This window comes from Castanea sativa, chromosome 1, assembly GCF_040712315.1.
Source record: "Castanea sativa cultivar Marrone di Chiusa Pesio chromosome 1, ASM4071231v1".
NCBI lineage: Eukaryota > Viridiplantae > Streptophyta > Magnoliopsida > Fagales > Fagaceae > Castanea > Castanea sativa.
Genome location: NC_134013.1, coordinates 36,661,389 through 36,733,477, shown reverse-complemented (window position 1 = coordinate 36,733,477; position 72,089 = coordinate 36,661,389). Strand labels below are relative to the sequence as shown.

Sequence of the window (72,089 nt, the reverse complement as noted above, 5' to 3'; positions counted from 1 at the left end):
TTTTCACTTTGAAGCATTCTAGATGTGAGATCCTAATTGTGAAGATATCATTAAATGGGATTATTTTTCTGGGGCACTTCTATGTTCAAGATAACTCAAAAAATTAAAGCTGTCAGAATGGCCTTGTTGCAATGGGGTGGTGGGAATGCCAGAAGTCTTATAAAGTCTATTGAAGCAAAAAGATACTTATTGGCCAATCTTGAAATGGAATGCCAACTAGAACCTTCCAACCAACAACTTTCTCAGAGATGAAATTCTACTAGAGCTGAACTTAATGAACTCATTGCACAAGGAAATACTTACTGGCATCAATAGGCAAAAGTTTCTTGGCTTTAGGAGGGTGACAGAAACTCAAAGTTTTTTCATGCAGTGGCCTCTCAGAGAAGACGACGTAGTGAGATCACTAAACTAAAGCATTTTTCTGGGAACTTCTTTTCTAACCAAATAGATTTTGACAGGATTGCAGTTGATTTCTTTCAAGGGATGTTTACAAGTGTCCCCACAGGATCCTATCCTCAAGTTATCCATCATGTTCATGAAGTGGTCACCTCAGAAATGAATAATATATTGTTAGAAGAATTTACTCAAGAGGAGGAGAAGAAGGCTCTGTTTCAGATGAATCCAACAAAAGCTCTTGGTCCTGACGGTATGAATCCTTTATTTTAAAAAAAATATTGGCATATTGTTGGTATTGATGTTTGTAACGCTGTTATTGATTGCATAAATTCTGGGAAATTCTTGAAAAGTATTAACTTCTCATGTATTACCCTGGTCTCAAAAAAGAAAAACTTGGAACTCGTATCTCATTTTCACCCCATCAGTTTATGCAATGTCGTTTTGAAGCTTGTCTCAAAAGTCTTGGGTAATAGACTGAAAAGAATTTTGGGAAGAATTATCTCTGACTGTCAAAGCACGTTTGTAGCTAAGAGAGTGATTATAGACAATATCCTTATTTCTTTTGAGATCCTGCATTACATGACGTCAAAACGCCAAGGAAACACAGCACACATGGCTCTCAGGTTGGATATAAGAAAACTTACGATAAGGCGGAATGGGATTACTTGAAAGGCCTTATGTTAAAAATGGGCTTTCATCACCGATGGGTTGATCTGATTATGGCGGGGATATCATCTACCTCATATTCTATTTTGGTAAATGGGGTTCCCTTGGGATTTATCAAACCTTATAGAGGCATAAGGCAGGGAGACCCTTTCTCTCCCCCATCTATTTTTATTATGTTCTGAAGGTTTTTTTGCTCTTCTCAGAAACGTAGTTCAACAAAGACTTCTACATGGAGTAAGTATTTCTTGGAATGAAACTTAGATTACAAATCTTCTATTTGCAGATGATAGTTTTTATTTTTGCAAAGCGTCCCCATTTAAGTGTCAAATAATCAAGGAGATCCTTTGTCGATTAGAGATGGGATCAGAATGTTACTCAATGCTACATCTACAGAACCCTTTGAAAAATATCTTGGTTTGCCCCCCAATCATTGGTAGAGGTAATAAACAAGTGTTTACTGATATCAAACTTCGTATCCAATCCAAACTTAGTGGGTGGAAAACTCAGTTATTAACTCAGGTAAGGAGAGAAATCCTAATCAAGTCCGTAGCCCAAGCGATACATGTATATGCCATGAATTGTTTCTTATTACCAGCATCGTTTTGTGATGAAGTTAATTCTATGATGGGGCAATTCTGGTGGGGACAGAAAATTGAAGAGAAGAAAATGCATTGGTTGAGTTGGAAGCATATGTGTTTAGCAAAGAAGGATGGAGGCCTCGGATTTTGTGATTTAAAGAGTTTCAATATAACTTTACTTGCCAAACAGGGATGGAGGTTACTGCATTGTCAGGATTTGCTTCTTTACAAAGTCTATAAAGCTAAATACTTTCAACATACATCTTTTCTAGAAGCTGCAGTTCCGAATCACTCTTCTTTTGCATGGAGAAGAATAACTCATGGGAGGGATCTGATCATTCAAGGTAGCAGATGGAGGGTAGGCAATGGTTCTTTGATCAATATATGGACTGACAGATGGCTACCTTCAGAGACCAATCAGAAAGTATGTTCGCCTAGAACCATTTTACCAGCTAAGGCCATAGTGGAAGATCTTATGGATTTCTCAGCCCCACAACCGAGGTGAAAAGATTTCCTCATTGATTCTATTTTCTTCCCCTTTGAAGCTTCAATCATTAAGGCCATTCCTCTCAGTTTTCGAAGACGTAAAGATACTCTCATTTGGACCAAAAACAAATCGGGTAGGTTCTCTGTTTGGAGTGCTTACTTTTTGCAATTGGAAGTTGAAAACAGTGGAGTGGTTCTTCAGCTACCACATCAAATCCTACTAAGCTTCACTCCTTTAAAAAGGAATTTGGTCTTCTCTAATTCCTCCAAAAACTAAATCATTTATTTGGAGAGCATGTAATGATAACCTTCCCTCTTGGACAAAGCTATTTGATAGAAAGATTTCCAATTCTTTCTCATGTACCCTCTGCAATGATGAAGCTAAGACGAATAGCCACTTGTTTTGGGAATTCTCTTTTGCACAGTCCATTTGGATGCAAAATCATTTTTGTAATGGCCTTCAATTACGACAACAAATCAGTTTTATTGATGCTGCCTTAAAAAATTTGAATTCTTTGGATTTTGACACTCTATATCACATGTTGGATGATTTGGAGCTGCAGGAACAAGTTGATCTTTGAGAGTAAAACTCCCTCATCAAAGGATTTATGGGCTCCGGCTGAAACTTACCGATTAGAAATTGTGGAAGTGCAGCACTACTTGCTCACTCTCAAGTGCAGGAGATTGTAACAATATAATTCTCGGAGTACCGAGGTCGAACCACAAGGAGCAGGATAAATTCAAAGACAATATAATTAAACAACAATTTGGGTGAAGAAGAAAAATACTTTTGCTTGGTGATTGTTAACAAGAATAATAATAAAAACTTATTTGAATCGATAATGTAAATACTAGAGTATCGGTGTGTTTCCCTATATCGATATGAAATTCTTTGTGATTTAAGAAAATATATATTTCATAATTGATTGTTCTTATACAATTAAATACTTATGATTCAGTTGATCTGAGATAATTCAAGAATGCATAACCTAGATTGATAATGCGGTTAGAAAAGTTTTCAGAAAAACTCATTCACTTTAAAACCTAATTTCTATTTGAAACTATTAGAAATTCATTTAAACAATAAGGAAAAACATGATTGAACTTATTGAAAGCATGGAAAAACTAATACATCAAAAGAAATCTAATTGAACAATCAAATATGTTGTTGATAAAATCCTAGAAAGAATCACATTGAATATTCATATCGTATAGAAGAAACATAACCCCTAGCCCTAGCAAAGAGTTTAGGCTGCCATTAGAGAAAGGAAAATACAAGGTTTTCGCTGCCAAATTCGTTCTACATAGCCTCCCTTGAAAACCCTAACGTCCAAGTGTCCAAAGAAAATAAAACTTTTACTATTTTAATTTTCGTCCAGATTTACAGCAGTAACTTGTGAGTTAATTTCGTCCTTCAAAAATTGTGAATTTTGAAAAACTCAAAACTGGAAAGTTGTAGATATTTAATTCATGGTTCCAACTCATCTAGCCTTGTGTCAATTGGATTTTTGAGGAGAGAGATACGCCTAAAATACTGATCAGTGCTCAATCTGATTTTTCCTTTTCAGATTCTACCTGTTTGATTTCTTTTCTCATTTAAAGCTTTTAAACATGGTTGACGACACAAGCACTCCAGCTGCATCTCCTTAGACATTTAAGCATGGTCCTTTAGCTCCACTTTAATTCTAGTTTGGCCTCCATTCTCTCACAAACTCTTGTAAACTTATCTTTTTCACATGATTTTCAGAAAGTAGAAAATTACACGCAATGAATGACATCTTATTCAAGAAATTACGTAAAAATAAATAATAGGGACTAATGAAAATCATGGCTTAGTTATACAAATCAAGCATAGTAATAAAGAGCTAACGCCCACATAAATATATAACAAGTATACATTTTAAGGCGTTATCAAGCACAGGTAGAATCGGGTTGATGAAGTGCAGACAGCAAAGTGGCAACCCCCAATCTCCGATTCAATTCATAAACTCAACCTAGCAATCTCTCAATCTAAAAGGAACACCTATGTGGGTTTCGGTTTTCTTATAAGGAACAATAAAGGCGAAGTCTTAGCGACATTATGTCATCGTCTGAAGAAAAATTTAAACCCCCTCTGCACATCAGCTTCAGTGATGAGGTTGGCACTTTTATTTTATCAAAATACTAGTTTCCATAAGGTGATGGTGGAATTCAACTTTGCTGAGGTTGTGGACCTCTTGAATTCAGACAAAATCTGCTGTTTAGAAGCTACCTAGATCATTAAAGACATTAGTTTAATTACAGATAGTTTTGCTTTTATTTTTTTAATAGTATACATTTACGATGTAATTGTGCTGCCTTAGCTCTAGCTAGTGATGTAAAAGAGGATGACGAGGTCATTGTTTGGTTAGAAGAATTCCCCTCTGTCCTCTTCCCCATTGTACAACGTGATTTAATTGAATAAAGTCTACTATCGTTTCTTCTCAAAAAAAGTAGCTGACCCATATTTTAAAGTTAAAATAATTATTAAAATAAAACATACACGATAATAAATCTCTATATATTGCCTCTATCCTCCTTTGTCAATCTTAAAACTTTAACATAATTTCAAACTCTGAATTTTTTCTATAAACTCAAATTTTAAATAATAAAAAGAATAGATTAAGAAAGATGAAATTTTTATTTTTTTAAGGGTAATTCTATTTTACCCCTCTTTTTTTGGGGACGGTACCCACTAGTAGGCAACCTGCTATATCAAGTTACCACAATATCATATTTGATGATACCATTCTCACATTGTGTAGTACTAATATCACATGTGATTGTACTTTTGTCACATTCGATGGTTCCTTATTTTTTCTCACATTTGATTGTACCATTCTCGCATTGTGTAGTACCAACATCACATGTAACTGTACTTTTGTCACATTCAATAGTTCCCTTATTTTTTCTCTCACATTTAATGGTATCATCCTCACATTGTACAGTATCAACATCACATGTGACTATACTTTTGTCACATTCGGTAGTTCTCTTATTTTTTCTCACATTTGATGGTACTATCCTCACATTTTGCAGTACCAACATCGCACGTGACTGTACTTTTATCACATTTAGTGTTTCATTTATTTTTTTTCTCACATTTGATGGTACCATCCTCACATTGTGCAATACTAACGTCATATGTGACTGTACTTTTGTCACATTCGATGGTTCTCTTTTTTTTTTCTCACATTTGATGGTACAATCCTCCTATTGTGCAGTACCATATTCACACGTGACTGTAGTTTTGTCACATTCAGTGGTTTCTTTTTTTTTTCCTCACATTTGATGGTATCATCCTCACATTGTGTAGTATTAACATCACACGTAACAGTACTTTTTCACATTTGGTGGTTATTATTTTTTTTTTTTCACATTTGATGGTACCATTCTCACCTTGTGTAATACCAACATCATATGTGACTGTATTTTTGTCACATTCGATAGTTTCCTTATTTTTTTTCTCACATTTAATAATATCATCCTCACATTGTGCAATACCAACATCACATGTGACTGTACTTTTTTTTTACATTTGATGGTTCTCTTCTTTTGTTCTCACATTGGATGGACCATTCTCGCATTGTGCACTACCAACATCACGTGTGACTGTACTTTTGTCACATTCAATGATTCCCTTTTTTCTCACATTTAATGGTACCATTCTTACATTGTGTAGTACCAATATCACATGTGATTATACTTTTGTCACATTCAGTGGTTTCTTTATTTTTTTTCTCACATTTAATGGTACCATCCTAACATTATGCAATACCAACATCACATGTTACTGTACTTTTTTTACGTTTGGTGGTTTTTTTTTCTTACATTTGATGGACCATTCTTGTATTGTGCACTACCAATATCACATGTGACTATACTTTTGTCACATTCAATAGTTCCCATTTTTTTCTCATATTTTATGGTACCATCCTCACATTGTGCAGTACTAACATCACATGTGACTGTACTTTTGTCACATTCGATGGTCCCTTATTTTTTTTCTCACATTTGATGGTATCATTCTCACATTGTGCAGTACCAACATCACATGTGACTGTACTTTTGTCACATTTGATGGTTCCCTTATTTTTCTCACATTTGATGATACTATCCTCACATTGTGCACTACCAACATCACATGTGGTTGTACTTTTATTAAATTCAATGGTTCCCATTGTTTCTCACATTTGATAGTACTATCCTCACATTGTGTAGTACCAATATCACATGTGAATGTACTTTTGTCACAATCGGTGGTTCCCTTTTTTTTTTTTTACATTTGATGGTACCATCTTCACATTGTGCAGTACCAACATCACATGTGACTGCACTTTTGTCATATTTGGTAGTTCCCTTATTTTTTTTCTCATATTTGATAGTACCATCCTCATATTGTGCAGTATCAACATCACATGTAACTATATTTTTGTCACATTCGATAGTTCTCTGATTTTTTTTCTCACATTTGATGGTACTATCCTCATATTATGTAGTACAAACATCAAATGTGACTGTACTTTTGTCACATTCGGTTGTTCCCTATTTTTTCTCACATTTGATGGTTTCATTGTCACATTAGGCAATACCAACATCACATTTAATCGTATCTTTCTCACATTCGGTGGTCCTTTAATTTTTTCCTCATATTTGACAATTCCATTGTCACATTAGGCATTACCAACATCACAAATAACTGTATTTTTGTCACATTGGGCAATATTAACATCACATTTGACCATACTTTTGCCACATTCGGTTGTACTCATATTTATTTTCTCACATTTGATAATACCAACCTCAAATTGTGCAATACCAGTATCACATGTGACTATACTTTTATCACATTTGGTGATTCCTTTTTTTTTCTCACAGTTGGTAGTTTCATTTTCACATTGGGTAGTACCAACATCACACATGGACGTACGTTTATCACATTTAATAGCTCTTTTTTTTTTTCACTCACATTTGATAGTTCTGTCGTTACATTAAGCTGTACCAATATTACATATGGGCATAGCCAACCCAAGCCCATTGAATTATCTAATAATCGAAAAATATTAATAACAAAAATACCCCTAAAATCTCTAAATTTTCCAAAATATCCTTAAATTTACTAAAATTACCAAAACCCATCCAAACACTTAAAAATTTCCAAAATAACCCCAAAACTCTAAAAAATTATTGCGATATCCTTAAAACCTAAAAAATGACCCTAAAAGATAAAAATGACTAAAATACCCTTGAAACATAAAAAAAAAATAATCGAAATGCTCTTAGATACTAGAAAATGACCTAAATGACCATGAACCTAAAAAATTGACTTTAATACCCTTGAAACCTAAAAAATTACTGAAATACCTTTGAAACCTAAAAAATAACCGAAGGACTCTTGAAATCTAAAAATGACGAAAATACCTCCGAAAACCTATTTGAAAGACCAAAATGACAATAAAAATTTCATACAACCACTCTATTTGCTTGACTTGAAACCCATTGATTTTAAAATTAATGGATTTAAAAAGTCTTGATTTGTAATCCATTGATTTTTAAGTTCCTTGTTTGGGTCTTTTAATACAATGAAGGATTTGAAATTCCATTGTTTGGATATCTAAATTTGGATTTGGATTTGAATTTGAATTTAAGATCAATAAAATATTTTTTCCAATTATTATTTTTCTTAAACCTTCTACATTTTAATTTTAGTAACATTTTTTAATAAATGCTTGAGCTAATAAAAAAACCATTGATAATCCAATTGACAAGATGATGACTAAAAATCTGTCATCATAGCCAACTAATTTTTTGTTGCCAATTATTGGCATCTAAAATGTTCTATATCAACATTAAGAGACAACCCAAATCCATGAATTTTTCCTCAACATTTAAAATCTTAAACTAAAAAAGCCACTATTGTACCGCAACTATAGGCCTATAATGGCATTTATGGAGAAACAACACTATAGGTCTGCCCTATAGTGACATTCTACAAACACCACCATAGACCAATTTTTTTTTATTTTTAAAAAAGGCTATAGTGGCATTTTGAAAACGCCACTATAGACCAATTTTTTTATTTTTTAAAAAAGGCTATAATGGTTTTTTTTTTTTCAAAAACGCCACTATAGACGTACCCTATAGTAGCCCCAAAAAAAAAAAATCTAATTACCAAAAATTAATTTTTGGTAATCAAAATTTTTTTTATTTGAATTAAAATTGTAATTAAATCAAAAGATTAAAAAAATATATATACAAACAACACTATAGCCCAGTAAATTCAAAATGAAACACAAACCCACCTAAGAAAAAATCAAAATCAAACATGTAAAACATGCTCACATCTACAAATAAAAAATAAAAATAAAAATAACAACTCCACCCCAATACATTCAGCCGCCAAAGACCAACCTGCAAAAAGAAATCATCAAATAGATTTTGAAATTTTCACTACTTTCTTGGTTCTATTAACATAGATATTATCACACTTGAGATTTCTAAACCTATCAATAATAAAAAGCCAAAGAATTCACAAAAATTAATCAAAAATCTCAGAGATCACCCACGAAGTAAAGTTGACGGCAAACAAGGAATAGACCAAAACAATCATTAAATGTTTTTTTTTTTTTTAAATACTTACTTGCAACTATACAACCAATGGCATCAAACACAATAGCACTATTTCTTCAATCACAAATCCCATAACAATAGCACCATTTACAAATTTGAACAAAATTAACTAGTTACAAAACCATCTTCAAATCCAAAACCCACTAATATTAACACCACCACAAATAAAATAGGAGAAATAAAATCAAATAGGAGAGAAAGAGGAAAGAATAAATCCATGTGTGTAGTGAAAGAAGAGTGAAAGAAGGAAAAAAAAAAGAGACAGAAAAGAAGAAAGATGGAGGAGTGGAGAAAAAGAAAGAAAAAAAGAAAAGGAAAAAGAAGTCTGAAGATAGAAGCTACATGGAGACAAGGGATTGATAAGGTGAGTGGGGTTAGGTGGGTTTTGAATTTTAAATTTTGAATTTTTTTTGTTTAGTTCTAAATTTTAAATGATATGTTCACAACATTTTCACAATATTTTTACAACAAATCTTAAGTGGCAGGTTGTTACTTGTTGTTATTGTTAGGGCAAAAATGTTGTAAAAATGTTATGGACGTAGCATCTCTCACCACTTATGATTGTTGTGAAAATGTTATAAAAATGTTGTGAACGTAGCACCTCATATATATATATATATATAGAGAGAGAGAGAGAGAGAGAGAGAGAATATGTTCACAACATTTTTACAACAAATCTTATGTGGCAGGTTGTTACTAGTTGTTATTGTTGAGGTAAAAAAGTAATCTTAGTGTTAAGTTCAAATTTGAACCAATAAAAATTAACCACTTATGATTTGTTGTGAAATATTGTGGACGTAGCATTTTTCATTTAAATATAAATATATAATAATATATACATTTAAATATAATATATATATATATATATATATATATATATATATATATATATATTCGAATATTCTAGGCATATTCTTAAAATGTGCCATTCTTAATTTGCTGAATGTATCAATTAGGATTTGGTTTTTTTTTTTTTTTAAAGGAATAGTTTGGAATATGCCATAGTTTTGTTCTGCGAATTGGGTATACATATATATATAAACACTATAGGCCCTTGTAAGAGTAGGACCTAGCGTGGTGTTTGACAACCGCCACTATAGGCACTTTTTATTTTAGTTTTTTATTTTATTTTCAGTTGGGTTTTTTGGTAAGGACCAGAGGGAAAAAAGACCTATACAAACACCACTATAGGTCGTTTTTCCTCTGGCGTTTGTCAAACCCTTTTTTCGTGAATCTGCAGATGTGATGAGAACTTTTGATGAACTACCTAGAGCAAACTGTTTAGATAAACTAATCAGCAACTGAAAAGTATCAACCAAACTTGTCTCTCAAAGTAAGCATACAAACCATCTTTACAACTTATTCTCTGAAAGTATGAACAAATGAAGAAGTTATTAACAGTTAGTGCACAAAAAACTTGACCAAACCAACCATGCACACACAGAAAGCTTTCTAAACTAGTACTAGATGTATTGTATAAATGGCTACTCCCCTTGTGTGAACCAACTAGTGCACCCTTCAGAAACCAACAAATTTCTTAAGCCAATTGAAGAATTGTATTTTATATAACTTGAAGTTTAGTCTTTAATATCAACAGTATTCATGATACCAATTTAGTGTAGAAGTCCCCTAATTGAATTGGCAAACATGTTGGGCTTTATACCCTAAAATCCAATTTATTGGGATATAATAAATAGTTAAATTGTTTAATTATATGAGACTATTTATAAATGAACTAATAGGACATTATCTTAGTCCATGAGATGCATTGTATGTGATTTAGTCACAGAAGATGTAAATCACAAGTTTTTTGTAAACTCAGAAGTTTAGTTCGTAGTTGGTGATGAAATTGGGCATTTCATCTGCGAAGACTATAACATATCAACTAAGATGATTTGTCTTGATCATGGAAATGAAGATTTCTAGTTGGTATGTTGATATGTTTTAAGAGTTAAGACATATTGAACTGGACTGCTGTGAGATTTATTATTCTCCTAACGACTGCCAAATGAATAATAAATCTCACGACTTCTAGTTACATGAACTCTTAATTCTGAGAGAATAATGGACCCGATCATGAGATGTATGTTGCTTTGATATATCAGGAGTGAGATTTATTAGTCACGGTCAAAACCTCAGTATGTTAGGCAGCCACATTTAGTGTTGATGGAACATGTATTCTCAAGATGGAATTCATAATCTCTTAATGGAAATACAAAATATTCTCTTGAGATAAGTTTAATGGGTTTGGTTATTCAGAAATTTGGGCCCATCAACTTTAGTAAAAAGTTACTAAAGTATATATTTATGAAATTGGATTTCGTAAATATATAATGAATAACTTAAAGAATTAAACTGGGTATTCAAGGATAAGATGTAATAATTTACAAAGTGACAGTCTACATTCATGACTTTGTATTACTACGAATATTTTATGAAAGGATTGCATGTATAATAAAGTCTTGGGATATAATTTATAAATAAAGCCTAGAGTGCAACTATATTTATATAGTGGTATTAAATATAATTAATGGTAACTTTAGACTTGTTAAGAGTTGACAGAAAAGCCCAAGGCCCATTAGAGCTATTGTCTTATTGGTCCCTTTTGATCCCACTCCAAGCCATACACAAGAGCCCAATTGGAATGGCCCAAAAGGCTAGCCCAATTAGATAATCAGTTATATATAAGAAGAGAAACATACAGAATTTAGGGTTTGGTGTGAGACATCATTCTGAAATGGTGAGTATGTGAGTGTTGGACACTCTCCTATTCTCTCATTGGAAACTGATTGAGAGACCACACATCTTGGGCATTAAGTGGAATTGGAGTGAAGATTAAAAGTCTTCCCAAGTGCTTCTGATCTTTGGTTTTGAATGTACGCTTTCTTGTTCTCTAATTCTGAAACTTACATAGTACATGTTATCAATTGTGAGTGAAGTAGATCCATTAATTTTTTCGCTGCACATGTCTGTATGAGATACAAATAAGTATTTTCCATGTATTTTTTCAACAAAACAGAGCAACTATTACTTCCATTTAACGAGAGGCAAATCTCATGGACATAAACCTTAAGAGTTCTTTTGCATTCTGAATAACTGTCCTCATATTCTGAAGTCCTAGATGAAAATTACAGTGCAAACATTGTTTTACCCATCAATATCATAGTTATTGCAAAAATGCAAACTATTTAAGTTCTCTGCTTTTATGAATTACTACATAATTTTTTTTTCTTTTTTTATTTGCTGAATTACTTCGTTTGTTAGGAGTTTGGACAACTTGTTTCTATTTTTTTTTTATGAAAGAAAGATGTTGTAAGCCTCTAGAATTATTACTACTTCCATAGCAAGGTTCCATCAGTTCTTATTTTGACTATTTATTATCATTTTCAAAGGATTACATATGGAAACTATGATGATGATGATCATAATGGTCATCATGATAGTTTCCACATGTAGACCTTTGGACCAATCAAGGCTATTTCTCTAAAAACACTAAGAACACGAATAAATCATTAACATAGAATACTAGACATGATTTTCTTTCTTTTCTAGAAGAATTAAGACATTATCCTCAGGCTCAAATGCAAAGCTTGGCCAAGCATGGTAAAGCATAACTATTGCCATGACAAGAAACTAATCGAATCCAAACACATCTATCGGGGACATTCTTTTTCGTTGCCCACATGATATTTGGGAAGTTAAGACTGAGACTCGACTTTAGGCTTGGAACATGGCCCAAAGGCTATCGATGAAGTGTGAAAGGCCCATTTTGCTCAAAGCCTAGGTTGCATCCAACAAATATCATAATAAGACCCAAAAAATACCTCCGGCAAAGATAAGCTAGCACAAAAGATGGCCCACCACAATAAGTACTTAGATAATAATCTAGCGGTAAATAAAAAAAAACGTTCAACAGTAGATGTTTGGAAAATTAATAAATGTATTTGCATAGTAAAAATTATGCATTTCCTCCATAGTCGGTTAATATAAAAGTGGGCCCGTTATAACAAGTATACAAGAGAAAAAATGGTCCAGCAATGAATATGACAAACCTCTAGCGGTAGACATTTGATAGATTAATAAGTGTGTTTACATGATAAAAATCATATATTTTCCTTATTATTATTAAGTCAACATAAGGAAAAACTTCTATAGTATCCAAGACATTATGACCTTTATTATAACAGCAATAAATAAGGATTAAAGGCTTCATAATTACAAGTAAAAGAGGAAAAAATAAGATGGAATGAAGGGAGAGAAAAAGTGTCGATCTAGTGCAACAAATGTTTAAACAAGATCTCCATGTGCCATATCATGTCCATAATGATGAATATATGTGTATAGTAAGTGATGGGAATGACTTTATAGAAACTATGAGTGAATATATGGAAATATGGAAGAGAGATGAAGTGGTGTTTAGCCATTTTTGGGTATGGTGTAAAGAGGGGTTGTTTATGACTATTTTGAGGTACTGGGATCTTTTGAGAAGATGGAATGTGATGTTTATGGTTAAGTGTATATGAGCATTTATGGATTAAAGGCTAGTTTCTAAACTAAGGGACTGACTTATAAGCTAAAAATACCATGATGGGTGAGGAATTTTATGATAAGATTGTTGTCCTCCATGAGTTGATGGTAGTTCCCTATTATAGTGAAGCTTAAGGGATTGATTAGCAAAATATAAAAAGGACCAGGTCTAACAGCAGCAAAATCCTAGAATATCTTTTCTAAGATTTGGCCTCAAATGGTGAGACTTGCTTTTTGGGTGTTTTGCTTATTTGGGTAATGCAGCTGGAGGTTGAGATGCTCCTAATCTATGCATTAAATGCTAGGATTTGAAGATTAATTTCATCCAATAGGATTAGAGCAAGTACGAGGATTAGAGATCTTACTTGTTGCCACTAGGATTAGAGCTCAAGAGGATTAATTGACACTCCAAACCAAGTATCAACCATTGATGTCTCTGCTAGAAGCTTCTGCTAGACACCATTATGCCTTCCAAACCACTTTTCCCTAATTTTCCCCTTTTGGAATTCATTGGCTTGATTCATGAATCAATTACATACATTTTTAGTAATAAAATAAACTATTTAATTGAGGGTTTTATGAGCTTAGAGCTCTTGGTTATGGCTTCCTTCAGTTGTGACTAAAACATCTCCCATGAGATGTTCTAAATGTCAAAATATTGACATTGATGAACAGTACACTCTCAAATATGGAAGTGTACGGACAAATGTTGTAAAATTGTAATGATTTTTTTATTCCTTTTCTCTCTCATCTCTCTGTTAGTCTCTTCCTCTTTTTTTTCCTCAAACCTCGATCCTCTCCTCTCTCAATCTCTCATCTTTTCTTCTCTCACACCCTCACTGCTCTTCCACGCCGACGCCGACGCCGACACTTCACTTCCACGCCAATCTCTTTCTAGCAATGGTTTTTCTTTTCTTTTTTTTTTTTTCTTTTTTTTCTTTTTTTGCTGTGGTTTGATGGGTGGGTTAGGCAATGGGTGGGTTTAGATGGTGTTGGTTGGAATCGATTCTGAAGGTGGTGGGTGGGTTAGGCTGTAGGTGGATTCGGGTGGGTTAGGCTATCGGTTTTGATGGATGGGTCGGCGGTGGGTGGGTTTTGGTGGGTTAGCTTGTGAGTTCCAATTGATGGCTGAAAGCTCCATGGCTGAAAGCTTTAAGGCCTGCACCACTATTGAGGTTCGCTTTCTGCTTCTATACATATATATATATATATATATATATATATTTTTTTTTTTTTTTTTTGGTTCTTGTCTCTAACCCATGGCCATGGCCGAAAGCTCAATTTTGTCAGGGTTTGTGGTTGAGGTGGTGGTGGTGGTAGGGCTTCCGATTTGGTGTTGGTGGGCTATGGGTTTGTTTTGAATTGTGTTTTGGGTTGTGGAGGATATGGTGGTTGCGTGGTGGTGGCTGTTGGTTGTTGGCAGCTGTGTGGGGGCTGTTGATTGTGTTTGATGAGATGTAAATATTATTTTAATGTGTTGTATATATTATTTTAATATATAGAATTGAAGAATAGAAAATGTTATAAATGGTGTATTGTAAAATGATGTGATAAAATAATAAAGTAGGTTTTTTGATGTGTTAAAATGGTATAATTTTGCAACGGTTGATGGGAATGCTCTTATTGCCCATTAGCTTTTAGGTGTCAACCCAACCCTTTAGTACTGTTTACGTCAGAAATGGCGCAGAGAGGCTGATGGGACAGGTGGCCAACTCCTAATTTGGTTTGAGAATTTAGTTGCTTCTTGAGGTGATCTCCAGCGGAAGGTAGAACTAAATGGAGTTCTCTAGCTGAGTCAGTTTGCACACATGGGCTATTTTCACTGAGACTTCATATTGGGCTTGGCCATGAGGGCTTAGTACTTTAGTGGGCCTTTGACTTGGTGGTTCTCTCTACTTCGACCTATCATTTTGCTTTCTTATTGTGAGCCCTACAAAGTGGACAAAGTTACCATATATTGCCATGGATTTTTATTCCACATGAGCTTTAGTTGTTAGTAAAAATGAAATGTATTCATGAGATTTAATAAATATTTATGATAGGTTTTGGACATTAATTTCTATGGGCTTTAAATATCAATTTGTATAGTTTCTCATAATTTTTGCCATGGATTATTTTGTAAATGATATTTTTTTGGGGGGGCTTTTAAATAGTAACCTACAATGTTTTTTGTGAATAATATTTACCATGGGTTTTAATAGAGGCAATGTCCATACGTTTCAAATAAAATATGGTAGCAACCACTATAATGGAATAATGTGATATTCTCATGGGTTTTTCTATAGATAATCATAATGGGTTTGTAAGGTGAATAATCACCATGAATTTTGTATATAAATATTATAAATGTTGTGATATAAATAGTGACCACGGGTTCTTATTATATAAATTTCATGGGTTTTGTAAGTGCACAATTGTACCCGGGCCCAAAAACAAGTGTTGAGCTCAGACCCAATGAGCCTTATACAATAAAATTTGTAGAGTATGGATTTGAAAATCTAGGTTCGGGATGTTGGAAGTTCGATTAACAGGCTAGAGTACTACAATCTATGCAAATGATGAATGAATATGGCAGAAAGACCTCCTCGGATGTAAGCCGAGGGCGATTTGTATATATATATATTCTCTTTCTAGGCCAAAGTTTACAATTCTTAGTTCCTATTTTTCTCAGCAGAAAGTGCAGATCCCTCCCTCTTTCCTCCTTCTTCTCCTTATATACTTCTTCTTCCTCACTGGTTTATCTACGTGTCATACAAATCTTCCCCTTAGATCCTTGTTCCCTCCACCGCCTTCTTGAAGTCCTCAAATAATAGCAGGGAGGCTGAATTCTACTGTTCATAGGTCACTTCCCCATTAATGCGGCCAAAGAGGTAGATGCAGGGTCTTTAATGTGGTGGTAGCAGCTTTTTCTTCAGATATTTCTCACACATCCTTGCTTCTAAAGAGTGCTTGGATCACCCTCTTATCCATCAGTTTTTCCAGAATTCTGCCTCTAACCCGTTTAGCATGTCTTAGGGTCATTGTTGGGCCTGTCCAAGGAGACATTCCTCCTCGGACAACTCCTTGGACCTTTACAGTGCAGACTGACTAGTGGGCCTAGAGGCCCTGATCAAAACAAACTAGTACCAGCCAACTAGGCCCAAAACCCAAATGTTTATTCAAGAGCTTTTACCCCCCACAATAGCCCCTCAAAACTTTATTTCGCCCCTCCCATCCGAGGAGAGAAATAGAGTTTTGATCCGACGGTAATACCTCTCACACGCTTTGTAAACCGCCACGCATGTATGGGTCCTTTCGTTCCCTGAAAACGCTTCTAGCGCTTCGAAACCCGGAACGCGCACATTTATGACCGCAAGTTACATCTTGTTCCCCACGTTCAACGGTGAGATGTACATCCAACGGTCCAGGTTGGCTCTGAAAATTTTGAGGGAGAACTTTAATTTTGAGGCTGCCTCCGGCACGTCAAAATGCTTGGGAACCCGTACCTTCATTCATTCTTTCAGAAATCTATCACATCTAAGTGTTAATCATCACCTTTTCTCTCCAGAAGCTCGTGAAGAATCGCATAACCAACTCCCGTAAGTTTTCACTTTTCTTTATTCATTCCTTCTCGGCTTCTGTCCTCGGCCACCATTTAAACTCCTTTCCTCCCTTTAACTTTCATTTTCGCTCTCACCAAATGGGTAGATTTAAGTGTTTGGTAGATTCTGACGCCGGTATGGAGGGTTTTAGGGCCAAGTACCAAATTCCCAATGACATAGGCTTTACTGCCCAGTAGAAGCCGTAGGTAATGCTAGGAGAGAGGGAGAAGTCATCATTCCCATGATTGCCTTCATAGAAGGTGGGATGACTCTCCCTATGAAAAACGTGACCAGTGAATACCTTCGCAACCATAGGTTATGACCAGACCAATGCGCGTCAAACGTGTTTAGGGTCTTAAGTAGTGTCGACGCTCTGAACGAGCAAATGGGCCTAAACCTCACATGGCACGACGTTGCCTATATGTACGAGTGCCACAAACTGAAAAATGTAGGATATTACATTAAATCCCGGTTTAGTATAGTTAGACTGATCTTCTGTCTTCCTAAATCCAACAAAGGCATGAAGGATGACTACCTCATCGCCTCAGGAAACTAGTATGAAGGTCCTCACTGCCCAGTCGAATGGGGAGAGCCAGGTGTGACTCCTTAGGAGTTAAATTTCTTAACCCGTGATTCAATCCCGTTGCCTTTACTGTTTTAATTTTTATTGCACACTATTACTTCTTATCTTTATGTTTATCACTAATCTGACCATGTTCGTCTTCTCAGATGCCTCTTCTCACAAATAAGCAGCACGTATGCCCACGCCTGAGTCTTTGCAACGTTGCTGACTTGAACCGTGTCCTCCGCTCCGAAGTATTCGTTAGTGAGGACCTACAAGTGAGAGCTGCCCACCTGATACTGGGATACGACCCCATATCAGTGGACTTCCAAGAAATTGAAAACGCAATCATCGCGAGGGATAGGCGACGCAGAAGAATAGACGTGACAAGACCAGGCTTCCTTTCCAACCGCGAACTTCCCGACGATCCCACCACCATTCTGTATACCTGCCCTATCGCAGCGATTCCCCTCTAGGTGCACTCCCAGACAATCATCATCCGAGAAAAGCAAGCGCCCTTACAACACTCGTTGGACAAGGAGATAGACCAATTTCAACTCGAGGACGTCGAAAGGCCTTGAGGAGATCCACTTGTCATTCTCTCAGACGACGAACACACGCCCGCTGAGACTTCGGGGATACAAGGTCTGATGATTGCCCAGCCTGACTCCAACTCTAAAGAAGAAGAAGAGATGGACGCTTTAAAGAAATTGATGCATAAAAAGGGCGCGAGGGTCTCTCAAAAGGGAACAGGTGGGTCGCAAGTCCCTCCGTCCCTGCCCCCACCCCTTCCTCCCTCTGATCCTAAGCCTTTCGTTGCATAGCCTAAGAAGAAGAGGAAGAGTGAGGCCGAGGATACAAATGCGGAGAGGCAGAAGAAGCTGAAACAACAACAACAACAACAACAACAACAAAAGCCTAGCAAGGGAAAGGGACATGCCTTCTCAGTGGAAAGCGGGGAGAACAGGGACCTTGCCGAGGTACGACGTGCACCAGCTAACTGGCCTCTCGAGCTCAAACTAGATGGTGCACCAATCTCCTCCCAGCAAGGCCATGCCCTTCACCTGGCCGACGCCTTGGAACGTCCCCTACTTCTACCCAAGGACATGGACGCCCTGGACAAAATGAACTAGCCGCATCTATTCCTTTCACTAAAAAAGGACTTGGCCTTGGTAAGTATTTGAGTCTTATCCTTACCTTATTTTTTTGTTACACCTTATCATAAGAAATATTCTTGTGTACTTAAGACTTGCGTTACTAATAGTGCATTCATTTTGATATTTAACCACAGGCCATCCAGGAAGTCTTTGCTGCCGAGAAGTGGGTGGAAGAATCTCGGAAGAAGGCTAGACTTGAACTGGAGCTTAGGCAGGAGACCGAAAAGTCCCTAGGCCAAGCTCTTGCGTAGAATGAGACGCTAACCACACAACTGGGGGAGCTAAAAAGGGAAAAGGACGGTGCCGAGGCCAGCCTGAGGACAATAAGGACCCAGGTGGAGGGGCAACGCAAGCTTCTTCGTCAAAAGGATGAAGAGTTATCCAAAGCTGAACAGGAAAACTCCGACTTGAAGAAGGAGGAGCTCGCTAAGATGAAGGACGAGGCTCGTACCTACAAGGACTCCATGGAGGCCACGAAGAAGGTCGCTTACAAGGAAGGGGTAGTGGCGACAGAAAACCAACTAACTAAGGAGTTCGCCGGGCTGTGCCGAGAGTATTGCCAGCAAGTTTGGGGGGAAGCCTTAAATGTGGTAGGGATTCCCTCAACTTCTGAGCTAAGGAAGCCCGAAAACGTCTGGCTTCCCCTAGACATCTAGGAGATAGAAGAACTTTCTCCTGTCGCCCCTGCCCCTGAGACGGCATCTTCCATGCTCCCTTCTATGATCCTAGAGCCCATTCTACCTCCTACAAAACCTAAGAGTTCCAACAAAGAGAAAGAACAGGGTGATGGGCCCGAGAAGACTATGAGCCAAAGCGCCGAGCCCGATGTCCCTCCACTGATGGCAATAGATAAGGGAAAACAAGCCCAGTCCTCATTTGAAATGGAGCTGAAACGTACAGAGGTTGCCAGCACTTCCGAGCAGAGCCCCCCTTCTAAGGCTTAGGGTTTAGGCTAGTTAGGACTTCTCGTTTTGTTATGTAACCAATTTTTTCTTTGAATGTACATTAACCGAAAGTAATGAGAGACTATCTAGTTTGATTTTCATTTAACTTCCAATTTGTAGTATAAAATTAACCATCAGCACAAAAATGAATGAATGGAACAACTAACTCCACTTTCAATATTTGAATTATCATAACTTTAAACGGCAGTACACATACTTAGCTTATACTTTGCAAATTATGTCTCAAGAGTATAACATATGTAACACAATGATGCACAATCAACAACTTAACTTAAAATTCAATTTGGGGCATAAAGTAATCCAAGTGTTTCATCAACATCTCAACACTAATATGATACGGATTTTTGCTAGTGTTCCTAAAGTAAAGGGTTTAAGGACCTGACATAAACAAACTTCCTCTTAACAACAAGTAGGATATCAATTTGTACAAGACATATGGTTCGAGAACCATGCATGTCCAAGTTTATAGCTAGTACTTAGAAATTGTAACTTGAAATGTTAATTTTTCCAAAGTAGGAGATCTGAGGAACCGACATAACTAAGGTTCTGTTTAACAAATGATAAGATATCAATTTCCACAAGGCATGTAGTCCGAGGACTATGCATGTCCAAGTTTTTGTTTGATACTTAGAAATTGTAACTTGAAATGTTAATTTTCCCAAAGTAGGAGGTCTGAGGACCCAACATAACTAAGGTTCTGTTTAACAAATGATAAGATATCAATTTCCACAAGGCATGAAGTCCGAGGACTATGCATGTCCAAGTTTCTGTTTGATACTTAGAAATTGTAACTTGAAATGTTAATTTTCCCAAAGTAGGAGGTCTGAGAACCTGACATAACTAAGGTTCTGCTTAACAAATGATAAAATATCAATTTCCACAAGGCATGTAGTCCGAGGACTATGCATGTCCAAGTTTCTGTTTGATACTTAGAAATTGTAAGAGATAAACCCAAGTACATATTGATAATTTGAACAGCAAATGATAAAAGTACTTTTTATTAATAATAATACCTTTGTAGGTTGTTTACATTCCAAGGGCGTTGTACAATTTTTTCATCTAGATCAGCTAATCGATATGATCCTATGCCAGCTACAGAGATGATCTGATAGGGTCCTTCCCAATTTGGTACTAACTTTCCCCATGCTGGGTTTTTGGCAGCACCCATAACTTTTCTTAACACCAGATCCCTAAGTGCCAGGGGCCTTAGCTTCACATGGGCGTCATACCCTCATTTTAGCTTCTGCTGATAATAAGCCATCTGGACCATAGCGGCCTCTCGCCGCTCTTCAACCAGATCTAGGCTTTTTTCAAGGAGGCCATCGTTATTTTCCGTGCTAAAAGAACTCGTCCTTAGCATGGGAAAACTAGATTCTAAAGGTATCACCGCCTCGGCCCCATAAGTCATGGAGAAGGGTGTTTCTCCAGTGGATCTTCATGGCGTAGTCCGATACGTCCATAAAATGTGTGGTAACTCCTCTACCCATCTACCCTTCACGTCATCCAGCCTCTTCTTGAGTCCACTGACTATGACTTTGTTAACGGCTTCAGCCTGCCCATTTCCCTGTGTTAGGATTAGTGCCCTTAAATCCTATTGTATAATGCTATGTATAATATTATGTATGACATTATGTATGACATGATGTATGACTTAATATTGTGATTGATAAAGTTATTTTATTATTATCTAAAATAATGGTAACATGAATATGGGACATTATCATATAGTCCATGAGATGCATTGTATGTGATTTATGTGAAAAGTCACAGAAGATGTAAATCACAAGTTCTTTGTAAACTCAGAATTTATAGTTCGTAGTCAGTGATGAAATTGGGCATTTCATCTGCGAAGACTATAACGTGTCAACTAAAATGATTTGTCTTGATCATGGAAGTGGAGACTTCTAGTTGATATGTTGATATGTTTTAAGAGTTAAAACATATTGAACAGGACCGCTGTGAGATTTATTATTCTCCTAATGACTGTCAAATGAATAATAAATCTCACGACTTCTATTTGCATGAACTCTTAATCCTGAGAGAATAATGGACCTGATCATGAAGTGTAGGTTGCTTTGATATATCAAGAGTGAGACCTGAAGTGACGGTCAAAACCTCAGTATGTTGGGCAGCCACATTTAGTGTTGATGGAACATATATTCTCAATATGGAATTCATAGTCTCTTGATGGAGATATAAAATATTCCCTTGAGATAAGTTTAATGGTTTCAGTTATTCAGAGAGTTAGGCCTAACCACTTTAGTAAGAAATTACTAAAGTATATATTTATGAAATTGGATTTCATAAATATATAATGAATAACTTTAAAGAATTAAACCGGGTACTCAAGGATAAGATGTAGTAATTTACAAAGTGGCAGTCTACATTTATGACTTTGTGTTACTACGAATATTTTATGAAGGGGTTACGTGTATAATAAAGTCTTGGGATATAATTTATTAATAAGGCCTAGAGTGCAATTATATTTATATAGTGGTATTAAATATAATTAATGGTAACTTTGGAACTATTGTCTTATTGGTCCCTTTTGGTCCCACTCCAAGCCACACACTAAAGCCCAATTGGAAAGGCCCAATAGGCTAGCCCAATTAGATAATCAGTTAGTTATAAAAGGAGAAACATACAGAATTTTTATTTTGAAGAAGAGATTAGAAAAGAAAAAGAAACCGTGTGTGAGAGAGTGTGAGACACATTTTCATTCTCCCTTTGAAAAACTGATTGAGAGACCACACATCTTGGGCGTAAAGTGGAATTGGAGTGAAGATTAAAAGTGTTCCCAAGTGCTTCTAATCTTTGTTTTGAATTTCTCCACACCAAGGTACGCTATCTTGTTCTTAAATTCTGAAATTTACATTGTGCACGTTATCAATCATGAATGAAATAGATCCTTGTTCGTTGCTTCCGCTATGTGTTTTGTATGAGATACAAAACCAGAATTTTTCCTTCACCCTGAAGATAAGTTGGGGTGGAGTATCTGTTTGTGATGCCCATGTCATTACAATATTTCCTGAAAGCTCTGCTATCAAACTGGATGCCATTATCTGAAATAAGTGTGTGAGGTACCCCGAACCTAGTGATAATATTCTTCTAGGTAAATTTCTTAGAGCCGATATCCCTAATATTTGCTAAGGGCTCGGCTTCGACCCATTTGGTGAAGTAATTGGTTCCCATGAGTAGCCATTTTCTGTTCTCCACAGCCCTCGGAAAAGGCCCAACTATATCCAGTCCCCATTGAGAAAACGGCCAAGGACTGGACAAAGGATTAAGGACACCCCTAGGCTGATGTATGTTGGGAGCGAACCTTTGGCATTGGTTACACTTTCTCACATAGTCTTGAGCCTCCCTCTGCATATTGGGCCACCAATATCCCTGAGTCAGAGCTCTATGGGCTAAGGACCTTCCACCAGTATGACTTCCACAAATTCCCTCGTGCAATTCTTCCAAAAGTGCCTCCTTTGCCTCCGGATGTACACATGACAAGTATGGTCCGAAAAATGAGCGTTTATATAACTTGTGGTCCTCAGACAACCAGAAACGAGGTGCCTTTCTTCAGATTTTATCTACCTCAGACTTGTCCTCGGGAAGAATATCGCTTTTCAGAAAAGAGACCACATGGTCAATCCAGCTTGGTCCAGGCCTTATAAGATGGATACGGACGGCACTTGCAGTGGTCAGAGTTGGTTTTAGCAAGTCTTTGACAAGAATAATCCTAGGCATACATTGAGCCGAGGATGTCGCCAAAGTGGCCAACGAATCCGCATGTGTGTTTTGCTCCTAGAAACATGAGAAAGTATGAAAAAGTCAAACTCGGATTGTAAACATTTGACCTGGGTCAGGTACTCTTGCATTCTTGAATCCCTAGCCTCCATGGTCCCTGCCACTTGGCCCACAACTAACTGAGAGTCCGAGAACATATGAACCTGCTTTCCCCCCATTTTTCGTACCATATTCATACCAACCAAGACCGTTTCGTACTCGGCCTCATTATAAGTGGCCAAGAACACTAATCTCAATGATTTTTCAAAAACAATTCCCTCAGGGGATACCAAAACAAGTCCAACACCGACCCCCCTCTAGTTGGCTGCCCCATCAACAGACACTTTCCAAATCAGAGGTCCTTTTTCCGTGATCATGCCAACTTATTTTTCATCCATGCACGATTCCTTCGTAGTTTCTTCTAACGATGGTTCAACAAACTCTGCCACCAAATCCACAAGAACTTGGCCCTTCACCGAGGTGCGTGGCATGTACTTGATATCAAAAGCTCCCAAAATAGTTCCCCACTTGGCTACCCTCCCCGAATAATCAGCACTTCGTAACACCGACTTATGGGGCAATCGAGTCAAAACCACTACGGTGTGGGACTGGAAATAGTAGGGAAGCTTTCACGTGGCATGGACTACAGCCAGGATTGCCTTCTCTAAAGGCAAATAACGCACCTCCGCCTCATTCAAGAATTTGCTAACATAATAAACCAGTCTCTGTACCCCGCTGTCGTCCCTTGTAAGAATCAGGCTGACTGCGTGAATGGCCATAGTTAGGTATGCAAACAGGATTTCATCAACCTCTAACCGAGACATAATGGGAGGCCAGGAAAGATATTCCTTAAGTTGCTGGAAAGCTAAAGCACACTCCTCGGACCATTGGAATCATTTCCATTTATTTAACAGTTGGAAAAAAGATCTGCACCTGTCAGCTGACTGAGAGATAAATTTGCTGAGAGCAGCGGTCATCCCGGTTAACTTCTGAACTTCCTTTGGATTCCGAGGTGGTTGCAGGCCCTGAATGGCTCTAACCTATGCTGGGTCCACCTTTACCCCTCTATGAGTCACCATGTAGCCCATAAACTTTCCAGAACTCACTCCAAAAAAACACTTTGAGGCGTTAAGGTGCAGCTTGTACTTCCTAAGTATTTGAAAGGTGTCATCGAGATCTTATACATGCATAGGCACTGCCTTACTTTTTACTACCATATCATCCACATATACCTCAATGGTCTTTCCAAGTTGCGATTCAAACATTCTGTTCATCATCCTTTGGTAAGTAGCCCCGGCATTTTTCAACCCAAATGGCATCACTTTATAGTGATAGTTCCCTGTTAGAGTAATGAAAGCAGTCTTCTCCTTATCTCCCACTACCAATGGTATTTGGTGATAACCCTGGAAAGCATCTAAAAAGCTCATCCGAGGATGCCCGACCGTAGCATCCACAAGCTGATCGATGCGTGGCATCGGGAACAAGTCCTTCGGGCAGGCTTTGTTTAGGTCTGTGAAGTCCACACACACTCTCCACTTTCCGTTCTTCTTTTTCACCACGACTGTGTGCGCCAACCACTCAGGGTAGAAAACTTCTTTAATAGCACCAGCCCTTTTAAGCTTGTGCACCTTTTCTTTGACAACCTCGGAATGCTCTTTAGAGGAACGCCGAGGTGGTTGCCCTTAGGAACAACAGCAGGGTTGACATTCAGATGATGACAAATGAAGCTTAGGTCAACTCCCGGAGCCTCATAGGGATCCCAAGCAACGACATCGATATTGTCTTTCAAAAACTCCGCCAATTCTATCTTCTCTTAGTATGGTAACCGTATCCCAACTTGAAAGAACCTCTCGGGGTCATCGGCTATCAGAAACCTTTTCAGATCTTCACACATGGCCTTCTCTACTGTCACCGCATCCGGCGCATCCAGAGTTGTTAATTGCTATAAGTCCTTCCTAGTCAAGGCTGAGGACTCTGATTTGGCTTGATGTAGTACTGCAGCCGATATGCATTGTCTGGCCACTAATTGGCTGCCAAGAATTTCTTCAATGAATTCCGCCGAAGGGAATTTTACTTTAACATGCAAAGTCGAGGAAACAGCACCCAAAGCGTGCAGCCAGGGCTTGGCAAGGATGGTAGTGTATGGGGAATATGCGTCAACCATAATAAAATCCACCTCGACCGTTTCCAAGCCAGACTGTACTGGCAATCGAATCTGTCCCTTTGATATAATAGTCTTCCCTTCAAAACTTATTAATGGCGAGTCATAAGGAGTGAGATCCTCCAGTTTCAACTTAAGCCCTTTGAATAAGTCAGGGTACATAATATCTGCCCCGCTGCCTTGATCGATCATCACCCTTTTGACGTCGTAATTCCCTATTCTCAACGTAACCACCAGGGCGTCATCATGGGGTTGGATAGTCCCAGCCTTGTCTTCATCAGAAAATCCCAAGACAGGCGCACTCCCTCTAATCCTCTTCGGCATCGAGCCCGACTCCTCGGCCTGGGAATGTGATACCGCCATCACCCTGGTAGGACAGGAACCGGTCCTGCCAGCTGCTGCGAAGATGACGATAATGGTTCCCAAGGGCGGCCGAGATGAGTTGTTCTTCTGATTATTTGAACCTGACTGACTGCCTTGTTCGTTAGGTTGGTACAGGTGCTGCTTCAACTTCCCCTCGCTAACAAGCTGCTCCAGATGGTTCCAGAGGGTCCGCCAACTCTCGATAGTATGACCCACATCCTGATGGTACTGGCAAAAAAGGTTCTGATTCCGTATTGTAAGGTCCCCCGCCATCTTACTAGGCCACTTAAAGTAGGGTTCCTTACGGACTTTCTCCAACAGCTGGTGCACCGGCTCTCGAAATACAGTATTAACTACTTGAGGAGTGGCTGATCTAGACTGCCTAGAGTAATCTCTCCTCGGCTTATTGTTATAGTACATGTCCGACCTGAAATCCCTTCTCTCCTACGGGATAACCTTCGCCTTGCCCTTACCCTGCTATTGATCTTCCTCAACCCTTTTATACTCATCAATACAGTCCATAAGACGACGTACACTCCGTACGGGCTTTTTGGTCAAGGATTTCCTCAAATCATAATCAGTGGGAAGGCCCACTTTAAAAATATTAATCGCCACCTCGTCAAAATCTTTATCTATCTCGTTGAACATCTCCCAATACCTATCGGAGTATGCTTTCAATGTCTCACCCTCCCTCATGGCCATAAATAATAGCGAGTCTAAAGGTCAAGGAACTCTGCTGCATGTAATGAATTGAGATGCGAATGCCTTAGTAAGTTCCCTGAACGAACCGACAGACCCCTACTTTAGTCCATTGAACCATCTCATAGCAACAGGTCCCAGGCTAGAAGGGAAGACTTTGCACATCAAGGTTTCATTGTGGGAATGTACTGCCATCCTCTGATTAAAATGACTCACATGTTCCACCGAGTCTATCCTGCCATTGTAAATGGTAAAGGTGGGCTGGGTGAACTGTCTAGGGAGCCTTCCGTTCTCAATCCTACGTGAGAAGGGCAATTTAGAGAGTTGGTGCAACACTCGGCTCATAGCATCGTTCCCCAAGCCACTGGAGGGAAGCTTCCTATGCCTACGGCTTGGTAAGTCGTCCCCTTCACCAAGGAAGGTTTCGCCAGGGGGAGTCCCAGACCTCGAGCTGTAACTGCTTCCCCGGGATTCCCCTGAAGAAAGATTGGATGGGGGTGAAGCCCGCCTTCATCTGACACGGCGTAACTTTTTCTTGAGGTGGTCAATCTCTCTCTGCATGACCCTAGCATCATCCTCATGGGTGGCACTGCCTCCACCACGCGTATGACTCGCGCCAGGATATACGGTATGAACACTTCCCTCTCGATCTCTCTGGCGCTCAAGACGCTCAAAAAGATCTTCGGGCTGTGATCCCTGAGATTCTGCATGATGTGAACCTAAACCTGCCATGATGTTCCAATGCCTTCGACGCTAGATTTCCCACAGACGGCGCCAATTGTAAGTGCACAATCGTACCCAGGCCCAAAAACAAGTGTTGGGCTCAGACCCAATGAGCCTTATACAATAAAATTTGTAGAGTATGGATTTGAAAATCTAGGTTTGGGATGTTGGAAGTTCGATTAACAGGCTAGAGTACTACAATCTGTGCAAATGATGAACGAATATGGCAGAGAGACCTCCTCGGACGTAAGCTGAGGGCGATTTGTATATATATATATTCTCTTTCTAGGCTAAAGTTTACAATTCTTAGTTCCTATTTTTCTCAACAGAAAGTGCAAATCCTTCCCTCTTTTCTCTCTCTTCTCCTTATATACTTCTTCTTCCTCACTGGTTTATTCACGTGTCATACAAATCTTCCCCTTAGATCCTTGTCCCCTCTACCGCCTTCTTGAAGTCCTCAAATAATAGCAGGGAGGCTAAATTCTACTGTTCATAAGTCACTTCCCCATTAATGCGGCCAGGGAGGTAGATGCAAGGTCTTTAATGTGGTGGTAGCAGCTTTTTCTTCAGATATTTCTCACACATCCTTGCTTCTAAAGGGTGCTTGGATCACCCTCTCATCCATTAGTTTTTCCAAAATTCTGCCTCTAACCCGTTTAGCAAGTCCCAGGGTCATTGCTGGGCCTGTCCGAGGAGACATTCCTCCTCGGACCTTTACAGTGCAGACTGACTTGTGGGCCTAGAGGCCCTGATCAAAACAAACTAGTACTAGCCAACCAGGCTCAAAGCCCAAATGTTTATTCAAGAGCTTTTACCCCCCACAGGTTTATTATATGGTTGAAATAAATAAATGTCATAGGTCTAAATTAAATAATCATGACTTTCCATAGGCTTTTATATTAGTAACACAAATTCATTATTCTCCATGGGCTTGATATATGTTTGCCATAGGTTTTGGAAAAATAAATAGTATTACGTAACATCAATAATTACCATGGGTTTATAATATGATATGAAATAAATAAATGTCATGGGTTTAAGATAAATAATCATAATTTTTCATGGGCTTTTATATTAGTAACACAAATTCATAATTCTCCTTGGGCTAGATATATTTTTGCCATGGGTTTTGGAAAAATGAGTAGTGTTACATAACATAAATTTTTACCGTGAGTTTTAAAAAATAGATTCCATGGGCTTGTAATATTATAGTAATAGATTTAAGAACTTAAAGCATTGTTTATCATTGGACTTTAAGTGAAATACTTATGATATAGTATTTTTCCAAGTATTGATAACTTTGGGCTTTTTACTATATAGTGCGAAGTAGCTAGCTTAGGCTTTTAATAGTGCCAACGTTAATTGGGCTTAGTTAAATAATGATAGTAAAATTGGATAAGATATTGAGTTTTTGGGCTTTTTGTGATAGTTTATATCTTGACCCAATTTAGATAATGAGATATGAAATATTTGTGATTAACATAATAACAAGGTAAAAAATATTTGAGAAAGCCCAATAACTTTTTTTTTTTGATAGGGGAAAGCCCAATAACTTATCAGTGGTGTTTGAAAATAAATATGTGGTACTTAAATAAAATTAGATGTAAAAAAAAATGTACCCTAACAAAATCAAAAACATTACAATGGCCTATTAAATAACTTACGGAAAGGAAACATTATGCATAGAGGAAAAAATATTAAATAAATAAACAAAAGTCCTTTTTGCCATTTTTACAAACATGTATATACATAAGCACTCTTATAAAAAAAAAACCCCAAACTTTAAATGCAAAAAATTCCTCCATCCTGAATCCTATTTACTAACTCAATCACAATTCAACATTATCTTCTCACATCATAAAATCCAAGAAAATCAAAAGAAGAAAGAGAGGAAAAGAACCTTATGGCATGTACATGTCAAATATCAATTACATGGCATAAATTTCTATTATTAATTGAATTGAAAAAACCAAAGAAATTTTTTTCCCTAAACAGATACATGACCTACAAAGAATTAAAGAACCCATATTTTGGCAATCTAGAGGCAGGGATTTAGACTAAGAAATACCAACCTGAGGATGGTTTGAGTCGGAAATTTCTTCTGTTGGATATGGATTTTTTTTTCTTGAAGAACAATTTTTTTGCCATGAAAATCACTGCTTGATCTCAGATCCTATGATTTCTCCTTACTCAACAGGGCAAGAAACAACAGAATCGTATTGTAGAGAAGAATTACCTGCAACATCCTATCTCTATCTTTAAGCTGCTTTTGATTTGCAGATCGGAAATCTTGGTGAAATTTTTTAGCTTTTTCTACCATACCTAGAATGATAGAAAAACATGAATATAATGTGACCATGAATATAAGGGGGTGGAGTGAACACAAGAGCAAAATCTAAGAAAGGAAGAAGAAAGAATTGGAGAACCAGAGGAAGAAGAAGAGAACGCAAGAGAAAAAGCTGAGATAGGAACCATCTGAATTATTTTATTTATTATTTTGATAGTATGAAATATATATTTACACACACACTAGACTCTTCGAATGCGTTTTGTACGTGCTCAAATGCTCTTTTTTTTTTTCTTTTTTTTTTTTTTTCTAAATGACAACTCTTCATTCCTTATAATTTAGGGTTGATGCATCTTCCAAACACAAAAATACTTGAGGGTGAGATGAGATTTATGTGTTTTTTGATGTGTTTATAGTTTGTGCTACATAATTCTTAGGGATTTTGGTGATTGAAAATTGTGTCAACCCCGAATTTTAATGAATGGAAAGTTTTGTCATTTAGAAGAAAAAAATAGAAGATTTTTTTACCATTTGCAACACGCATACAAAGAGGCTAGTCTTATCTTCTTATTATTATAACTCACTCCATCTTATTCAAACTCCTATTCCCATGTTTCCACGATTCTATTTCAGTTTCATTAAATTGAAATAGAATTTTTCCATATAAGAATTTAACTTTTGGATTTGTAAGGCTTAATTTGACATTTTAGCATGCATATTGAGGTTGAACAAAAACGGTATCGACAATTAGCAAGCCCACTCTCAAGTCCCAACCTTTCAATTATATTGGAAGATTTGGTCGTTGTATTAAGAAATTCAACTCTCATATTATTTAATCTAAATTTAAAAATATTTCTTAAAAAAAAATCCTGTGACCACGGGAGTAGTGCTTTTAAAGAGGCGAATTGTTTATCAATAAATATAGTTTTTTTTTTTGTAACTTTTATATTAAATGTATATAAAAAAAAAAGAGTTAAAAACCAGTTTATTTATATTAAAAAAAAATACTTACAGTTGGATTACTGTTTGAAGAAAAAATTGAGACAAAAAGCAAAAGGTTAAAAAAATTTCAACAAATTCCCAAATGCACACTTATTTCATTGCATCACCTTATAGATGGCTTCCTACTCAGAATAATTTCAAAGCAGATTTGTAATCTCAAACGCAATGCTACTATATAACTTGGCGTAATTGTTTCTAGTCGAAATGGATGGAATTTGAACCTTTCCCAAAGCCAAGGCATTCTCACAACTATCAGCATCGTCACCAGCGATTTTGGAGTCATAGTTGGCACTCAAAACATCCTCGTCTAACTCTCGAAGTGCACTTCGGAATGATCCAACCACTGCTTCGAACCAAAAAGAGCATTGTTTAATGGGTTCAGTGTGGTTTTTGGTGAGCAAACCATCAATGTAAGCTTTGCTTTCTGTAGCATTGGCTGCAGCTAATTCAAGAGCAATCTTAGCAAGATCTTTCAACCGGGATGCCTTTACAGCTCGAGGATCAGATTCCAAAGCTTTTAAGCAGTTGGCATTGTCTATAGTATTCTTGCAAACGCTTTCAATCAATTTAGTTGATGATGATGCATGTGTTTGTAATGGAGAATGGAAAAACAAGAAGAGCAAGTAAAAGGTTGAAGTTACTACTAGAACATGACCTTGGAAGTCCATATTGGTTATGTAATAGGTTGATGATGATGGGTGAAGAAGAAGACTCAAAATCAAATTATTTTTATAGGGAAGGAAACCATTCTATTTTTTGGAATGGTATTTACCTTCTGTTATACTTGGCAACATGGATGAGGCCTCACGCCATTTATGCACTCCACAACTGTATCTTCTTAAAAAAAAAAAAAAAAAATGACTGACTGTATTTAAGTAAATGAGTCCGAATTACACATCATCATTTTAGTTAAAATTCAATACATCCTACCACATCTAATAATATCTCAATAAACTTTTAATTTAGTTGGATTCATATATGGATATTAATATTTTTCTTAATAGATATAAATAAAATATAGGTTTTACACCATATCCTTACCGAATATAATCTCAAAATAAATATCACAAATCATTTTTAAAATTTTCCAATTTCAAAAATGAATCCGCAAGTCAAAAAATTTAGGACAAGGTTTACCGTCAAGCTGATTAAGGTAAAGAAATTACTCCAACAGTCCGACCCATTACATGATGGCCAAATGATTATTTACTTGTTTTTTATAGTCAGATTTTTTTTTTTTTTTTGGAGAAAATTTTAGTCAGATTTAATGAGTCATGTAAGCATGTCATTTGTTTATATAGAACTCTATGTATTTAGTTAGTTAATATATATATATATATATATATATATATATATATATATGTATGAGTAAATTAAATATTTGGTCTTTATCCTTTAGGTTAAATGTCAATTTGGTCTCTAACCTTTCAAATGTGTTGGTTTAGTCTCTAACATTTTTGCATTGTGTCAAAATAGTCAGTTAAGTGATAGATGGAAAATATTAACATAGCTAACAACCAAAATAAAATATTATTTTCATGCAACATACACTGCCACGTGTTTTGCCACCTCAACATAAACTTTAAAAAAAAAAATGTTACGTCCATAATATTTTTACAATATTTTCACAACAAATCACAGGTGGTTAGTTGTTATTGGTTCAAATTTGAATCTAACACTAAGATTACTTTTTTGCCCCAATAATAATAACCAATAACAATCTGACACTTAAAATTTATTGTAAAAATGTTGTGAAAAAAGTTATGAACATATCATTTCTCTTAAAAAAAAGTTAGGTGAAGGTAAGATGGATTTTTATTATATGAGATATGCTACATCTACAATATTTTTACAACAAATCACAAGTGATAAAAATATTGTGAAAATATTGTAAATATATCATTTCTTTTGTTATATTAACGGAACCCAAAATTCTTTTTATCACTCTCCATTGTGGCATTATCATTTATCCCAGCCTACACTCCTCTTTCAAGCAGGCTAAGCCAGACTTGTCTTTCAATCCTCCTACAAAGGCGAAGCGGTTTCGAAATTGATTGCCTGGCATCCATATCCAGGGCGGCAGGGCTTGAAAAGTTTAAATATCACAAGGAAAATAAAATTCCCAAATAAAGCTTTTATTCTCTGGTCAAGAATCATAACACCTCTCCATTAAAAATCGTAATGCCAGATCTTCATTAAAACCAAATAATAACACCAATGATAGATCTGTCCAGACCATCAAAATAAAAAACTGAAAATATTTTCTAAAAAAACCTTCATTTTCTCGCAAGCCAAACAACCGAAACACCCTTGCTAAGCTACACGTACACAGCGACCCAAAGGCTTGCCAGTTGGAGCTTTTTGCACCGTCTGACCACTCCCTTACGATTCTACCCGACTCAATCTCCTCAGCCACCGCATCCACCGAACATTGCTTCCTCTTCTTCCCATAACTCGGTAATTCCCTCCTCCTGTCATTCCTTGATTCTTGCAAGATCCCACGTGGAATACTTGTCATAGTCTATGTGGCATAAAAATAATATTTTATTTTAACTATTTGTCATGTTAGTATTTTTTATTCATCACTTAACTGCAAGAACCATGTTGACACAATACCAAAATATTAGGGACAAAATTGACATATTTAAAATGTTAAAGATCAAATTGACATTTAACGTCAAGAATAGAAACTAAATATATAATATACCTTATATATTCGTAGCATTAAATTATTATGGGTAGGTTAGAATTTATAATAGATAAGATTCTCCATTTAGGATAGTTTTATCAAGTGTTGGATTGTTGGTTAGATAAGATTTTCCCAAACTTTTTATCTCCTATAAAAACTAGTACCATATTTGGGTGGGGGTTACTTTTTTTAAGATTCATCAAGCCTCTAGTTCTTCTTTATTTAGATTCATTAAGTGCATTCACAGTAAAGCAGCTATATAATTTAACTTTTACCCGTTCAGAACATTACTTTATCTATTTTAACATTACAATAAAGTATTTATATTTTTAGTAGCTACTTTAAAATAATACAAATAACTTATTAAAATAATAATAAACAGCTACCACAAAAACCATCACAACATAGCAGCAACAGCCACCTCCATAACCTCCAGCAGTCACAACCACAAACCACAGCAGCCACAACCTAACAACCTTCCTCTTCCACCACTTCTCAACCTGCAACCACCAACCATCAAAAAAAAAAACAAAAAACCCCACAAACCACGAAATAATCGGAACCATCGAAGCACAGCCACCCATGACCCACGGCCAAACCAACGGCGACACCATCGAGCACGTCCTCACCCACGAATCTGACCACCACAAAGCTCAAACCCATATCATAGCCAACAAAAACCCACGAATCCTAGTGACCCGACACCACACAAGCCACCCACAGCAACCAACAACCTAGCACCACCATGTCTCATGACCTCACCCACCAAATCAGACCCACGAACTGCCTGAGCACAACCACCAAGAACAATCACAAGTCACGACAGAGAGAGAAGAGAGAGCAGAGAAGAGAGAAGTGAGATTGGAAAGAGAAGATAGAATTGTTGACAAAAGAAACGTTGGGAATAAAAAATTGATTTTAATGTTTACTTTCAAGCTATATTGAATTGTTATTGTTGTTTACTGCAGCTGAAAGCAAAAATATAGCTAAGTATTGTAGGTATAGCAACTTTGTTGTAGGCATGTTTTGATGGTTTGAGTAGCTAAAATAGCTTTTTAGCAAATTTAACATCTTTACTGTGAATGCTCTAAGTAGCAAGTTATTGTTTAGATTCATTAATTCTATGGTTCTTATTTAAGATGTTTATTAAAAATAAAATATATTATGTCTATAATATTTTCACAACAAATCATAAGTGGTAAGTTATTATTTATTCTAATTTGAATCTACAACTTAAATTATTTTTTTGCCCGCCTACAACAACTAGCAATCTGTCATTTAAGATTTGTAGTGAAAGTATTGTGAAAATATTATGAACAAATATCATTTCTCTTATTAAATTATTATCCAGAATAGTACTTCTATATTTATTTTTATTTTTTTAGGAAAAAAAATGCATGACTTCACTCATATTTTTTGAATTATATTTCAATCCCGATATCATAATTTTGATATCAAAATTTCCACAACAAAGCCTAGGTGGCAATATGTTTAATAGTATGCAAAAAGATGATGTTAGTAGTGGACTTAAATGAGAACTAATAACAACTTATCAACTAGTCTTTGCTGTGAAATTATTGTAAAAAATATTGTGTTCGTAGTACCATAAAAAAAATTTAATTACAAATTATGTGGGCCCATGTGTGTGGTGGTAGCAAGACTCGGCTCAATGAATTTTGGGACTTAAGGCGAAATCTTTAAATTGTGCCCTTTTATATTTAATTTTTAATGTAACTTTTTATTTAAATCTAATTTCCTTGTCTTTTGAGATGCAATATTGAAGTTTCTATGTTCAAGTTCACCTAACACGATTTATGATATAAATACTTTTGAACAAATGAAACATGATTTGTAATAGAAATTTATAATTTAACTAAAATAAAACTTAAAGCATATATCAATAGAAACTTTTTTTTTTTTTGGTCAAAAACAATATTGCCACTTTACTAAACGACACGATCAAGATTTATTTATCACATAAGTTAATAAATAAATATTAATACAAAGTAATTATTCTAAATTAATTTCCTGTAAATATTTGAATTTGATTAAAATATATATTATTTAAGAAAAATAGGATAACTTATGAAAGCATATATTTATCCTATTTTTTCTTAAATAATATATATTTTAATCAAATCTAAATATTTGCGTAAAATTAATTTAGAATAATTACTTTGTATTAATTAGGTACAAATGGGAATCCGGAAAAGTCAAAAAATAATTAAATTATTAAAAAAAGTACAACAAAGTAACAAGGAAATCGTGTGGGCTGATTTTTTTATGGGATAAGTTCTATTTAAAAATGATGTGATGCCTAATTAATAGGTTCATAGAAGCAGTTGTAAACCGGTGGGAAAAAAAATAAAGAATAAAAGGTGAAAAAGAATATAGGATAATGTTAAAGATACTATATGTTTTATTAGATATGATTAATAAATTTATGTGATAATAAATGTGATTGGTATACTTCAACCACGTTATAAATGAATATTTAACTTACCAATTATGATTTGTGATGTATAAATTTATAAGCTATTAAAATTGAAGTACCCTTGGCACTACTTAAAATGAAAAGATGTACCACCACTCTCCCTTGATGCGGTAGTTACTCTACAAGTATAAATGCTTGTGGGGTGTGGAGTGTGGAGAGTAAGGGTCGGGGCTTAAGTCTCCAGGAGGAAGCTTCACACACATATACAATTCGATTAGGCTAGAGTAGAAATTATATCTTGTATTAAAAAAAATGATAAGATGTAAGTGTGTTTATTAACAATTAAGTGCTTTCTTTGGCTTTAAAAAAATGGGTGAAACAACCTTAATTTAAAAATTAATATAAATAAATCAATATTATATTAACTAATAGAGGTTCAACGATTTTCTAAGTTGTCTATGACTCTACATAGTTGAACCGACCTTGGATGGTAGGCTGATTTGAGAATTTTGTGAAGTTTTGTTATGTCTATCACTTCATTGTTTCTATTCTTATAACCACATTATACCACAAGGAAGGTGTTGATATTTGTCAGAATTTGAGTGATCCTAGAAATATCATATACTATATAATAAAAGTTGGGTTTAAAAGTCATGCTTGCCCAAATAGGTACCATATTTAATTGACAAGTGGTTGCACCAAATTGCAGTAATTTTTTAGATAAAAACAATAGATTAATTGTTCTTATATTCTTCTTCTTCTTCTTCTTCTTCTTCTTCCTTTCTACTGCTTTATCAATTCTTTGGATAGACACAAAAGCTTAATTGTTAATACCAACTTTTCTTTCTTTACTTTTTTGATTTTTGCATTTTATTCGTATGAACTTTTTTTCTTTTTTAACTCCATCTTTTTTTTTTTAAGTGTGACAATTTCAATCGTAATACACCACATTTATTGTCAATAATTCTCCTTCTCTTATAACCTAACTAATTTTTGAACTAATCTTATTTTTATAATAATTTCACCTTTTATATTAGAGTTTAACTAAAACTCTACTTGAAACTAGAGTACTATGTTTATTTCAATGAAAAACCTTATGAGAATATAATTTTTCACATTTTCTTATGTTTGGTAGTATCAAAAAAATGGGTATGGTTTTTAGAGATTATTTTCCTCTAAGATTTTTTAGAAAATAATTTTATCTCATACTAAGCTAAATAAAGAAAGTTAAGAAATAGTTTTCCAACTCATTTTTAGAATCGCTACCAAACATAGTATAATGAGATAATATTTAAAAAAAACATTTTGAAAAATGTCTTATTTTTCAAAATAAGTTAACGTCAAAACATACAGAGTAAGTTTAACCAAAACTATACCCTCTTTTACACTTATTATCCTAAACTATACTTTATCCGCTAGATTATACCACATTTTACATTTATCCTCTAAACCATAAGAGTGCGCACTCTCCTCCTAAACTATCATTCGTGTAATACGTTGAACATCATCCCATAGCTAGTAGTTTAGGAAAGTAGGTGTGTATTTTCTTAATTTATGGAAGTAAGTGTAAAAAGAGCATAGATTAAGGGGTTAAAAGCGTGCATTCTCATAATTTAGGTAGGTAAGTGTAAAAGAGAGTATAGATTAAAGGGTAAGTGTGCCTTCTCGTAGTTTAGGAAGAATACGTGTAAAATGAGATATAGTTTAAGAAGTTAAAGTGAAATTTCTCCATTTTTTTTAATAACATATAATATAACCAATTTTCAAGTATAATATTACCTAATGAGTATTATACATGAACTATAAAGATAAATTTTCACAAAATATATTCATATGAACTTTTAACGTAAATGTATATTTTCATATGAACTTATGATGTATTTGGGCATCGTGTGACACATCCATTTATTATGCCTAAAAGATGATTTTCTAGATATTTATTAAATAATATTCGATTCACATGAAATTTGAAATGTTTGTTAACAACATAAAGAACATATAGTTTAACTATGAGATTTTAAAATTTTTAATTTATTTGTTTAATAATGTTGCATTGCTTAAAATTACATTATGTACCTTAATTATGGCCTAGTATTTTTTAGGAAATATTTTTCACTAATAATAATAATAATAATAATGAGCATAAGAGTCCCAAGACTTATAAAAATGCCTATTAGTAGCAAAATCTCACAATAACCATTAGTTGACGTTTTTTATTTTTATTTTTATTTTTTTTGATGGGGACATTTTCCACGTTGATTATGCCCTAAGCGTTCTAGACTTCTAGCTCAGGGAGCTTCAGTGTAATACGGTGTTCGAAGGTCACCATTTAAACACAACTCGATCTTCACTGTGAATATTCCATCACATCACTTTTTATACAAACAAAATCATATTGTTTGTTAAATATTCCGAGCACATAGCACAAGAAAATTCAAGTGACTGACTAGAACGTTTAGAAAATTCCATTAAAAGAACTGAAAAAATTAACTTCATAGTAAATCTTTCAAAAACCCCCTTCGCTCCACTCCACCCATGCGTGTGCGAGTTTGTGAACAATTTTTATGTGGCCCGTTAATACTAGGACCATACGGGCGTAGATATCACTTCTCCGTAAAAAATCATGAATCCCCCACCGTTAAATTTTTCAATGAAAATTCAAGAATGGCCGGCTTATATATATATATATATATATTGAACAGCTAAATTGGGAGTATAGCTCTGAAGGCAGCGGGTTAATTTACACAAAGAATAAAGCCAGCACTAGCAATTGGATCCAAAGTAGCAGTATATAATAACAATATATAACAAAAGAATAAAACGGGAAATTGGCAAAAGACACTAATCTCTTGATCTCTCAAACAATTACACACATTTCTATGCTTTCTAAAAAAATAGAAGAGCTATAGCTAGCATCTCATTAAAAGGAAGTAATATAAGTTTTATACCTGTAGGATGAGTAAATTGAACTCCCCTTGGCATAATTGCATCAACGTCACCGTCCTCCCAGACAAGGGAAAGAACATCATCAAAGTAATCACCCATCACGCTAAGAACAAATAAACAAATTTCCCTATCACTGACGTGCTTCCTTTGGAGTGACATAACTTCTGCTTTCAGTGACATTGGAGTTGGCAAAGACATCTGGTGCAATTTCCCAGCTCCCACTCCTTCTTCCCCAACTTGAGTGGCGAGCATCAGCTCGAATGGTGGGGGCTCGATGATCCGAACCCAAAACAGAATCAGCATCTGAGGTATTATGGGGAGGTCCATTGCTACCTCTGCTGCGTATGTCCTCATCAATTTCATCAATATTACGACGCTGAGAGATCTTCAATAGGTCTTCACCAATCTCTAGATCATCTTCTACCTTCGGACGTGGATCAGCACCTAAATCATCTGCTGATACTCCTTCCCGAGGGGCAGGCGAAGGGGGAGGCCTTTGTGCCTCTTCTTGAACAAAAGCCCGGAAGTTGTTCTTTGAGGGCTTCACCTTTGTACAAAATACCTCACGAAAATTATCCAAACAACCCCCGTCATAAGCATTGATCCTATTGTCAGCTCTGTACCGGAAATTTTCATAGGTCGTCTGAAAAAAGACAAGTTGTATTAATCTAGCTGATAAGGAAAGAAATTCACATGGTAAACAACGCTGGCGATCTTTCATTTTCAGGGGAATAATAATGGTCAAAAAGCTTAAACGCTGTAAAACCCTATGAGCTTTTCCTGTACCATGGCCTACATACAAAGAAGCATGAATAAATACATGAACCTTATACTACACATAACACAGTGACATGGTTATCCTTGAAAAACTAAGAAATGACATGGCAGAGACATGGAATCTAATATAGATATATAACCAAAGTAAGAATTAATGATAGGACCTTTTGACAAAACTTAAAACGCTTCAAAGGATGAGGACCATTATGAAACATTGGGCAAAGGTTAAGAACTAAATGTGTAATTAAACCCTTAAAAAAAACAAATAAATTGCTACAATCAAAAGAATGAAGACAGAAATTTCAGGGACACAATTGCTAACGTTATTTTTTAGATCTTTGTTTGATTGGTCTTGTGTAAGGCTTTACCCATAATAATTCCATTTTCTTTATATAGTAACAAAAATCTAACTCGTAATTTGAAATTATAGATTTGCTATATTTTTGTGCCAAGAACCTTGTAGCTCAACTAGTTAGCACCTCTTGGTGTTTCTCACGGAGAAATCTAGGGTTTAAATTCCCCTCCTCCCCTGTTGTAACTATCTAATTATCAAAAGATTTGCTACACTTTTGTCATTATGACTCCCACTAAGTAATTAAGGCTTCAAGTGCATTATCATGTAAATGAGGTAGTCTTTTCTCCCGATAATAAATTATTACTAATCACCAAAAAAAAAGAAAAAAAGAAAGAGGACCACTACCCATTCACATAAAATACTAAAAAAGAGAAAGTAAAAATTAATAAGGAACAAAGACTGAAGCGACTGCCAAGTAACGTCATCACACTGGACTGAGAGTGAGAGTGCCAACGAGCTTTGAGCAATGCCAATCTGAATAGACAGAGTGCTGGACAGACAATCTAAACGCCAATCTACATGGCTCGAGTTCTGTACTGTCAATTGGGGAGGGAGTAGGGAAAGTGAGATTTGGGACTGAAGACTGAAAAAAGAACTTGATCAATGGTCAATCTAAATTGCAAATTTGAGAGAGTTTGATGGTTTCCTCTCTTTTTTTCCAATTTTTTTGGTCATTGTGTCACATAACCCATCCGATTAAGCCAACTCAATATTAGGAATCTCTCCCACAAGCACCAATTCAGACTTGTCCAAGCTTATTTTCAATCCCAACACTGTCTCAAACTAGAGAAGCACCAAGCAAACAATCAAAAGTTGAACAAGATCAGCATCACAAAGAATCAGAGTATCATCAACAAAGAGAAGATGAGACACAATAAAAGTGTCACGTAACCCATCCTGTTAAGCCAATCCAGAATCAGACCACATGGCAGTGGCTATCCCATTCATATTAAGCCAATCCTAATATAAAACTGGAATTGACAGTAAAACATCAAGCTAGGAGCACAAATATACAAAAAGAGAAGTCAGTAAAAAATAAATAACCACAAATTTACAAAAAGAGAACTGACCTGGTTTGTGCCTATAAGGTACAAATGGAAGCCAGTTAGTCCCCCAACAAACCACAGAGAGATGAAACAATAGGCCATTAGTATCACAGATGCAGGAGATTCTTTCATTGCTCTCCAAACTGTGCCCTGATCATCAACCATCAGAATTTTGATGTACAGAGCTGACATGGCAAAGACGTAGATGCAAAGAAGAGTTGCTGAAGAAACAAACATAAAGAAGTAACGATAGTTGCGCTGCACATAGACACAGGTCAGACATAATATTAATGGCAAGACAAAAGGAACCCAGAAACAGTAACAGGTAAAGTACATATGTCATAACAATTCCATGGTAAACAACATACCAATCCAATGCATTGGCCCACCCAAGGGCAATGGTGGTCAAAACGCTCCACACAATTGTTGCAAATGGAGCAATGGGAGCAACGAGGCGGTCGATATAACATGCAAGTATCACAATACTTCACCCTCACAGGAAGGCCATTGACTAACACTTCTTTTGTTCGAGGGAATTGAAGGCTTGGCGTTTGTCGTCCCCCCCCAACATCAACCGACACTGAAGAGTCATAACGAAACTCTTCCTCTGGTGGATGTGAATTACGTGGAATTATACCCGGATCCCGGGCTGAAGTAAGAAAAAGAAGCACCAAGACCTATCAACATCAACTAAGGGATTAAAATAATGTCAAACCTAGGAGATCAAAATGAGGGAATTACTATAGGAACCCATCCAGAACATATTTCATAACCAACAATAATAATAATAAAATGAAAAACATTTCAGGGGGGGTGAGGCCATCGCTATAACTCTTCAAGCTGTTAAGTTCAATTGGTACATATCTATCTTATTATGAAAAACTTAAACTTGTATGCGTATCCTGTCCCCCCCCCCCCTTTTTTTTTTTCTCTTGGCCTATTTTCTTTTCTTTCTCCCCATAAAAATGCAAGTAGAAGGTTAGAAACCAGTAAAAGATGGTTTCAACCCAACTATTATGCTTACATTCCAAGATATAGGTGGGACCAACATATTTTCTTATTTTTGCATTATAATTTACAGGGAAAACACTTTGCAAGAAAAAAACTAAGGAGAGACGGAACAGATGTAAAAGCTTGAGAAACTTAAATACAATGGCTTATGAAAAACTGTGCATGGTCACCTAACACATATTTCTCACCATTGCAATGCAACCAACCACATGATGCATGTCTACTAAGGGAAGCGCTTGAGATCTCATACTTTGGGTTTGGAATTTAGATGTCAAAAATTGTCTCATAATCCTATTTTAACTTAGTTTGGGTCTTTTTGGTGTGGAAGTAAAGTTTATTTGTACCAAAGAAGCAATTTGATAGTCCTTGTCAAAGGTTGAAAGTTAAGTTAAAGAGTTTGTTTTGTTTGGGTGAGAACATCACTAGGTGTACTGATGTTTTGGGTTAGTGAAAGTGTTAAGTATGTAAGAATTTGGTGTTTGTTTTAGGTGCCTTGGATCCGGATAAATTTGTGTTTGCGATAGGTTTTGAACTTTTGTGACTACAGTTAGTATATTGAGCATGGTTGCAAATCATACTATTGATACTTAAGGTTAGTTGGCATTGCTCATGAATGTAGGCATAGAGCTGGCCAAAACATGTAAACAATGTTTCCTTTTTAAAAAGAAAAAAAGTTAAATTTTGTTGAAAATAAAGAAAATCAATGTACCCCATCCACACGGGGAGTACACTAAGGCAGCTACAAAGCACATAAGAAAATAAACCCAATCATACATAGGGTGGCCATCCAATCATACATAGTACATAAGAAAAAAAAAATTCAAATCCAACAATGTGTTCAACCTCTTCATATATATGTTGGCTGCATTCTCTCCAAATGGTCCACATGATGCATAAAGCAACTGCTCCCCATAAATCAGCACTTTGGTAGAAACCCCACACCCTTTTGGCAATAACCCAGTGAAATTCGAACAAACAAAACACCAGTGACCAAAGATGACATGCAAACTCACAATGAAGGAGCACATGATCTACAAACTCCCACTTTTCTTGTACATGCAACACCACTCTACAATACAAATATTTCTTTTCCAAAGATTACCCATTGTGAGAATCTTACTCTGGCAGCTGTCCACGTGAAAAAAGCTACTCTGTGAACCTTCACCCTCCAAATACTTTTCTAGGGAAAGAAATGTGGAAGACCATTAGAAAGAGCCTAATAATGGGGTTTCACCTAGTAGGTCCAACATAAGTCATCTCATCCCTTCAAGCTTGGAGTACAGAAAAACAAAAAGAATGCAATAGCTCCAACTCCCAATCCTGTTACCTGTATAGGCCTATTGAATATAATATCGCAATGCATATTACCATTATTCCAATGCATTAAACTCCCCCACAGAAGCCACTTTTGTTTGAACAATTTGAAATAATATGGGATAAGCCTCCTTAAGAATCACCTCGCCACACCATGGATCCTGCTGAAAGCAAATACAAATATCACCATCTCCAAACCTAATGGAAGTAGAAAATCTCTCCCAGTCCCATCTGTTACGGTTGTCTCCATAGGCCCACACATTAAGGTCCATTAGTCATCCTGGAAACTCGACCACCCTATTCTATCCCATATTTAGTATCTACTCCTGATCTCCATAGTGTCCTTTTCTGTGGTACAGTGCCAAAGCCACATCCCCATCAAAGCTTGGTTGAAGCATTCAAAGTTTCTAATTCCCTGGCCCTCATATCGAAGGGGTTCGCAAACCATCTTCCAATTAACCAAATGAAACTTAAAACTCCTCTCCTAAACCACTCAAGAGAAAGTCCCATTGTATTTTCTCAAAACCATTAGCAATGCTAACAGTAAGAGGAGATAAAGAAAGAAAATAAGTTGGTAGACTTGTGACTAGTAAGATTAAGGTGTTTCTGCTCCCTTTTGATAGATATATCTTTTTCCAACATGCTAATCTCCTTTCCATCTTCTCCAAGATTGGATTCCATATGTTTAATCTCTTGTTAAAATGAATCCACTTCCACTAACCCCAATTCCAACAAACTGGTATCAAAACTTCTGTTGTTACAACAAATATAATATGTTCTAACTTCTAAAGGGAAGTAACATGTGCTAACCTAATAGATGAACATCTAGGGGAAGCCCTAACCCAAAAATAATGGGATTTGTCATGTAGTCTCAGACAAAAGATTAGGTGCTGGGTAATGATGACAAAAGGATGGATAAATACCAAAGTATATGATCACATGATAATAAGTAGATATTGAGTACCAAGTAAATAAGAGATTAAGACGACTTACAAAGATAGTAAAGACAATTGCTACCACCAGAATTGCATATCCCACATTATTATTTAAAAACTCATGCCGCAGATGCCTCGCAACAAATACACAAAAGATGACAATAGGGACAATAATCAGCAATAATGTAACAAGCAGTGATCTAGCATCTGGCCCAAATATCAACCTCCCACCAAGGATGAATTTCTGCAAAATAAGGGATGATAAAAAAGTGAAATGCAAAATAGACTGAAAGCATAATGCTACAGGATGTTGAGAGAGAGAGAGAGAGACTGAAAAGGAAATATCATTTCTGTTATCACAATTCAATTAAAACCAGTGTCAATATGGTAGACATGGTTTTTTACATAAGAAAAATTTATTAAGAAAGACTACATCATGAGAAAAGGACACGAACAAGCCAAAAATGACATAGTAAAAAAGAATGTAGTAATTCCATTGCCACTTAACCATTTACCATATCATTCAAAGACATACATGGTACAGGTCTTTCCCCCAACCCACCTAAAAGAAAAAAAAAACAAACTCTTGCGTAACCTCTTAGCCTAGCTATTGAAGATTAATCACATATATAATAGGAATGGCAAGATAGAAAAATTGCGAATAGTTATACAAAACTGTTAAAAACAGTAACAAACAATCCAAGCCAGGCTCAAGATGGATCATCAGACATCAAAATTAACCTCATGAAAAAAAGTGCTGCTTGTATGGGTTAGGATCACTTTGCCAGGAACTTAGAACAGTGTACATTTTACGAATTCATGGTTATTTTTTTTTTTTTAATAATAAAAAGGCATAAAACCTTGGGTCAAGAGGAAACCATTTCATAATTTCAAACCCTTTTGGCTTTTAAATGACAGAAGACCAGAAATTCAGAATTCCTTAGAGAAATAAATTACTGGTTCATTTGGATAAAGGAATTTAAAGAGAAGGATTTGGATTTCAATCTTTAGTTTAAATAACTTGAATAGGGTATAAAATAATAATAAATAAATAAACAAAAAAATCTCTTGGTGAAATTTATGGAGGACTTGAGCTTTATTAATATTCGTATTTCAAATAACTACATGTAAGATGTCATTTCAAATCCATCATATCACAAGTGCTTTTGTTTCAGTAAAGTTTCCAAGTTTCACATCACCATGTGTTGTTAAACTTATGTTAAGCAATTTATACTAGTAATTATTCTTTGAATCCCTGGATTTTAAATCCTAAAATCCAAACACAAGCTACAGTAAAAGGACAGGCAATAAATTACTTACAGAGAAAAAAAATTAAAAGATAGACATGGAACATAAATTTTATTAGGAATAGTTATGATATAAAAACTTCTTTCCACCAATTATTGTCACAATCAATTGACTGCTAACACTCGCAACGCTGTGAGAATGCCTCAATCATCATAGTTTAGCAAATCTGCCCAACTAATCATTGATAGTGATTGATATATGTCCCTCCAGAGTCATATCTGATATTTAACCCGCAATTTACTCTACTATTTATATGTACTTTTCCAAATGCATATTATTAATCTATTGGATAGATGATTTTGCAGTGCTGTTAAAAGCTCAAGGTGCACTTGACTGATATGCCTCATGGAACATAAGCACAAAGCAAATGTGCAAAGCAAAGGTGCACAGCTGAATGAAGGCAAATTTTTTAAATGTGATGTGTAATGATTTCCAAAAGAAATGTTCATAATATACAATCAAAATAGTGATTATTTAGCTTATTAGTTGAAATAGTTAGCACATTGTCTAACACAAAGGTCATAGGACCAAAATTCTTGATATCCTGTGTAGGACATTAAATTCTTAAAATCTCTACAAATTGATTTGAACAAAATTATTGATGGACAGGTAAAATAAGATATAAAGATAACAGCGGTTAGTAGTATCATTGTATGAAGGTAAACAGATATATAGCATGTAGAGTAGAGAAAGCTTATTTGCAAGTATAGTCTCCCATACCATAGTAATGTAAAGCAATTAAACAATAAGCTTTTTACACTTTTAAACTCACCCATACATAGCAAAGGGGATAGTTTTATTAACGCACATGGTCAAAGAAAGTCTTGGCAGGTATGTGTTGTAACAATCAGATGGTCATAGATGATAGATTAATCTGCTTTCTTTTGTGTTTCTTCTTCTTTTCTTCGTTCTTTTTTCTTTTTTCTTCTTCTCTTCTTTTTTTTTTTTTTTCCTTTTGCTAGCATTTCATGAGCCTTGGTTTTGGCAGTGTTCATCCCACTTCCCATGTAGATTTTGTTGATTATTTGAACTTTAAGTGTAAATCTGTCTAGAAATTCTATGCATACTGCTTTTATGCATTGATTTCCTCCTCTTCTAATAAAATTGTTGTTTACTTATTTTAAAAAAAAAAAAGATATTATTGGCCATCTTCAAAAGCAAAGGTTGTCTCTTTGATACAATATTATAACTCACATTTACAAGCACCAGAACCCAAAAAAAAAGGACAAAAACTTCTGTTTTGGAAATGGATAAGGAAAACCAGTTGTAAGCAAGGTATACAAAATAAAGCAAACAGTGCAAAATTTAAATTTTAAACCAACCCAGTTGTAGGAGTATATTCATCTTTAATAAAAGCACACAACAGCCAAAAAATGACTGATTTGTAAGAGAACAAAAGGAACCAGAGATAATTTAAACCTTCCATTAGTGGAGATAATCTAACTACCATACCCTTTAGAGCGGCTAAAAAGGCAAGATTATTACTCCTGTCCCCATGCAGAATATCCTTAGGCTATAAAGTTGTCCAGTAGCAGGTCATTCCAATTTTTTTTTTTTTTTGATAAGTAACGAAAATTTTATTAATCAAAGAAAAACAGCCAACCCGAGTACATTGGGAATGTACTATGGGGGCACAAATCAAGAACCAAGATTACAACAATCAAGTAGAATAGGAAGGGAAGAACAAGAAAAATGACAAAAAACCACATTCCAATCAAGGAGTGTGTGTAAAAAAAAAAAAACTTAATCTCTAACATGGAGCGTTCACATCCCTCAAAGATTCTAGCATTTCTTTCACACCAAATACACCATAACAAGCAATGAGGCACAAGTCTCCACAAATCTATGTTTCTATGTCATCCAACCATACCCTGCCAAGACTCAAACAACTCAATAACCTTGTGAGGCATAACCCAATGAACTCCAAACAAACAAAACACCAACAACCACAACTCACAAGCTCTGGGGCAATGAAGAAGAAGATGATCCACGGACTCCCCACAATTCTTACACGTATAGCACCAATCAAGAACTAGCACACGTCATTTGCGAAGGTTATCTGTTGTCAAAATCTTACCTAAGGAAGCAGACCATGAAAAGAAAGCTACCCTAAGAGGGACCTTCGATTGCCATATCATTCTCCAAGGGAAGGATAAGAGGGTAGGAGGGTAGAAAGAAAGATAGAACATGCATCTCAGGAAATCAACAATATCCTAATTTCCATTCTACAAGAGTACAGATACTGAGAACCATGGAAAGCAGAAACTGTTGCTTCCCACCATTAAGAACATTAAATTGCAAGCCATCTAGAGTCCTCACTGGAAATTTTGATCATGCCGAAGTCATATACAGTGTCACATGAATTTAAAATGGTACAAATAAAATTTACGATTAATAATAGAACTCTTGTGAGTCTATAAATTTATCCATTTCATATGATCACTAATAGAAGATTTCATTTTAAAAAAAAAAACTAACACTTTTATGTTTGATGTGGAATCTTTGGCAAAGGAGGAACTGTCAGAATTTTGAACGGGTTGAGCAGCCTTTACATTACAGTAAGCCTGCCTCTTCAGACATATATTTCCCTTATGGGAATGTCTACCCTACTATTTCTCTTTCAGATTTTTTACATTTCTTCTTTGCAAACACTAGTGCATACCGATTTCTAGCTATCCCAAAGTTCAGTTCTCTAGGGGTTCAAGTATACTTCCTGGGTAAACAGGTGCATCACCTTTCTGCTTCATATTTAAATTTTTACCCATCCAGGGAAAACACTATTTATTACTCCTTTACTTTTATTGAAATTCCCATGCCAAAACCTTTATTTATCCCAATTGCTTATACAACAGTAGGGAGTACCAATCACATTCTGACTTCTAGGAAACTTCGATGAGATGGTCATTTAACAAAATATCGTTCAGCAACCCCTGCAAATTAAGGGCATTTTAGTAGTTTGATTGAGTCGAGAAATTTCTAGGAGATCTTATCATAGGTTTTCTTTTCTTTGAGTGCAAGTTAGTCTTCTATTTGTTATTACCTTACTAGGTTGTTAGTTTACAAGTCAAACTAGTGCTGATTAATAAAAATAGTGTTTTTACCATTGAAGCATCTTGGCTTTATTGTTTGTTTTCTTTCTTACTCTTCTCTCTTTTCTACTTCTCTTTTTCATGGTACTCTTCACGAAAACCATTCATACAGCCATGAAAACTATAAATTTCTCACTTTTCCTTCTCCTTACAAATACAACCCCAAGGCAAGCACTTCCAATTACCAATCAAAATCGTAAAACTCCATTTACTTTCTCTATTAAATCACCATTAAAAAAACTCATCACCCAAGCCAAGTTTGAGCCTTAAGCTTTTCTTTAACAACTCTAAATCCTATATCTATAAATCCTCCTAAACCTTAACCTACCACCACAAGCACAGATCAACAAATTCCCCAATTTGTTCTACGTCAATGTCAAAATGCAAATTGTAACATGTGCTGAAGGCTAAAAGATTTGAGGAGAAGGTTAAACAATGGTGGAGCAATTACGATATTCAAGGTAACGTAGTTTCATTTTGGCAAAAAAATTCAAGCTGTTAAAGCAAGATCTGATTAAATGGAATAAAGTTTTTGGTAAGGTTAAGGAAAGCAAATAATTCTTCATTAAATTTATTAATAAATCTGATCAACTGGAGGAGGACAGGTAGCTTTCTGTAGAGGAGAGAAACTACAAAGATTCTACTAAGGTGGAGTTAGAAAAGCTCATTCTAGATGAAGAAAGTAGTTGGAGACAAAAATCAAAAGCAATTTGGCAAAAGGAAGGTGATCGAAATACCAAATTTATTCATCTATAGGCCAATTCACATAGACAACAAGGTAGACCGTAGACAACAATTTCACTTATCTATAAATAGCCATAGTCCCTTGAACACAAAACAACAAGGGCTCAAGGAAGATGCAAATTTAGGTATGACATGATTTGGCTGAAGCAATCACCCTCATCTTTCAGCCTGAAATACAACATCAGAATATCAAAACCACTCAAAAATTCCCAGCACAACTATTAACATGGGAAGCTTTAATGAGCACCACCTCATCTATTCATACAAATCAGAACACTGTGCATCAAATATCAGGTTTACTGTTCCTAAATTAAGAAGGCATGGAGTAATTGAGGACCAATAGAAAGCTGCATGGTAAGATTGCAATTCGCTTCAAGCTACAATGTTCAAACAATAGCAGATACACAAAACTGAAAAAAATAATAATAATAATAATAATAATAACAGTAACAGATTTTCAGGTAAGAAATTGAAAGCTCAAATTAAACTCTGCATCAGAATGGGGGGAACCCAAATTTCACTTGATTAGCTGGGATAAAATGTGCAATCCATTCCGCTGTTTTTTAGATTCCCTTTCTTCTTGTACATAACTTTTTGTTTTCCTTTTGTTGTCTGTAGTCTGTACATATTTTTTTCTGGCTACTTCATTTTTCTAATAAAGTAGTTTTCTCTTAATACAATTTTTCTTGCCTATCAAAATAAATAAATAAACAAGCAAGCCTTATCAAAATGGTAGGCTGCCAGTTAGAAAAGTTAAGAGTCTGTAATGAAGCTTTATTGGGGAAATGGCTTTGGAGATTTGGATTGGAGAGGGAATCATTGCGGAGACAGGTTGTGGAAGTGAAGCATGGTTCTATGGAAGGGGGTTGGTGCACAAAACCTTCCAATGCGCCATATGGGGTGAGCCTTTGGAAGTATATACAACGGGGTTGGGCTAAATTTTCTACATTCATTAAATTTGAGGTGGGAGATGGTACCAGAGTCAAATTTTGGCTGGATGTGTGGTGTGGGGACATGTCTCTTAAGGAGTCTTTTCCAAAACTGTATTGTATTGCTAGCAATAGAGGCGCCTTTGTTGTAGACCACATGAGGCAAAGAAATAATTCGACTTTCTGGGATATGAATTTTATTCGAACTGTTCAGGATTGGGAGTTTGAATCTCTATTGATTTTTTTTGGACACTATACTCTGGTAAGGCGGCTGGTGTTGGCATGGATAAGCTTTGCTGGAAGCCATCTTGTCGGAAGGATTTTGAGGTTCGATCTAATCATAAATCATTAACTCCATCGCAAGGTAACAGATTCTCTTGGAGAAGTATATGGAAGCCGAAAGTCCCATCTAAAGTGCCTTTTTTCATATGGGTGGCTTCCTAGGGGAACCTTCTGACAGTGGAGAATTTGAGAAAGCGTAGGATAATTTTGGTAAGTTGGTGTTGTATGGGTAAGAGGGCCGAGGAGACAGTGAAGCATTTGTTGTTGCACTTTACAATTGGCTAGAGAATTGTGGGATATGGTTTTCATCCTCTTCGGAATTCAGTGGGTGATGCCAAGAAGGGTTGTTGATTTATTACATTGTTGGCAACGCCATTTTGAGCATCATCAGTGCATTGAAATCTGGAAGGCTATTACTCACTGTTTAATGTGGTGTATTTGAAGGGAAAGAAATACAAGAAGGTTTGATGGGAGTGAGCAGAACATGTTGGAGCTAAAAGCTCTTTTTATGAAGACACTTCCTGAGTGGATGACAGCTCCAGGGATGTTTTCCTTTTCTAATTTATATAAGCTCATTGATATCTATGATTTTAAAATGTAGCTTATTATGTTCCTAGTATACATCCAGTGTACTTGCTTTCTTAATTATTAATAAAGTTTTATTATCTATCATTAAACAATTTTTTTTAATTAAAAACATGAAAAAAAAATTGAATGAATAATAATAAATAGGATTGAATCCAACAACACAAGAACTCAATAGTCAACTCAAGTCATAAAGAGTTAGCAGATCTTAGATAAGAACTGCTATGCATAAAATATAACCAATACTCTATACTTCTTCCATTGTACTCTGCCATACACCCATTCCAACTGCTAGAATTGTTGGCTCATCTTAGCCTAACTCTTGTGCCAACCATTCTAGACACAATAGCACAATCCATAGATTCCATACCCTGCAGCTTCATTTTTATTACACCACATACTTCAACAGATTGTAAATTAATGCTGCCAACAAAGAGCTTAAGAAAAAACAAAATCATATACCAATATATTCTAGGTTGTTGGTCTAGTTTCAATGTGTGAACTTCTTGACATCTTTCATAGGCTACTTTAATAGTTATTGAGTCTTAGTATTAAGTTTCCATAGGTTAGAAAATTGTTGGTTCGGTTTTTAAAAAGTTTTACTAAACTAGGGGTAGTTTGGTAATTTCCAGATTTTATGGAATGGGCCTTAATGGGCAGTTCCAAAGGCCCAATGGTGTGGGCACCAGATGCAGGCCACCAATCACACAGTTGGACAATAGAGGCCCACCACCCACTGAGCCTGAGCACGATAAATTGATTAGACCTAATTTAAATTTTCCATAATTATACTTAATGTGATTGATTACTAGCTAATTATTTCATGTAATTGATCATGGGTTATAGCCTTTACTTAAAGGCTCCAGATAAATTTTTTGACAATATGAATTTGATGAATGAAAATTGAAGATGTTTAATTTAGTTTGATGGTCATTCTAGGTCTAGGTGATGAAGCCTAAGGTTGTTCTGTTTTTCCTTTGTTTCTTACTCTTGCAACCCCCATGCTGCATCACCCACGAATATTATTTTTAAGCCCATTTCCTATTTGGTTTATGAGTTATGACAACAACCAAGCCTTTGGTACCATAATTTTGGAATCGGCTATGGGACCTCAAAAAACTATCAGTCCATTTTCTATTTTGTTTAGAAGATCTTAAATACTTTTCTTTGTTAATTAGAAGTCCTAATCTAACAAAAATCAGACAGCTTATTTCAAGCTTTGAAGGTACAATTTTCTTCTGCTACTGAAGTGTGATAGACCCTTAAATATCAAACCCCATTCAATAATCCTTCAAGAACTAATCAAGAATCCCAATTTAGTGCTGATTTAAATCCTACATCAAAATTGGTATCAAAACCACCTAAAGCTTGTGTCCAAAGCACACTAAGCAAACATGAATAGACTCTATGATATGGTAGCTACAATCTAAGTAGGGACCCCAACCCATCAGCCTTAACTGCCACATTGCATGCCATGTATCCTAGCACAGTTCGGTGGTTGAATTCTTGCCCAATAAAAGTTGAAATGACTTTCAGTAGACATACTGTCATTCTAAGTTATAAAATACCTGCCCAAGCCTATTCTAATTTAATATTTTAATATGAAGTAAGAAGTATAACAACCTGTGCAGAAGTAGAAATTTCCTCTAGCATACTTAGCACCAACAAATACAATTGGATAAACAAACAAATTACTTACTTCACTATATGGTTTTCTAATTGAACATCTTTGTAAATGCAAAAAATAAGCAACCATATGTCTTGCTGAGAGACAAAGTAGACATTTTTTAAAAATTGCATCTTCATTAGTTGCAACTCCAGATAACAACTATTTGACTTTAGAATAATAAACATAATACTTAATATATGGCTTCCAATTCATTTCCTCCATTTTTTAACAACCAATCAGAGAGCATATGACATAATTGCATAATTTGACCACAAAACCCCACTTGAGCCCATATCACATTGTATGCAAAATCAACAAAAGAAAATCAGTCAAAAAATAAGTATCTTCAATGATTTTCATGTTCAACAGCCTCTTTCTCCAAACCAACATTAGCAGCTCCAATAGTTTGATAATAATGTGTAACAACAACAAGAAAACCTTAATCCCAAATTTTAGGATCAACTATGGATCCTCAATAGATTAGCCATGGTCAGCCATTTGTATTCTTTTCCATCATTCTATTTTTTCTGGAGTCATACTCAACCACTTCCCTAATTAACATGTCCTTTTTTACGACTTCTACTAATGCTATTTTTTTTTTTGTCTTTTTCTACCTTCTTCCGTTCCCTCGACTAGAATTAACTCATATAACTCACGGGTACATCAATCTCTCTCTTTTGAACATGACCAAACCAACTTTTCATCAAATAGGTGGTCACCTGTAAATTTAAGCAACTTTCCTCATTTTGAATCCTATCTTTCCTTGTGTTTTATATGTCTTAGCATTATCAATCAGCTACACTCATTTTATACGAAAAGGTGAATGAAATATTAAAAATAAAACATTGATGAATTAAAGTTCTTGTCCATTATTACCACAACTAGACTCAAGACCCAGATAGCAAAAACCCCACTCTACTAAGAATAAGACATCGAGTTCATCGTTACATAAATCCAGAAACCCAAAAAAAAAAAAAAAAAAAAAGGGAAATTAAGTCAAAATAACCTAAAAACCTAATTGGCAGACAAATCACAAAATCATTCAAAAACCCACAATTTTTTCAGATTCATTCAAACAAAAGCCCAGCAAATCTAAAGCAAAAATAGAAGCATGCATCAGCTTTTCAAATTGAGAAGTAAAAAAAAAAAAAAATTGTGCTTACATTACTTCCTTTCCAGGCTTCGTAAACGCGCTTTGCCATGAGAGAATCGCACAAAGCTCTGTACTTACTTAGTTACTTTACTTACTTCTAAACTCACGCAGGAACGGTGTCAAAGACTTGGAACTTGTGGCTGTTCATTTCACTCTCATTTGAAGACTCTCTCTCTCACACACACACACAAACCCCAAATGAAAATCCACACTGATTTTTTTATTTTAATTTTGATTTTGGGGCTCACTCACACAGTCACACTACTATTAAGGGTTTTGAAGAGAAAGAGGGGCGTTGATAATAGAAATCTGGTCTGAGTGTGGAATTTTGTTTTGGAAATGTTTTTTTTATTTTTCTCTTTTCTTTTTTCGCGAAAAGTAGTGGGAATGTTTATTAGTATTTGTAAATTGTAGGGGACTTATAATACACCGCGGATATATAGGGAATCGAAATTTCATGGACCAGTTCACTTCTTCTTTTCCTCACGTCACTTTAAACAAAGTAGTGAGATTTTGATTGAATCCGTAAAATTTTCCCCAAATGGTCTAATTTGCCCCGAGTTCACTTTTGTTTTCTTGCCACGTCATCAAAATTGCGGACTTGGCAACATCAGATTGGATCTTGGCTGGTAGCACACTTTTCTTTCTGGGTATATCAGGAGGGGGGGAGGGGAATCAATCAATGAAAGATTTTTGGTCTAAAATAGACCACAGCTCCAAACAAAAACAAAACCTAAAAAATAAAATAAAATAAAAAAAAGCCACCCTTGCTTTTAATTTTAAATTTCCAGGTGGAAAAAGAAAATTAAAAGGCCAGCCTAGCTCGACTGGGACTCTCTGCGGGATTCTTTTGAAAGATACCTCAACTAGGCACTCATTCTACAGGTACAGGTGGTGTTTGCTGCCTGCGCCTGCGTGTAAGCAAGTATTATTCCTTTGTCTATTGTCTATACTACAGTACTACTAGTTTCAATGTTATGTTTTGTATATTAATTAATCACTTCCAGATAGTTCAACCCGTTCATGCTTTGCTAATTGCTAGCAATATGAGGATAAATTTCTATATAAAAAAGAGTAACCCCTTTCTATTTATGACTTCCTCCTAGTCCTAGCTCTTATTAGCTTGTATCTCTTTTACTTTAATAATGCATTTTGCAATTTTAGGAAGGTGTTGTTGTTGGCATCACAATCTTACATGTTATTAATTTAGGCCCATACGATTCAAGTCTTATTTCTCATTCATAAATTTTTTTTAAAAAAAAATCTTTTTATCTGGAGGGTGCAAAACTCTACACCTAATGCAGTCTGCCTTATTGCGGCTTATATTTATTCTAGCTTCAGCTTGTTCTAGGGTTGTTTCCCCTCAGTCACACACAGGGCCAACCCTAGACTTAGGCCAATTAGGCCATCACCTAGGACCCATATTAGAGAAATGCCCCAAATTTTGGGGTAAAAATTGAAATATACTTTAAAGATAAATATTTTTTTGAGATATAGGAAAAAAATTAATTAGTTTTACATTTTTCCTTTACCTTTAAGAAGTTCCAAAGAATTTAGTAATGCTAGGGATAATACAAATTTAAATACATAGGACTAACAAATATGGGTCACTAATCACAAGAAATAATTCAGATGAGAAAATGCTAGAAATATTATAAATTTTAGTTCAAAACATTTACAAATTGATGTGACAATTAATATAATTTGTGAACATCAACAACCTAAATGCATTTTTAAATTAATTTTTATAATTGGTGATACATCTCTATAAGCCGCATGTTGTAAAATTTGTAATATCTCTAACATCATTCATTCAAATACTTATTTATTATTTTCTTAAAGTGTCACTAATCACAATCATTGATACATCGTTTGTAAGTTTTTTGTAGTCAAATTTGTTATAACTTTAGCATTTCTTCAACAACAATAAAAATAGTGGATTTTTGTTATAAAAAAAAATTATGACATTAAAAACTAGTTAAATATTATTTAAGTAATAACAAAAAACCTCATTTAAATATATTGCTTTAGGCTTCAAAATTTGTTGGGCCGCCCTTGGTCACATTATTTGAACCAGATTTTCATGACAAAAATCTAGCAGCGTTTTGCCCTATTTTAGTCATAGTAGTCCAACAAAGACTAATGTGCATCACAACATCATTCCATGTAGCGTGTAGCATACACAAGCAAAGAGACTTAGGGGATGTTTGGATTTTGGTGTTTCCATCACTCATCACCCCTCACCCTTGTTTTCATCACTTATCACTCAAAAATGGTGGGAGCCACAGAGAGAAGGTCTGTTTGGATTTGTTTTCAAGTTTTGTTTCCATCACTCAATTCCCTGATTTTTGAGTAATGAGTTAACAAAACTGAAAACAACTTTTGGATGTTTTTGAGTTATAGAAACAAAGTTACGGTGGCAATCTCATAAATTCACTCAAACAATGGGGCCCACGGTCAGAGTCTTGTCACTTCACACTAAAGCCTTTACTGATCAAACCAACGGCTCTATGTTACCTCTTCTTAGACCAAACCCTTTTTCCTTTACTTTCTTTTTCTTTAGCTCCCAAGCTCACCGATCTCTCTCCCATACCATACCCACCAATCTGCCTTTTCCCGTTCCGATTTGCCACTCCAGCTAACCGAGAAGCACGGTGTTTTCACGTTCCCCATCTGAACACACCTTCTGCTTTAAGCTCAGAACCGAAGTGGTTGTTGTGACTGCCACCTATGACTAAGAAGAGGAGGAAGTATATTTAGATTGACTTTTCACAACAAGCATATTCAAATTGTCTACTTTTCAATCCTTGACAATCTGAATAATCACAGTAGATTATTTCACAACTTCACATTAGAACCAAATCCCACGAGACAAAAAAAAAAAGTACAACACCATTCCAAAGGCATTAGCAAAAAACAACAAAAAAGCTAAAAAGACACATCAGAGCTACGCAATCATAGAACAAATTTTTAGAAAAAAAAAAAAACAAAGAGAGAGGTTTTCCTTGGAAGTGGTGACTAACAGGGATAGTGTGGTCATCGACCTGGCCGAGAAGTGGTTGCCCAGTGTCCACCACTCTGATCAAGAAGCATAGCACCAAAGACTAAGGAGAAAGGAGGTGATGAGAGCAATCTAGTTTCAGTGAATGGATGAAGAGGGAGGCAATGAACAATGCTTGAGAGCAATTTGGGTTCGGTGAGTTTGGGTATTGGGGGTTGAAGGGGGGAAAAAAAAAAAAGGAAACAAGAAGTAATATTGGGTTTAGTAAGTTTGTTCACGCGAGTAGTCGATCAGTAAAAGTTGCACCAAGTCAATCCATGGGTCCTACAAAAAGATGAGAGTTTTGAGTTTTTAGAATGAAAATGCGGCCAAACAGCCATGGAGCATAAGTTGGGGATTTTCGAGCAATAAAAATTGAGTTATAGGGTAATGAGTTTTAAGTGATAATATTTGGGTGATGGGTGATGGGTGATGGAATACCCATCACTCACCATCCAAACAGGCCCTTAATGTCCGGGTAGACACGGCTAATTAAGGGTGACCATGGTCTAAGATTTGATAAAGACCCCTTAAAGAGACACTCTAGAGTTGTGAAAGTTTTATAACTTGACCTTCGGAAGGTATTTGGTCAATACCACACCGGTACTCTTCATAGGGCCTTCTTCTTCTTTTTGTGTTGTACAGGTTTTGTCTAGAACACGTGAGGACCGTGTGGCTTACTAATGATTTTCAACATCGTCAGTTGGCGCCGTCTTTGGGAAATACTTAGGAAGTAAGCCATACTACTACTTCCCAGACAAAGAGTTGCATGGTACTTACTCAATGGCAACCACGACCAACAATCAAGTGGACGAACCACATACCATCGCCCTTGAGAGACAAGTTCAAATGCTCGCTGTAGCCGTGGATCGCCTCACCAAGCAAAACCACGATCTAGAGGAACAACTGTGCCAAACAAGTGCAGCGTTTTAACACTCAGGAGGAGGACCAAGAAGGAGCGAGCGTTGAGAGGAGGAACTAAGAGAGGCCAAAAGGCAACAACGCCCTAACAAGACAAGAGCGACATGATACAAGCCGTCCATCCGCCGTAGACACGGCTCCACCACACATGGTCGCGAAGATGCAGATGATGAAAGAATGGATGGACTTCATAATGAAGGCCCTTAGAGAACGGGTGTCCAGTGACCTCGATAAGTTGGTCCATAGAACTGACTCACCATTCACCGTATGCATCACTTCATTCCCCGTTCCACCGAAGTTCCGCATGCCACAAGTAGAGGCCTACGACGGATTCAAGGATCCCCTAGACCACCTGGAGACTTTCAAGACCCTGATGCACCTGCAAGGAGTGGGGGATAAGATCATATAAGGCCTTCCCCACTACCCTGAAGGGACCCGCAAGGGTTTGATTCAGCAGGTTGATGCCCAACTCCATTAGTACCTTCAAAAAGTTGAGCTCCCAGTTTGCCTCGCACTTTATCGGGAGACACAGGTATAAGAAGTCCACCGCCTGCCTAATGAACATCAATCAACAAGAGGATGAAACACTGAGGTCGTACATTACCCGCTTCAACAAGGAGGCCCTCTCGATTGATGAAGCTGACGACAAAATACTCGTGGCTGCATTCACAAATGGGTTACATAAGGGTAAGTTTTTATTTTCCTTATACAAAAACGACCTAAAGACTATATCAGACGTACTCTACAGGGCAAAGAAGTACATGAACATGGAAGACACGCTTCTGGCCCGAGAAAAGAAACCTAAGAAGAGTGAAAGACAGGAGACAACAAGAACTGGAGACTGACGGGAGGATAGGCACTCCAAACCCCCCACTGGGAGGTTCACTAGTTTCACCCCGTTAACCGCCCCGATCTACCAAGTCCTGATGTATATCAAGGACAAAGGATCCCTGACATTTCCCGACAAGCTGAAAGGAGACCCCATTAAGAGATCTAGAGACAAGTACTACCGCTTTTATCGAGATCACGGTCATGATACATCTGACTGTTATGAATTGAAGCAACAAATAGAAGCTCTTATCAGACAAGGAAAGTTGCAGAAGTTCGTCAACAAAGAAAGGACAAATGCGCTGCAAGAACAAGCTGCCCGAAAGGACAACAAGCGTCCTAGGCTGCCCCTAGGAGACATAAGGATAATTGTGGGAGGATCTACAGCTTTTAGCTCATCAAAAAAGGCCCGCAAGACCTACCTAAGGATGGTTTAGAATGTCCAACTGACAGGCTTTATCCCAAAGATAGCGCGGATCAACAACCCCATCATCGATTCTCAGAGGAGGATGCCCGACGTCTCCACCACCCGCATGACGATGCACTTGCCATTAGCATATTGGTTAGGGACTACATAACACACAAAGTCCTGGTTGACAACAGAAGCTTTGCTAACATTCTCTACTACCCGGCATTCTAGTAGATGAGGATTGAAAGGGAACAGCTAGTCTCGACCAACGCCCCGCTCGTTAGATTCGGAGGAACAAGAGTATATCCCCTCGGTGCAGTCACATTACCTATAACGGTCGGTGATTACCCACAGAAAATCACAAAGGATGTAACATTCCTTGTGGTTGACTGCTCGTCTACCTACAATGCCATCCTTGGATGACCTACCCTCAACTCATGGAAGGCTGTGACTTCAACGTATCACCTAATGATAAAGTTTCCCACCGAGTACGTATCTTACTTTAATCATCTCTTCCTTGGAACCATTCTTCATCAATATCTGCATCTGGATCACGGTTATGGTAATAAGGATCATCAAAGTCAAAAGGACTAGGCATTTCCCAATGGTGTTGATGGGGCCATTGCTGTCGGCAAACATCTGGGTCTGCTAGCACAATGTCTGGAAGGATTCCTTGATTGAGGGATTCTGCCATTGTGAGTGAATAGTGACAGGATATCCAAGATACGTCCGTGTGTTTGTGAATAGTTCCGTCGGCATTTGTTACCCAATGTACTTCTGGAGGGTGGCCAATTCCTTCTGCTTGAACATTATTTTTGGAGTTCAGCTTAGCTACTAGACATGCTGAATTAATTTTGTGACCAAACCGGGGGTGATCTATTTTGTGATACTTGAACCATTGACTATCATGAGCATCATTTTTCAAAATTTCATGCCAAAATTTGTTAAAATATTTATTTTCATGAGGAAAAGTGTATGAGTAGAATCATGGCTCAAAATGAATGCACAAGTAGTACTCATTGAGTAAGTACCACATGTAAAGGTAATGCGCAATAATTCCTCCAGTCCTCCATACCACAATAATTCCTCCACCCTTATGTGTATACCCAATAACAGATCCATTCTCATCCTCAGGCCCTTCTTCATCCTCTAACCTTTATACTTCATCCTCTGATGATATCATAAACATGACAGAAACCCTTCCCCCAGACATAAAAGACCAAATAAAAACCCTGACCCTCCAAGCCAGATCTAAATGAATCATTCGAGTCCTCCATGATTACCTTAAACAACCCCAAAGCCATTTCCTTGCCAATTTCCTAGATATTGAGCAACCATGGAAAACCCCATTTGCATTTTGGATAACATATTGGAATGTTGTGCATTATCTTTACATGTGGTACTTACTCAATGAGTACTACTTGTGCATTCATTTTGAACCATGATTCTACTCATACACTTTTTCTCATGAAAATAAATACTTTCACAAATTTTGGTATGAAATTTAGAAAAATAATGCTCATGATGGTCAATGGTTCAAGTATCACAAAACTGATCACCCCCTGTCTGGTCACAGAATCAATTCAACATGTCTAGTAGCTAAGCTGAACTCCAAAAATAATGTTCAAGCATAAGGGATTGTCCACCCTCCAGAAGTACATTAGGTAACAAATGCCAATGGAACTATTCACAGACACACGGACATATCTTGGATATCCTGTCGCTATTCACTCACAATGGCAGAATCCCTCAATTAAGGAATCCTTCCAGACATTGTGCCAACAGATCCAGATATTTGCCGACAGCAATGGCCCCATCAACACCATTGGGAAATGCCTAGTCCTTTTAACTTTGATGACCCTTATTACCATAACCATGATCCAGATGTAGATATTGATGAAGAATGGTTCCAAGGAAGAGATGATTAGAGAAAAATATGTACAAAAGATATATATATATAAAAAATTGTGGGACCCACTTTTATTTTGGTGTGTTTTCCTTTTGCCATCACACTTCCTTCAAGACTTCAACTATTTTCATGCATGATGCTTCGTCCTTTCCCTCAGTTCCATAATTCCCATTGTTAGTAAGAAATCCTGCAGAAGAATAATTCCTACCCATTTAGAAGACAGCTGGCACTGCATCATCACAAATCTTCGACAACTATAAAGAAGGAAGTCAGAATTCACATTTCTTCACTGTAAATTATTTTGTCATTTTGTAAAATATTTGCCTATAAATAGGCTGTTTGTATCCTTAGTTGGGCAGAGAGTTTGAAGAGTAGAAGAGAGTAAAAGCTAGAGAGAAGTAGAGTTTAGAGAAACTAAGAGTTAGCTAGTTTGTATAATATTTTCCAGTCTATGTCTTCCAGTCCTGTAAAAAAATTGTTTAATATAATAATATCCCTCAGTTTGTTGTACCTTGTTCTATGTTCTATTCCATATTTTGCTGTTATTTTCTTTACTATTTTAGCAATATACGCCATTAATAAGCTTCCATGATCTTCTTACACTCTCTATGCTCGTCTTGTAGTTGTAAGTCGTCCTTATTCCCATTCACCATTTCTACTTTCCCGTAGCTTCCTACTTCATGTTTTAAGTTTGGTTTTTTAGTTGTCCTTTGTTTACTACCTTAGTCTTCGTCTCTTTCTTCCTTTGTATTTCTCTTAGTTCTTCGTCACTTTCTCTTAGTTCTTCGTCACTTTCTCCCATAATTGGTATCAGAGCCTTGCAACTCAAAACTGCTATGCAACACAAAACTGCTAAAGCCTTGCAACCAGTTTCACTCTCCTTTGATTAGTATACTTGAATTATTGTCCTGATTAATATGCTCTGTGATTTACAGTTGCCACTTATTGTGGATCCTCTGTGAAAATCACATCAGAACACTGAATTTGATAATCAAGTAGACCATTAAGGGGTTGTACTAAAAGTGTCAAAGAATTATTTTTCCTGAGTCATCTAGTGGACGTGAGCCTAGGAGTGGCGTTTTAGTCCTGTCAGACCTTAGGAAAATTGTTCTTCATTTTAGAAACTATCATGGCTAGTTCATCATCCTCAGCAGTCACAGATACCATTACAACTTCTTGTGATCTTTCCCTTCGTAAATCTACTGCAAATAGATTAGACTACTTGTATGAAATATCCCCTGTCCCTGAAGATAGTGAAATACCTATTACAGATTTCCTTATTGTAAATCCCTATACTGTGTTTGATAAACCTCAAAAAACCTTCAAAAAATCCATAAAAAAATTTTTAGGTCCTTCTCATCCTTCTAGTGTAAAAGAATATGTCCAAGCCTCAAAGTTTGACCAGTTTAATATTCCAGCTAGTGGAAAAGAAAACTTTATCACTCTTGCCCTTCCCAGAGAATTTGTCATTCCATGGCAAAGACAAGGTTATACTCACCTCCATTTTGGTGCAGTAAGACTCGCACTCACTTTTCATGGCAGAAAAGGACTCCCTATAGCTTCTAGAATTGCTCTTCTTGATTCTAGATTTATGGAATCCCACAATGCAGTTATAGGAATTGTCCAAAGCACACTTAATGCGGGAACAGTCTTTGTCACCCTTTTCGCCAATTTCAACATGTCTCTCAAAGACCCTCACCTTTGTGATGCTCTTAAAGTTCAAGTCCAAATTACAGGAGCCTCCCAAGTACTTGATACTTTTGCAGCCACACTTCACTATCAGCTTGCCTACAGACTCCAAAACCATGCTTTTGACGTAGCTATACCAGAGATAGCCCAGTCCAATGATGCTCTTTTAATCCAAGTTGATCCAGGCATGACACCTATGTTGACATTTGTTCCAAGACAATTGAACAAAGATCAGATGAAAAAGCTCTTTCCAGAATCATGGATCACAAAATACGAGACTCTTCATCAGGCATCTCAGCCAATCCAGTCCAACACTCCTTTCTTCATCAGAAATCAAAATGGTGACGTTGAAGTTAGGTTTATGACAGCCACACCAGGAAAAGAAGAAGTGACAGTCTTTCCTATGGCAATGATCCAACCAGTTTCATATGAAAGTCTTGAAGGTCTTAAGATCAAAGCATTTCGAGAAGATGAAAAACCTGTCTATGAAGGAAAATCATCCACTGGCCACATATGGTGGGATGTTTGTGACTGTGAAGAATGCCAAGAAGAAGAAATATTTGAAGAAGAGAAGAAAAGAAGAAAGAAAAAGTCCTCACAGCAGCTTTTTAAAGAAAGATATGAAGTAGGAGACCCAGAAGTTGACCCCCTTGGAGAACCCTCGGAAAAGTTTGACTACTATGTCCTCTATCCCAGATCCAGACCCCTTTCCCCATGCAAAGAAAGTCATCATCCAAACTAACAAAACCAGAAACCACCTTTAATCCCATATTACTAGAAAGTCCTTCCCCAAATTCAAAAATGTCAACCCAAGCCTCCCAGTCAAACCCACACACAAAGCCCTTACCTTGTTATATGTTTGACCATGCATCACCCTCCTATTCACAACATTTTCCTCCTTTAGAAAGTTTTGACCACCCACAAGCCAATGTTAAATATGTTTGGAAAATAAAAAATCCTGTTGGAACCAATCCAGATGAAACCAAAAAACAAGTTTCCTCAGCTGAAGCAGCTCTTAATTGGCAAGCAGAAAATGTTGTGGCACAGAATCAAGTCCTTTAAAAAATCCTTGATAATCAACAAAAGTTGACTGAAGCAGTAACTCATACCTTCTCATCCTCAAATTTTCTCATTAAATATTTGAATAATAAAATACAGTCAGTTGAACAAGAATTGGAAACAATTGCCTCCACAGTAAAAGATTTGTCTGTCTCCTTTCCACTCATCAGGCAAAAAGAAAAAGAAAGAAAGCAGTTGTTGATGCAACTCCAGTCTTTGGAAAACTCACAAAAGGCAGCTACCCAAGCACTTCCAATGCAAGTCTACATGCCATACCAACCTCGTCAATCATTGTATAAAGATCTGTCCATACCTGTACCCTCACCATTCTCCCCAGTTTCCCCATACCAAAACCTAAAACCACTAAACACGACACATCCAGCTCAAAATCCTTTCAAACCATGTGGAATTTTTCCCAGCATAACAAACCCAACACCACCACCCCAACTAGAATCTCAACCCAGACTAGAACCTCAAACCAAACCACAAAAGGAACCTCCTCCCATCAAAAAAGACAAAGAACCATCATACCAACCACCAGATCAAACTATTGGTGCTTCCTCCAAACCCCCAGATATGAACATGTTGGCCATAAATTCTGATCCTCTAAACCCGATATCATCATTTCTCAGAACTTTAACTCTTCAAGAACCAACAGAACCCTTTGTTCTTCCGGTCATTGATGACACAGATTTAGACTTGTTTGGCTTTGACCTAGATGAAGTCTTCATGACAGAGCCAAAAGTAGAAGAAAAAGATGATGTCCTTCGCCCTAAACAACCTCCACCTCCACCACCAATATTTCCTACACCACCTGTCATCCCTGATCACCACACAAGATTAACCTACTCATCAACCACAGATTCAAAGCACTTGTTTACCCTTGATAACAGTCCTCCTTCAAAATGGCATGATGAGATTTTCAACATGTATTCATGGTGTACAGCAGAACTTCAAGCCCCAAACAATACAGTTGCCCAGATTATTGCCAAATTTGTAGCAAGACTAACAGGCAGACTGAGACAATGATGGATTAACCTTGGAGAATACAGGCAAAGACAAGTAGCCCAGAGTAACACACTCGAGGATTTTTTCACGATCCTCCATAATGAATTTCTTGGTTCATTAGCTCATTATACTGAAGTAGCGAGAGACGAATTCCTACTGATGAAATGCTGTTCTTTTGAAAGAAAAGATTTGGAAAAACACTTTGACAGAATGTCAAGCAGATACTATGCCTTTAATGGCATGGATGATGTGAATTCCAAGCACACTTTCTTGAACTCATTCCCAGAACCACTTGGTGATGAGACTCTTCGTATGATGAATCTTCAAAAAATCACTTTGCAGCAAGCCTCTTTAGGTGATATTTATCAGCATGTCCTTATTGCATTGAAAAAACTCTGCAATCAAAGAAAGTTTCTTTTAGAGATTGACAAGATCCACAACAAGCTTAAAGACAATTGTAAAAGGAAAGATTTGTAGATCAAGTGTTATGACAAAACTTGTGCTTGTCCAACAAAGAGAAGAGATCATCACAAGAAGTACTCTTGGAAGAAGAAGCATTCTCTTCCAAAGAAGAAATTTTTCAGAACAAAGAAATGAAAGTTTCTCAGAAGAAAGCAGTTCAAAGGCAAAACTTCAAAAGTTTGCTTTGTATGTAGAAAGCCCGGTCATTTTGCAAAAAATTGTCCAAATAAAGCAAAAGTAGCAAAACTTTTGGAACAAGCCCAAATTCATGCAGATGATACACCATTTTCAGATGTTGAATCACTATTTTCCCTTGATGATGATTATTCTCCCCAAGCCTTGGCAGTTATAGCTTATTCTACCTCAGAAGATGAATCAGATTCAAGCATTACAGATGATTCAGACCCAGAAATCCAAACCATATACACATCTCAGTCTCTTATAGCCCCAATAACTAGCCCCACACCGATAGCCAAAGTTCACATCCTTCTTGATACCTATTCCAGACCCATCCCAGCAATAGCTTTGTTTGATACAGGAGCAACAGCAACAATCCTTCATCCTAAGATTTTACCAGAAGATTTTTGGTTAACCCATCATCAGATGTTCAGAGCAGCTAATGGAGAAACATTCATGATCACCCAGAAAAGTAAACCCATTCACATTAGAATATTCCCAACCCTTACCATTAAACACCAAGTTCTTGGATCCCCCCTCACAGGGAGAGACCTCCTCATAGGATTTGACCTCCTTCACCAGATACCCAACCTTAAATGGTCCTCAAAAGGCCTCTTGCATAAACAACACCTTCTCACATGGACCCAGGTACCACATTTGTTCTCAATAAACCCTTTTAACTTCTTGAAAGCCCAGATTATCAATGAATGTTGTGCAGCCACCCACTCAGAATTCCTCCTCAAAAACCCAAATCCTCTGTGGAAAAACCCAGTCTTTTTCATAACCCTCCCCTTCAAAAAGAATGAAGATGTTAACCCCACAAAAGCTAGTCATAAAGATATGAACCCAGAACACTTGTCCCTAGCTAAGGAGGAGTTAGCTACCCTTCTTTCAGAAAACCTTATTGAACCCACAACTTCTCCATGGGCATGTGAAGCCTTCTATGTTAACAAGCATGCAGAACAAGTTCGAGGAAAGCTCAGATTGGTAATCAATTACCAAGATCTTAATCATTTTCTTGCTAATGACAAGTTTCCACTGCCAAACAAAAGTGCTCTCTTTCAGCATCTTTCCAATGCCAAAGTATTTTCAAAGTTTGATCTCAAAGCAAGATTTTGACAATTAGGAATCCATCCAGAAGAAAGATACAAGACAGCATTTTGCATTCCAAACCACCATTGCCAATGGACGGTAATGCCTTTCGGCCTTAAAAATGCTCCATCTCAATTTCAAAAAGCAATGGTAACTCTGTTTCAACCACTGTTGTCAAATGCATTGATCTATGTAGATGATATCCTCCTATTTTCAAAAGATGCAGAATCTCATGAAAAATTGCTGTCTGAATTCTACAATTTAGTAAAAGCTCAAGGGATAATACTTTCAGAAAAGAAAATGGTCATAGGAGTATCCTCTATTTATTTCTTGGGAGTAAACATTTCAGATGGAAAGTACACTCTGCAGCCTCACATAGCAGTCTCTCTTAATGAATTTCCAGATACACTCACCAGCACCAAACAGATCCAGTAGTTTCTTGGAATTGTTAACTACATGTCAGATTTCATTCCAAAAATTTTCAGACATAGAGATTGTTTGTCCAAGTTGTTGAAAAAATCTCCTCCACCATGGAATTCAGTTCATACAGAAGCAGTTCAACAATTGAAAAAATTAGCAGAAAAGCTTCCCCCTTTGCAGATTCCAGGAACAGGAAAAAGAATTCTACAGACAGATGCAAGTGATGAGTATTGGGCAGCAACTCTCTTTGAAGAAATTAATGGTAAAAGAAACATTCGTGGATACAAAAGCGGTGCATTCAAGCCTTCAGAACTCCATTATCATTCCACTTTCAAAGAAATCCTGGCAGTTAAACATGGCATTGAAAAGTTCTAGTTTCACCTCCTTGGTCACAATTTTCTTGTAGAAATGGATATGTCTTCTTTCCCAAAAATGCTTCAGTTCAAAAGAAAAATGCTCCCCCATCCCCAGTTACTCAGATGGTCAAATTGGTTTTCACAATGGTCCTTCCAAGTCAAACACATCAAAGGTACAGATAACCTTATCACTGATTACCTTTCTAGAAAGCCTCCAGTCCTCCATACCACAATAATTCCTCCACCCTTATGTGTATATCCAATAATAGATCCATCCTCATCCTCAGGCCCTTCTTCATCCTCTGACCCTTCTACTTCATCCTCTGATGATATCATGAACATGATAGAAACCCTTCCCCCAGACATAAAAGACCAAATAAAAACCCTGACCCTCCAAGCCAGATCTAAAAGAATCATTCGAGTCCTCCATGATTACCTCAAACAACACCAAAGCTATTTTCTTGCCATTTTCCCAGATATTGAGAAACCATGGAAAACCCCATTTGCATTTTGGATAACATATTAGAATGTTGCACATTACCTTTACATGTGGTACTTACTCAATGAGTACTACTTGTGCATTCATTTTGAGCCACGATTCTACTCATACACTTTTCCTTGTGAAAATAAATACTTTCACAAATTTTGGCATGAAATTTAGAAAAATGATGCTCATAATGGTCAATGGTTCAAGTATCACAAAACAGATCACCCCCAGTTTGGTCACAAAATCAATTCAGCATGTCTAGTAGCTAAGCTGAACTCCAAAAGTAATGTCCAAGTAGAAGGAATTGTCAACCCTCCAGAAGTACATTGGGTAACAAATGCTGACGGAACTATTCACAGACACACGGACGTATCTTAGATATCCTGTCACTATTCACTCACAATGGCAGAATTCCTCAATCAAGGAATCCTTCCAGACATTGTGCCAGCAGACCTAGATGTTTGCCGACAGCAATGGCCCCATCAACACCATTGGGAAATGCCTAGTCCTTTTGACTTTGATGATCCTTATTACCATAACCATGATCCAGATACAGATATTGATGAAGAATGGTTCCAAGGAAGAGATGATTAAAGTAAGATATGCACAAAAGATATATGCAAAAAAAAAAAAAAAATTGTGGGACCCACTTTTGTTTTGTTGTGTTTTCCTTTTGCCGTCACACTTCCTTCAAGACTTCAACTATTTTCATGCATGATGCTTCGTCCTTTTCCTCAGTTCCATCATTCCCATTGTTAGTAAGGAATCCTGCAGAAGAATAATTCCTACCCATTCAGAAGACAGTTGGCACTGCATCATCACAAATCTTCGACAACTGTAAAAAAGGAAGTCAGAATTCACATTTCTTCACTGTAAATTATTTTGTCATTTTGTAAAATATTTGCCTATAAATAGGCTGTTTGTATCCTTAGTTGAGTAGAGAGTTTGAAGAGTAGAAGAGAGTAAGAGTTAGAGAGAAGTAGAGTTTAGAGAAACTAAGAGTTAGCCAGTTTGTATAATATTTTCCAGTCTATGTCTTCTAGTCTTGTAAAAAACTTGTTCAATATAATAATATCTCTCAGTTTGTTGTACCTTGTTCTATGTTCTATTCAATATTTTGCTGTTATTTTCTATAGTATTTTAGCAATATACGCCATTAATAAGCTTCCATAATCTTCTTACACTCCCTAGGTTCGTCTTGTAGTTGTAAGTCGTCCTTATTCCCATTCACCATTTCTACTTTCCCGTAGCTTCCTACTTCATGTTTTAAGTTTGGTTTTTGTATTATAGTTGTCTTTTGTCTACTACCTTAGTCTTCGTCACTTTCTTCCTTTGTAATTTCTTTGGTTTTCGCCACTTTCTCTTAGTTCTTCGTCACTTTCCCCCATATACCAGAGATAGCCCAATCCAATGATGCTCTTTTGATTCAAGTTGATCCAGGCATGACGCCTATATGCACATTTGTTCCAAGACAGTTAAATAAAGATCAGATGAAAAAACTCTTTCCAGAGTCATGGATCACAAAATATGAGACTCTTCATCAGGTATCTCAGCCAATCCAGTCCAACACTTCTTTCTTCATCAGAAATCAAAATGGTGACGTTGAAGTTAGGTTTATGACAGCCACACCAAGAAAAGAAGAAGTGACAGTCTTTCCTACAGCAATGATCCAACCAGTTTCATATGAAGGTCTTGATGGTCTTAAGATCAAAGCATTTCGAGAAGATGGAAAACCTGTCTATGAAGGAAAATCATCCACTAGCCACATATTTGTGATTGTGAAGAATGCAGAGAAGAAGAAATATTTGAAGAAGCAGAGAAAAGAAGAAAGAAAAAGTCCTCACAGCAGCCTCTTAAAGAAAGATATGAAGCAGGAGACCCAGAAGTTGACCTCTTTGGAGAACCCTCGGAAAAGTTTGACTACTATGTCTTCTATCCCAGATCCAGAAAACAAAACCTTCCATCCCTTTCCCCATGCAAAGAAAGTCATGATCAAAACCAACAAAACCAGAAACCACCTTTAATCCCATATTACCAGAAAGTCCTTCCCAAATTCAAAAATGTCAACCCAAGCCTCCCAGTCAAACCCACACACAAAAGCCCATACCTTGTTATATGTTTGACCATGCATCACCCTCCTATTCACAACATTTTCCTCCTTTAGAAAGTTTTGACCACCCACAAGCCAATGTTAAATATGTTTGGAAAATAAAAAATCCTGTTGGAACCAATCCAGATGAAACCAAAAAACAAGTTTCCTCAGTTGAAGCAGCTCTTAATTGGCAGGCAGAAAATGCTGTGGCACAGAATCAAGTCCTTTAAAAAATCCTTGATAATCAACAAAAGTTGACTGAAGCAATAACTCATACCTTCTCATCCTCAAATTTTCTCATTGAAGATTTGAAGAATAAAATACAGTCAGTTGAACAAGAATTGGAAACAATTGCCTCCACAGTAAAAGATTTGTCTGTCTCCTTTCCACTCATCGGGCAAAAAGAAAAAGAAAGAAAGCAGTTGTTGATGCAACTCCAGTCTATGGAGAACTCACAAAAGGCAGCTACCCAAGCTCTTCCAATGCAAGTCTACATGTCATACCAACCTTGTCAATCATTGTATAAAGATCTGTCCATACCTGTACCCTCACCATTCTCCCCAGTTTCCCCATACCAAAACTTCCAACCACTAAACATGACAAATCCAGCTCAAAATCCTTTCAAACCATGTGAAATTTTCCCCAGCATAACAAACCCAACACCACCACCCCAACTAGAATCTCAACCCAGACTAGAACCTCAAACCAAACCACAAAAGGAACCTCCTTCCATCAAAAAAGACAAAGAACCATCATACCAACCACCAGATCAAACTATTGGTGCTTCCTCCAGACCCCCAGATATGAACATGTTGGCCATAAATTATGATCCTCCAAGCCCGATATCATCATTTCTCAGAACTTTAACTCTTCAAGAACCAACAGAACCCTTTGTTCTTTCGGTCATTAATGACACAAATTTAGACTTGTTTGGCCTTGACCTAGATGAAGTCTTCATAACTAAGCCAAAAGTAGAAGAAGAAGATGATGTCTTTCGCCCTAAACAACTTCCACCTCCACCACCAATATTTCCTACACCACCTGTCATCCCTGATCACCACACAAGATTAACCTACTCATCAACCACAGATTCAAAGCACTTGTTTACCCTTGATAACAGTCCTCCTTCAAAATGGCATGATGAGATTTTCAACATGTATTCATGGTGTACAGTAGAACTTCAAGCCCCAAACAATAAAGTTGTCCAGATTATTGCCAAATTTGTAGCAAGGCTAATTGGCAGACTGAGACAATGGTGGATTAACCTTGGAGAATACAGACAAAGACAAGCAGCCCAGAGTAACACACTCGAGGATTTTTTCACGATCCTCCATAATGAATTTCTTGGTTCATTAGCTCATTATACTGAAGTAGCGAGAGACGAATTCCTACTGATGAAATGCTGTTCTTTTGAAAGAAAAGATTTGGAAAAACACTTTGACAGAATGTCAAGCAGATACTATGCCTTTAATGGCATGGATGATGTGAATTCCAAGCACACTTTCTTGAACTCATTCCCAGAACCACTTGGTGATGAGACTCTTCGTATGATGAATCTTCAAAAAATCACCCTGCAGCAAGCCTCTTTAGGTGAGATTTATCAGCATATCCTTATTGCTTTGGAAAAACTTTGCAATTAAAGAAAGTTTCTTTCAGAGATTGACAAGATCCACAGCAAGCTTAAAGACAATTGTAAAAGGAAAGATATATATATATATATATATATAAATTGTGGGACCCACTTTTGTTTTGGTGTGTTTTCCTTTTGCCGTCACACTTCCTTCAAGACTTCAACTCTTTTCATGCATGATGCTTCGTCCTTTCCCTCAGTTCCATAATTCCCATTTTCAGTAAGGAATCCTGCAGAAGAATAATTCCTACCCATTCAGAAGATAGCTGGCACTGCATCATCACAAATCTTCAACAACTGTAAAGAAGGAAGTCAGAATTCACATTTCTTCACTGTAAATTATTTTGTCATTTTATAAAATATTTGCCTATAAATAGGCTGTTTGTATCCTTAGTTGAGCAGAGTGTTTGAAGAGTAGAAGAGAGTAAGAGCTAGAGAGAAGTAGAGTTTAGAGAAACTAAGAGTTAGCCAGTTTGTATAATATTTCCCAGTCTATGTCTTCCAGTCCTATAAAAAACTTGTTTAATATAATAATATCCCTCAATCTGTTGTACTTTGTTCTATGTTCTATTCCATATTTTGCTGTTATTTTCTATAGTATTTTAGCAATATACGTCATTAATAAGCTTCCATAATCTTCTTACACTTCCTAGGTTCGTCTTGTAG

At 36.5% G+C, this 72,089-nt stretch overlaps 2 protein-coding genes and 1 long non-coding RNA gene across 3 annotated transcripts; all 3 read right to left on the bottom strand.

Moving 5' to 3' along the window:
* Positions 1 to 12,292: 12,292 nt before the first annotated feature.
* On the bottom strand, positions 12,293 to 29,765 carry LOC142607938 (uncharacterized). The gene is made up of 2 exons (XR_012839400.1): positions 29,362 to 29,765; positions 12,293 to 12,614 (listed from the first exon to the last, which is right to left on the bottom strand). It is a non-coding gene; the product is annotated as an uncharacterized LOC142607938 (long non-coding RNA).
* A 950-nt stretch (positions 29,766 to 30,715) lies between these two features.
* On the bottom strand, positions 30,716 to 31,246 carry LOC142625959 (pectinesterase inhibitor-like). The gene has a single exon (XM_075799722.1). The coding sequence runs from the start codon at positions 31,244 to 31,246 to the stop codon at positions 30,716 to 30,718; it is 531 nt and encodes a 176-aa protein (XP_075655837.1).
* Positions 31,247 to 38,417: 7,171 nt separating this feature from the next.
* LOC142612825 (protein S-acyltransferase 8-like) lies at positions 38,418 to 54,254 on the bottom strand. The gene is made up of 5 exons (XM_075784990.1): positions 53,855 to 54,254; positions 44,144 to 44,329; positions 41,194 to 41,502; positions 40,850 to 41,083; positions 38,418 to 39,290 (listed from the first exon to the last, which is right to left on the bottom strand). Exons 1-5 carry the CDS (start codon positions 53,891 to 53,893, stop codon positions 38,778 to 38,780), a joined length of 1,281 nt encoding a protein of 426 aa, XP_075641105.1. The 5' UTR covers positions 53,894 to 54,254; the 3' UTR covers positions 38,418 to 38,777.
* Positions 54,255 to 72,089: the final 17,835 nt, after the last annotated feature.

Bases quoted from the DNA above. Each gene is read 5' to 3' on its own strand.
- LOC142625959 (XM_075799722.1), bottom strand. From the start codon at position 31,246: ATGGACTTCCAAGGTCATGTTCTAGTAGTAACTTCAACCTTTTACTTG.
- LOC142612825 (XM_075784990.1), bottom strand. From the start codon at position 53,893: ATGGCAAAGCGCGTTTACGAAGCCTGGAAAGGAAGTAAT. The intron at 41,503-44,143 runs GTAAGTCGTCTT...TGATGTTGATAG, and splicing joins CAATTGTCTTTACTATCTTT to GTCTTGGTGCTTCTTTTTCT. The intron at 41,084-41,193 runs GTATGTTGTTTA...GTCTATGTGCAG, and splicing joins TGGGCCAATGCATTGGATTG to CGCAACTATCGTTACTTCTT.